This window comes from Cnephaeus nilssonii (genome assembly GCF_951640355.1).
Source record: "Cnephaeus nilssonii genome assembly, chromosome: 7".
Classification (NCBI taxonomy): domain Eukaryota; kingdom Metazoa; phylum Chordata; class Mammalia; order Chiroptera; family Vespertilionidae; genus Cnephaeus; species Cnephaeus nilssonii.
In genome coordinates, this window is record NC_137078.1 from 94,959,080 (window position 1) to 95,029,410 (window position 70,331).

The 70,331-nt window shown below is 55.7% G+C and overlaps 1 protein-coding gene across 4 annotated transcripts; it reads right to left on the reverse strand.

Moving 5' to 3' along the window:
• Positions 1-5,977: 5,977 nt before the first annotated feature.
• TMEM51 (transmembrane protein 51) lies at positions 5,978-54,588 on the reverse strand. 4 transcript variants are annotated; one of them, XM_079777751.1, is made up of 4 exons: positions 54,442-54,588; positions 14,767-14,838; positions 9,840-10,360; positions 5,978-7,654 (listed from the first exon to the last, which is right to left on the reverse strand). In XM_079777751.1, exons 3-4 carry the CDS (start codon positions 10,181-10,183, stop codon positions 7,246-7,248), a joined length of 753 nt encoding a protein of 250 aa, XP_079633877.1. In that variant the 5' UTR covers positions 10,184-10,360; positions 14,767-14,838; positions 54,442-54,588; the 3' UTR covers positions 5,978-7,245. The 4 variants fall into 4 exon arrangements, with proteins under 4 accessions (XP_079633877.1, XP_079633876.1, XP_079633875.1 ...); XM_079777750.1 differs by lacking the exon at positions 54,442-54,588 and adding an exon at positions 53,985-54,342; XM_079777749.1 differs by lacking the exon at positions 54,442-54,588 and adding an exon at positions 53,405-53,720.
• Positions 54,589-70,331: the final 15,743 nt, after the last annotated feature.

The following is a 70,331-nucleotide window of genomic DNA, read 5'->3' on the forward strand; positions in this document are numbered from 1 at the left end:
GGGCCGGGAACTCAGTCCTGGGGGAGAACCACTGATTGAAAGCCAGACGTCCCGTTGGCAGATGTGTAGGCAGCGCTGGGAACTGCGATGTTTTGCCACCTGTGGCACGTGGGGCTGGTTGGCTTGTAGCAGCATGTCACCGTCTGACTGCCTTCCTGACCCTGCAGATTCCGGGGTCTGCTCTTCCCCTGGGGCGTCGGTGTCAAGGACACACACGTGTTAGGCAGCCCTGTTGGCCGGAGCCAACTCTTGTTGCAAGCGCCCCATTTTAAAGACTTTGAAGTTCATCTGGCAGATGATCTGGATACATCTGCATCTGCCTATGGTGTGCTTCTCTGGGTCTCTGCCTCAGGCTCAGCTTGCCATTGATTATTGGAGAATCTGAGATGGAAGTGCTTCGGCTCGCTGTCTCTTACCATCCCAGTTTCAGGCACTCTGGCACATCCAAGAGACAGGGGAACGGCTGTCTCCTTTTGGCCGGATGATCTGGGGTAAGTGTGTGTGTGTGTGTGTGTGTGTAGGGGTAGGGGGGAGTGGGGGACGCCACCTTCCCATTAGAGGCACAGGCTTCCTTACCGGGCAGTGGACACAGCAAGGCCTGCAGGGGGTCTGAGAGCTGGAGGCCCTCGGCACTGCTGCCTGGCTCATCCTGGACGCCTGGCCTCGCTCCTCTCTCTGGCCGTCTGGTGCTGGGGCCACCTTAGTGGCTTGCTCTCGCTGGGGATCTGTCATCGGAATGCCACACCGCAAAGGGAGCCACCGGACAGCTTTGCCAGTGAGCTGTAGGACTTGGGACAGGTCTCTTGTCTGCTCTTGGCCTGGTTCTGCCCCGTGGAATCATTGGGTTTGGCTCACCCTCCGGTCCCGGGCGTGTGTGCGGTCCCTGAAAGCTGACCAGGGAAGGCGCTGTGTGGGGAAGGGTTCTGGGCCCAACGTGGTCTGGGAGATGCAGCGGGTGCACGAGCACCTGAGACGTTCTGACGTTCTCTGGCTCACTCGCTCCTTTTCTCCGCCATTCCTTCCCCGGGGACTTTCCCCTCCCCCTTCCCCCTGCCTGGCTTTTCTTCACAGCACTTGTTTTCTGACACTATATGTTTACTAGAGGCCCGATGCACGAAAATTTGTGCAAGAGTAGGCCTTCCTTCCCCCGGATGCCGGCACAGGCTTCCCTCCTCCGACCACCACCAGGCACCCGGGACCCAGCTGGCTTCCCTCCGCCCCGGGCTTGGTCAGGAAGGACGTCCGGAATGATGTCCAGTCTAATTAGCATCTTACCCTTTTATTATTAAAGATTGACTTACCACCTGTCCCCCTCCACCCAGAGTGTAGCCTCGGTGTCAGCAGGGACTTGGTTCATTTGTTTGCAGCTTCTCTTAGCACGGAACACATAGTAGGTGCTCAGGAAAAATCTGTTGAACGAATAGGCTTGTTTAACTTAGGGGTTTCCAGATGGATCCACCCAGGGACCTTTTCCCTTCCCCCAGTTAAAACCTCAGGGCAACATGCCTGGGACTCACCAGGAGAGAGGTTCTCCAATCCTGACCGAGGTGGGGCCCGAGGTTCACTTTCTTCGTCCCAGACACTCGGTTCTGAATGTGTCGACAGCGCGGCATTCGAGTGAAGGTCAAACAGACTGACTGTGCAGCTCCGGGCTGGGCACTGCCCTCCCTGCACCCGGGAACCACGCTGTGCCCCGGCCCGCCCCAGGGCTGCTCCCGGGCCTGAAAGGGGAGCCCTGCGCCCCTTCCCTGGAGCTGGCTCTCGGTGACGGTGCCTCACGAACTGCTCGCAGCACCTGGCGGATTTCCCAGGACGCGTTTTCAGAAACGAGCGAGAGGCCGGGCGCTGAGACGGCTTGGGTCTTTGGCTTCTCCTTCAGGAGATGGCGGGCGAGTCACAGCTGCCGCGGAGCTGCCCTCCCTCCGTGCCAGGCACAGCCGAGGCGCCTGCATTTTCCTCGGGCGCCCACCTTGAACTCGGTGGCCTCCAGCTGGCAGGTGAAGGATGCAGGTGAAGGATGCAGGTGAAGGATGCAGGTGAAGGATGCAGGCTCAGAGGCTCAGGGGATTTGCCCCGGTCCTGCCTCTCGAGGCAGGAAGCGGCCACGCCAGGATCAAAGCAATGTGCTCCGGACTAGGAAGCCCGCGTCCCACCCTCTGAGCTCAGAGACGGACTGGCCCGTCCTCGCAGAGCTCTGCACTCGAATACGCAGCACGGGCTGTCCTGAGAGCTAAATGGTCCTTGTCAGGGCCGCTGAGGCAGCACAGGAGCCCACTCATCCTCAGAGGGCCCTCTGTGAACTGGCCTGTGCAGCCAGCAGGTGAACTGACCCGCCCATCTCAAGGGATACTGATAGATCCTCCCTTTCCCCAGCTGGTGGACGGAGTCTGACGTAACCTGCACCTGCGGCCTGGACATTCCTGAGCACCTAACCAGGCACCTTATATGGACTGTACATTGAACCACCAATCAGCACCTGCCAAATACCCTAAGGCCCCGATTCCTGAGTCCCTAAGTGCCTAATCATGTGCCTTATATGAAGCCACCAATCAGCGCGTGCCGAGTACCCTAAGCCCCATCCCTTCCCATCCCTCCCCTCAAAAGGCTCCTTCACCCCTGCACATGGGCTCTCCTCCTTTGCGAGGCAGCCCGGCAGGGGTCCTTCTCCTCTAATATAGCCTGTGTCCCTCTGTCTCATTGTTCAGACACAGTGCGGCCATGTTCAGTTGGCTGCGCGTCTGCAGAGTATTTTGGCTTTGCCGTCTCACGCTGTGCATCCAGAACCAGGTCGTCTCGGGACATTTGGCATCGAGTAACATAAACCCAGTCCAACTTGTCTGGCAAAGACGGGACTCTTCCTGAAAGCAGCGTAGGGCCTCTTATAGGGGGCGTGGCCAGGCTAAGGAGGACCCCGCCCGGGGGATGCAAAGCAGCTGGTCTCTCTCTCTTTTTGCACAGGGCTGTTTCCTCCTGCACACAGCTCCCCTGTGGCTTTCACGTTCCTTGTACCCAATTCATATCGCCAGTCCAACATGACCATGGTCATTGGCACCCAAGCCCACGGGCCCACTTTGGGAAACACTGCCCAAGCAGAGCCATCCCCACGGAGAACTGCCTAGCGCACAACAGGAGCTGAGCGCGTGGTTGTGGGTGGACCAGCTAGTGCAGCCGCGCACACACCAGGTAGCGCTCTACCTGCAGTCTCAGCCAGGCTCCAGTCTTCTGCCGCAGTCACCTGCTCGCAGCTGCCCTTCATCAGAACTGTCATCAGTTTGAGAAAAGGGAAGTCAAAATTGAGAGCAGGTGGAGCATCCACGATGGGCCCAGCACTGCCTACGATGCCAAGGTAAGTGCCTGCCTCCAAGGACTTCGGCTAAGTTTAGGGGCGGAGCTAAACAGGGGAATTTGTGGGGGGCGGACACAGCATCTCTCACAGAACCCAAGCGCAGAAGTACAGCTGGGATTCCCAGGGGCCAGGACCAAAGACCAGAGAGTCCTCAGCAGACAGCCGTGTCTGAGGTCTCATTGCTCCCGTCCGCCTCTTCTAGCCTCATTCTCTCTGCAGAGCAGCGTCCCCTGCTTCCCTCACCTGTGGCCCATCAGGATGGCCCCCAACAGCCCCTGATCCCTGAGACCACATCACCCAGTGGCCTCTCGGTCCATCCCAGGACCAATTCCTGGGAAAGAAGGTTCTAGCCCAGCTCAGCATCTGATTGGTTCTCCTGGGTCAGGTGGGCATTACATCAGGTCCAATAAGCTGTGACCTGAGAGGTATAGGTCACATGACAGCAACCTGGCTGCTGAGATTCCTCCTCTGGGTGGGATGGGAGTGCTAGGTGGGCGTTTTCTCTGCGCTTTCACAACCCTGGGCCATTTAGGGCTCAAACTCAGGTGGGTGGCTTCTCCCTCATCTCTGTCCTCTTATATTTTCCCTAAGAACCAAAATGTGATGCACAGGAAAGGACTAGGGTTTTCTGGTTTTTATTTTATTTATTTTTTTTGTAGTCAACGGACGGAGCCCTGATAGATCTGAACCAAGGAGCAAACAGGACGAGGGTGACTTGGGGAAGGTGACCCCTGCTTTGGCAGGTGGTTTTAATGTAATATTGCAGATAACTTCCGTGCCTCTCTCGGCGCGATTCAGGACCCCAGACTGCAGCTAACATTCTCTCTGCCTTTGTTTTAACAGAGGTGAACCCATGCTCTGTATTTTATATGCTAACGGTTCACGGTGTGTTCTGAGCAACGTGAATAACTTCCTCCTCGATCCTTTCTACACATAAAAACCAGCCGGGCCCTCTGTTGCTCCCCCACAGTGTTCCTGCCTGAGGGGAGAGTCGGGAAGGGGGAAACGCTGGGAAGTGTTCAAGCCGAAGGGGGCTGGTCTCTGAGAGTGAAGCTTGAACCCCGTGTTGGTTTCCTGTCGCCACAGTGACCATCCCCACAAACTTGGGGGGTGGCCGCAGACACCTGAAACATGTTCTCTCGGAGCTCTGGGGGCCAGGAGCCCACAGTTAGCACCACCTGGGATGCGGTCACATTTCAGCAGGGCTGTCCCTTGGACGCTCTAGGGAAGGCTCCATCCTGGCCTCTTCCAGCTCTGGTGGCTGCTGGCGTCCTTGACGTGTGGCTGCATCACTCCAGTCTCTACCTCTGTGGCCACATGGCCGCTGCCTCTTCCATGTATGGGATCTCCCCGTCTCTCACTCATGAGGACATTTGTGGATGACACGTAATGTCCCCATCATCCAGGATCTCCTCATCTCACAGTCCTTAACCACATCACATCTGCAAAACCTTTTGCCATGCTCGGGTCCCTGATGTCTTTGGGGGCCACCATTCAGCCCACTACAAGTCTCAAGTCTCTCTCTCTCCTGAGGAGGGTCTAAGCTGGGCAGATACCCAGAAGGACGTCTACCAGAGGCAGGTTGAGAGTCCTTTTAAGAAGCCGTTTCTCAGCTCAGCTCACTGGAACCTTGCTGTCCCCTTTCCTTTCCCCTCCCATCAGGAGGAGGCATACAGAGTAACTGCAGAACAGGCCCAGCCCAAAGATACACAGAGAACCACGGCCTGGCTCAGCAGTGGGCAGGACCAGAGCGGCCTCCAGGTGTCCCATGCCAGCAGGCAGGTCCCCGCACTCCCTTCTTTATAGATAACTAGGGGCCCGGTGCACAACATTCGTGCACTGGAGGGGGGAGGGGGTCCCTCAGCCTGGCCTGTGCCCTCTCGCAGTCCGGGACCTTGAGGGGTCCTTAACGCTGCCTTGGAGGTGGGAGAGGCTCCCGCCATTGCCGCTGTGCTCGCCAGCCGTGAGCCTGGCTTCTGGCTGAGCAGTGCTCCCCCTGTGGGAGCGCACTGACCACCAGGGGGTAGCTCCTGCATTGAGCGTCTGCCCCCATGGTGGTCAGTGCGTGTCATAGCGACTGGTTGTTCCGCCGTTTGGTCGATTTGCATATTAGGGTTTTATCATATAGGATTTGCATCAGGAAAGCGAAAGGTTGGAACGTCCAGACCTGCTGCCAACCCCCAGATAAGAAGTGGTTCACTTCCTAACAGCTGCCACTCCCTGCCCACGGGAGCTTTTAGGAATCGTCTAGAATTTACGCTTCCAACCACGCTCCCAGCCACACAGGCTCCCACAGGCTGCTCCATGCTTGCCAATACTAGGAAGGCTCTTCGGGAGCCAGGTCTGTCTTTCCAGACGTCCCGCTCCTCGCCGCAGTCCGCGGCCCTCTGGGCAGAAATCCTTAGTTGGCCTGCATTCCTGGGCCCTGCAGGCAGTCCCTCTGTCCTCCCCACGAGGATGTGCTCACCCACCTTCATGACCACACAGCCCGGCCGTCCTGGGGCAGAGCTCCTCTTGGCCAGTTCTCAGGGACAGAGACGTAGGAAGGATGTTCTGATAGATAGTGAGCTGCTGTCTAAGCACCAGAACTTTCTTTTTTTAAAAAAAGATTTTTATTTCAGAGAGGAAGGGAGAGGGAGATAGAAACATCAATGATGAGAGATCAATCATTGATCGGCTGCCTCCTGCACGCCCCCTACTGGGGAATCAAGCCCACAACCCGGGCATGTGCCCTGGACCGGAATCGAACCTGGTACCCTTCAGTCCACAGGCCGATGCTTTATCCATTGAGCCACACTGGCTAGGGCTGAGCAGCAGAACTTTCTGTGGGGCCTGTGGGCCCCTGTTCTTGGGGAACACAAGTCCGTATTCAGCATCTGGAAAAGCCCTTTATGTTGAGTTGCACAGTAGAGTGTTTAAGAACTCAGGCCCTGGAGCCAGATGGCCTGGTTCAAGCCCCAGCCCTGCCACTTCCTCTCGGTGTGGCATGGGCCCTTTAATGAACCGAGCCTCCATGACTCACCTTCAAAATGGGTACAGGTGACATGGGATAACACACGTGGGGTGCTTAGCACAGCGCCTGGCATACAGCATGTGTTGGGTACGTATCAGCTGTTAGCATGATTGATATTGCTCTATAAGCAAGTCAGTCTTGGAAGAGCTGCTCAAGTAATTCAGCACCCACATGTACTACATATAAAATATTTTATTATAAAACGCTCAGTTGCACGGCATCTTGGAAGGAAGAGAACATCCCTCCAGCTTTCCTGCCGCTACACGGGAGGGACTAGTCAAGTGTACCGGTTACGACTATGATCTTCAGCATCTTCAGGCCTCAGGCCCTCAAAGAACCAACAGCGTCCGGGCTCTGAGAGCCCCACCTGGGCCTCACCCCCCCAGCGTCATCCAGCCCTCTGTTTGGGTCCTATAGCCCTTGCTACCGAGCTGAGCCGTAGTTCCTACACGCGGTTCGGGGCTCCGGTGAAGAAAGCGAAGGCATAACTTATTTTCTTTTGGAAACAAAACAGTCACAGTGGAAGCAAAACCAAACCACACTCTACCCCCGTCCCCAGGCATCCTGTCCTGGTCGGAAAGAGGCTGTCGCCATCACCGATTCAGTTGAAGAAAGACGATGGGGAAGATGCACCGCCCCTCCCCCCCCACGGGGCCCGCAGCATCACGAGATCCCAGTCGGCATCTCTGTCCAGTGCGCCAGCGACGAAAGGTGCTGTGGACGTGCGTCACCCCAGAATCACAGGACTCCCCAACCCACACCCCCCATTCGAAACTGCTCAGTCCGCATCTGTCCCCTCGCTTCTCAACTGTGGCGGGAGTGGCTTCATTGGGGTCTGGTGGTGCGGAGGGTGAGTGACAGGAGGGAACACCCCAGAGAGGGGCCGTCAGTCGGGGGGCCGGGCGTTGGGGGCCTTCTCCTGGACCTCGTCGTACTGTGGCGGGGGAGTCAGAGGCTCGATGGAGGGAGGAGGGACGTTTTTGTCCGGGAGGTTGATCCTAAAGTCTTTGAGGTGAAGCTTCTCGGATTTAATCCTTCGAACTTTCAGTGGCTTCAGGCGTTTAGCCAACTTGGAGTTCTGCCTGTCGGGGGGGTGCCCCAGGCTGCCCTCCACGTCGGCCCTGGGGGTCGTGGGGCTCGTCTCGTCAAGCCCCGTCAGGGACTCGTAGGAGGGGAGAGAGATGCTCAGCCTCGGGCTGTGGTCTGGCTCCCTCGCTTCGGAGAAGTTGGTGTTCATCACTTCCTCGTAACTGGGGACGTAGTACCTGGAGGAGGCCTCCTCCTCCTCCTCCTGGCTGCAAGACAACAAGCACAGGCACGAGTGTGAGCAAGCCCTCGCGTCATTTAGAATGACGAGAAGACGGACTCGGAATCAAGCGTTGGCCCTGGGCTCAGAGTCACCAGCCTCGGAAAGAACCAACGGGCCCGAGAAGTCATAAAAGCTAACACTTCTTCTGTTCGCCATGAGCCAGGCAGTGTGCGAAGTGCTTTCGCACACAGGAACCTATTTCATCGTCCTGTGAGTCAGGTGCTATTATTATACCCATTTGATGGATGGGAAAACGGATACACTGAGGTGACCTGACTCAGCCATACCTTTAGCAAGTGAGAGGGTGGGAACTGAATACCACATCCTCAGTCACTCACTCATATTATCTGGGTGTGAATCGCTCCTTGCCTGTAAGTCCCACACTTAACATGCCAAGAGGGCTATTCTGATGCCCAGCCGGTCCTAAGGCCAAAGGCCACGTAAACATGCATAAAATAGCGGCCAGCTTGAAGCAAAATGGTTGTCCCCAGGTAGAGAAGGCATGTCTGAATGTAAAATGTTAACGTATTTCAAATTATTCTGTGATTTTATCTCAGGTTCACCCTAAGACTCAAAGAGTAAGTCAGGCCCTCAGCCTTACGTTCATTTGATTGTTGAAATACCCCCTCCCCACCCAAATCAGGGTGTTTTTTACACATTTATAGGGACTGATACCAACAGCCATTTCCCGGAACCCTCCACTTGAACCTGCGGGGTGATAACAGCCAGCATCAGAAAGCCTGTGGTTGCCCTGTGTGAGCTCACGGCTCAATGAGTAATTATGGGGGACTGGTTTTCCTTCTTTGTTCTTTCCCCTCTTTCCCAAGTTTTCTAGCATATGCACGCTTGTCTTTTATTATCAGAAAATTGGCTTAATTTTTCCAAAGTAAAAACAACTCCCTCCCACTATAAGTAGCTCTTTTCTATAAGATAAGAGCTACTTACAGAAAATTCAAACACAGAAAGATCCGGTGAAGAAAAGAAAACCCACCCCAACCCTCCCACTGCTAACGTTCTGCTGCACCTGCCCAGATCCGCCCCTACCTAACCCCACAGCCACAGTACTGGATGCAATGAGGCTGCCCTCCACGTCGGCCCGGCGGTCGCATCAAATACTGTGGGTTATCACACAGCATCCTGCACCCAAAATGCTGTGTGATAACCTCCTGTCCTCAGGGTGGTGGCTACGGCCCCCCATTAGCAAGGACAGACCAGCTGTGACTGCTCTGAAGGTTGCTGAAGGGCAGGCCACAATTTAGCCCGATGGGGGGATATTTAGGTTGTGTCTCTGAGAAACATACAGGCACAAACTCCTCTGTACTTGTGTGGTTATAAGCTCTCAGAACAGAATCGATAGGCACACACGCCGTTAACACCCGCTCCTGCTGTGAAACTCCCCTTCTGCAAGGTCACGCGGCCTCCGGCAGCCCGCCAGCGCCCGGGCTGTCCGTCACGGCCGGCACGAGAGGCAGAGAAGAACGGCACCTTCTCGGTGTTTGCATTTCGTGGCTAAGGAGGTTGAACACCATCAATTGTCTGGACGTCTCTGAAATGCTTGCCTCTGTATCCTTCTGTCCATTTCCCTACTGGCGTGTTCGTCTTTCATCTTCGTGTGCAAGGGCTCTTGATAAACGGGGACCTCAACTTTTATCCTATGTCCCCAATACATCACCTAATCTTTTAATTTTGTTTGGGGCATTTGTGATCAAAGAGAACACTGCTTCCCAACCATTTCCACTCGGAGCAGATGCCCACAGCACGCCGGGGGGATGGACAAGCCGCCCATCCGGAGGCTCGGGCCACCCCAGTCCCCACGCCGCTTCCCGGGGGCGTCAAAATCTAGGTGCCCCTGCAATCCGCTCACACCACCGTCCTTGGGAGACTCTGGGATAGAAGTGGAAAGTGATCTGTACAAGGAGAAGCTGTTACAGAGCCTGATTGGGTGAGTGGGAAGGCAAAGCTTCAGACTACGCTGTTCTCGTCACTGAATTATGAAAAATCTAGTGAAGAAAACGAAACCACACACCCTCCGGCGGCTCGCATTCTGCTGCACACCTCTGCAGACCCTGCCCTAACCCCACAGCTACGATATTCGGGTGTGTGCATGCATGGCCCTGGCCGGTCTGGGCCGGGGGTGGGGGAGGGGCGTGGGCACGTTGGCCCGTCCTCACCTGTCCTCCTCCGGGGCGTGTGGCTCGGGCCCTGGCAGGTGCTGGATGTGCGCCATCTCCTCGCCCTGCCGCTGCTTCCGCTTGTCCCGGATGCTCAGGCAGATGGAGAGCAGCAGCAGCATCACCCCGGCCCCCACCAGCACGTAGGCCACGGAGAACGTCTTGCTCTTGAGAATGCCGCTGCCTATCTCCGTCTTGTTGCTGCCCTGAGCCGGGGGCTTCTCGCCGGAGCTGAACCCGGGCACCAGGTTCCACATGGCCATGATGACCCCCAGGACCAGCATCCCCAGGCCGATGGCGGTCAGCGCGTAGTGCGAGCCGTTGGCCTTGGACTGGGCCATCATGCCAGCGGGAGCAGGGCAGGGCCCGGGTCCAAGGAAGAAAATAAATTAAAAAAAGCAGCAGCCGCCACCACCACCAAAAACCCCAAACGCACTGAACAGGATCCCTAGCGCCGCTCTAAGAAAACAGCAGAACTCAGGCCAAGGCGAGGCATCCGTGTGGACAGCTGCGGCCGGAGCCTGAAAGGAAAGCAGAGGAGAGGCAAATCAGCTCCGGCCCACCACGCCTTGGAGCGCGCAGCGGCTGCTCTCTGGGGGGAGTTGGGGAGCAGCACTGAGACGGAGCCGGGCTCCGGCTGGGCTGCCTTTGATGCATTCCAGATGTCTTACGCGCTCGGCTCCTTCTGAGAGCCTGCACCCGGCAGGCTGCCCCGCCTACGCCCACCCGAAAAGGAACAGCCAGGCCTTTCCCTGCGGGAGGCCAGAGAGGTCAGGCCTCCGGGTCGTCCAAACATCTTGTGGAATTACATGAAGTGCCGTGAAGTCTCACGGGAGTGTGCGAGGCGTGTGAACGAAGGCAGGCGCAAGCCGTGATCGATGATTATAGCAGAATCACCTCGGCGACCGGCATCAGTCAACGGGACCCAGTGCAGCCAGCCCACTGGGGTCTTACCCAGCCTCAGTGGCTTCCCACTTCCTGCAGCTGAAACTCCAGGCTCTTCAGAATGAGGGTCATGGCCCTAGCCAGTTTGGCTCAGTGGATAGAGCACTGGCCTGTGGACTAAAGGGTCCTGGATTTGATTCCGGCCAAGGGCACGTACCTCTGTTGAAAGCTGGATCCCTGACCCTGGTTGGGGCGCATGAGGGAGGTAACCAATCCATGTGTCTTTCTCACATCAATGTTTCTCTATCTCTAATCTCTTCACCATTTTTCTACTCTCAAAAAAAAAAAAAATCAATGGAAGAATATCCATGGGTAAGGATTAACAAAACAACAAAAGAATGAGGGTCATGGCTGACCTGCCCTGGTCCTGCCTCAGCCACTCATCGCTCACCTCGCCCTTCTTTGCACACCCACCTGCAGCATTTCTGCAGTTCTGTGACTACCCCAGCTCAGCTGCCCCTACGAGCCCCCAACAACGAGTGTGGCAAGCCTCTCTCTTCCTGTGACCCTGTCTTCCTCATCTCTGTGCCTGAACACAGCAGGGACTCAGAAACTGTCTGCTGAATCACAGGACTGAGATGAACAGAGGCTGCATGAAGACACACTTCCCTTCAGCCACGTGGGGTTTTCCTTTGCTTAAAGGACAGAAGCTTGCACAGTCCGCCTCTTAGCTGCTGTGCCCCTCTTCCCTGGAAGCAGCTCAGAGACCTCTGCTCAAGGGAGCAGCCAGCCGCCCTGGGGTTCCATAACCACTTCCTGGCCGGCGAGGGAGCCACGTGAGCAAGTCACCTGAAGGTTTAGCCTGGAACACGTCCAGGGGCCAAAGAGGACGAGCAAGCAATGCTCGTGTGTGTGTGTGTGTGTGTGTGTGTGTGTGAGAGAGAGAGAGAGAGAGAGAGAGAGAGAGAGAGAGAGAGAGAGATTTATCCATTATCTGTTCCTCACAGTGTCTGGCTGACAAGCATGGAAGTGCAAGAGTCCAAAGAGCATGAAAGCAGAGTCAGGACTCCCACCCCCTCAGCTCACAGGAGACACAGAGGTCGTGCGTAGCCTGCAACGGACCAGCGACCCGGCCGGAAATCCATGAAGAAGCGGTGCTCCCTGATGACCACTCCTCAATACGCTAACCCCGCGAGACAGCAGCCTCTGTGGGCAGCAAATGCTGGCGGATGTTTAGATGGGCAAGGCCCTCTTTTCAACTCTGCATTCTTTCCGATCTTCCCCAGAGAACGGCTAACCAGGCTGCTTGAAACCCGGCGCTTCGGAGATATTTTCTCATTAAACAACGGCCTTACTCTGACACTGACCATTCTGTTAGGAAATACTCTAAAAACATTTGGGATAACATCCTTCATCAGCTTGAAGTCTGTTCCTTCCTGCCCCCCCCGCCCCGCCTCCCTCCCCCCCTTCCCCCACCCAACACGTTTCTTGTGCATCTGCTAAGCAGTGTTCTGGGCGCTAGAGAAACACGGGTGAGCAAGGTAAGGGTGGCTGGGGCTTCCGGGCCAGTAGCAAACAGTCTACAAGGAGTAACCATCAAGTGGGAAGAAAGTACAGGAACTGTGCAGTTAGGCAGCCGGGGTCCTAAGTTGGGCTGGAGGGCGTACGAAAAGTCTCTGCAAGACGGAAGTCCCACTGGCACCAGAGGGCCTGCACCCTGAACATGCTACATTGTGTGTGTGCACGTGTGTGCACGTGTGTACATATGTGCATATGCATGCATGTGTATGGTGTAGGATCCTCTATGTGTGTGTGTGCGTGTGCACAGTTGTGCATGTGTGTGACATGCAGGGCACAGGGGTCCTGCTGCAGACAGAGTGAGACCAGCTGGGATCAGTCTACCGTAAGCACAAGGGCGTTGGTTTCTCACAATATCGCTCACAGCCAGCGAGGGGAAGGATGAGGGGTTCGGCAGCCCTAGAAACGCCTGGTTCTGCCGAATGGACCTGAGACCAGGCAGAAGTGGGGGGCGCAGTGGTGGAGAGGTGCAGCTTGAGGCTTTTGCTAGAAGCAGGAGGTGAAAAGGCCACAAACCGAGCACCGGTGAAGGTCCCGGCAGGTAGGCCTGGTGCCTGGGAGGCTGATGGTGTGTTTCTTAAGCCAGCGCTTGGGGCCACTTCGGCCACCCCCTCGTGAATTCTCCATTCAGGCGTTGCCTTATTCGGTCAGAGAGGAAACAGGCCCGCGATGAGAGCCCAGGGCAGAGATGAACACGCCAGGACCCACACGTTCTAGGCCTTAGGTTGTCAAAGATGGGAAACAGACGATACGACCCAGGGTGGGTGAGGGTGTTGGGATGGGCAATGTCACACCATTTCTCTGGATGGCAAAGGTTGGCATTTACGGATCAAAGGTTTCAACAGTGTTTAGAGCCTTTGGTTCTGCAATTCCAACGTCTAAGAATTATGGGTAAGGAGAGGCTATCCATCATAGCTTTACGGGAGTGAGAAGCTAGAAACGACTTAAATAGCCAATAACCTGGGTCTGGTGAAATAAAACATGCACTTAGTAAATTACGGTCTCCAGGCAACTAAGGACACATTTTAAAGTCCAAGAGCAAGGTTAAAAGAATGGTGTGCTCAGTGTGATGCTAATTTAAAAAGCATATATACACAGATATGTATATCTGAATATATGAGAAAAAAGACTGGGTGATCCTACTCAGGTTAAAATAAAAAAGAGACAGTATATTTTCATATCTACAAACGCGTGTAAAAACCCCAGACGAGGGGCACATTCCAAATGTATAACAATGGCTGCTCTGGGGAGGGAGGGGCCTTGGGAACGGTCCCTGTTACTCTCTATTTTGATTTTTTTTTTACAATCAGAATGCGTTGTGGCAAGGCAACACAGCTGGGTGGTTAAGTGTGGACTTTGGAGCCAGGATGCCTGTGCTCTCAGATCCTCCCTCTGTACCTTCCTAGCTGTGTGACCTTGGACAAGTTACTAAACCTCTCTGTGCCTCAATTTCCACCAAGGCGAAATGGAGATAAGCTCCCTAGCCCTCACATCATAGGGGAGTTACGGTAAGTAAAAGCACCCAGGACAGGATGTGACCAGCATGTAGTAAGTTCTTATAGAAAGGTTTGTTATTAAACACTATTTAAAGTCTGCATTCTGAATGGGGTGAGATCACCCACAAGGGGGAAAAACTTGGTTTTGGGGGGATGGTGTAATAATCTTAGACACTCGAGTGGTCTGTGGCCCACAAACCAACAGTGCCTCTGTGGTATTAAAATTTCATGGGGTGGGGGGGGAGTCAGGGAGCATTATAAAAAGAGTTTATAACGAGTCCTTAGGGGACAATGGGAAAGAGAGGTTGAGAAACACTACTTAATGTGTCACAGTACATTGCAAAACCCTCGATTACACACACCATGATGTTTATAGTTATTTCCTCTGTGTGATGGGATTCGATTGGTTTTTTCCTTTCTTTTTCTCACGGGCAAAATGAGACTTAGAAAAAAAACCGGAAATGTACACGTGTTGCTTTTTGAAAAGGAAAGTGAAATAAAGGATTTTTTGGGGGGCTCACAGCAGGGTTATGTGGCCAGCGGCAGCTTCAGGTTGCTGGTCGGTGGCACCGCCCCCAGGAGCCAGGATCCCGATGGCCTCGCGGGAGTGGGGGGAGGGGGATGTGAACACCCGGCTCCCTGAGGTGCAGTTTGCCTATTTATCTTTGTTTCTGGCTCGCCGACCCGTGTTATATTTAGTGTGGCGTTCTTTCCCTTTGAAAACTATGGAAAGAAGCTAATTTTGTGCACAGAGGATTTGGACCACGTCGCGTCTGACATGTTCCTAAAACAGAACGGCCGGGGGGCTGTTTCAGGACCCGAGGGGTCCCAGCTCCGCCAAGTTCACCTCTGGACCCTGGAGTTGGACCTTCCATGGCTCATGCTCAAGGCCGTCCTTCGGGCGAAGTGAGGGACCCTGTGCCTGGGTTTTCAAGAAGGATCGTTAACCCGTCAAGAGAGGCGCTCACCTGTTGTTACCTGGGGGGCTCCCGAAAGGCCGGCGGACAACTCCTCATGCTCCAACCTCGGCGAGGACCCGCCTGCAAGAAAGCAGAGGCAGCGTTCTAAGCTCGCCGGGAGCCGCGCGTTTTCTTTGTTTTTCGGGAGTTTGGGTATGGGTTTGGGTAGGGGTACGTGCAAGGAAGGTGGTACCCAAGGAAGCCAGGATTCTGTACCAAAGAAGCGGGGTTCCAGAAGGATAACGACACGGTAGCTACATTTACCCAACCCTCCCGTGGATTTATCCGTCTTACACGTGTTCCAGAGGTTCAAAGAAGAGGAAACGCTCCCCCAGGTCATAGGATGGCGGCATGTATGACCTTGATACCAAAACCAGAAACGGGCCAGGCAAGAAAGGGAGATGGCAGGCCGATCTGACCCGCACGCACAGAAACCAAGGTCCCGAGCAAAATCTCAGCAAACAGAATCAAACCATGTTTTTAAAACAAGATATTGCATCACAATGAAATTGGGTTTATCCTCCAAATGTAGGGTTGGTTCAATGTTAGAAAATCAAGTAAGATCCTGGCCCAGGAGAAAGGATGAGCCGTGCCGTGTTGCCCAGTGGAGTACGAGGCAGCAGTGAAAACGACAAACCGCAGTTACACGCACCAACACGGACCATTCTCACGCACGTGACGTTGAACAGAAAAGCAAACTGCAGAAGAATACACACAGCAAAATTCCGTTTATATGAAGTTCAAAACCAGGCAAACCCAAACCATATATTGGTCCACTTTTTGTAATATTGGGAAGAAATGCAAAGATGATCAACTAAAATTCAGGGTAACAGCTCCCTCCCTGGGGGAGTGAGACATGGTGGTGGGGAGGTGGAATAGTGGAGAGTACATGGTTGTAGACTTATTATTCCTTACACTTTGCATATCTCTTTTGTAATAGGTATTTCCAAAAGCCCATCCATGTCTTTCCACTCCTCTTAGCATGAAATCCAAACTCCTCGGCTACGGTCTTCAAATCCCACCCCGATGGATTGGGCTCCTGCCTCTCTCACACCTCATCTCCTGGCTCACCAACCCTCAGCAGCCTCTGTTCTGCGTCCCAGCCACACCAAGCAGGTCCTGCCTCAGGGCCTTCGCACTGGCTGTTCCTGCTGCCCGACACACTTGTCCACCCCTCTCTTCTGTTTGGCTTCTCGACTTGTTTCTCTCTCAGCTCAAAATGCCACCTCCTCAGCAAGGACGGCCTTGACCACTCTACATCAATGCCCGCTCGCTCACCCCAAGCCTCTGTCCCTGATGACACCCCTTCCCGGGGAGGGGGGGACGGCATTCCCTCACAACCTACATAGCCTTGCTTTGAGGCTCGCCATCTCCCCCACTGGAGTGTGAACTCCCCGAAAGGAAGCGCTTGTCTGTCTTCTTCATCTCTGTGTGCCCGGTATCCGGCACCGTGTGTTGGAACATTAACAGCTACCTACTCACTGTCTGTAACCCGAATGACTAAACGAATGACTATCTGGCGAGCTAAAAAGTGTAACCCACGTCCCATGTGAATTGAGGGAAATTCCCAGTTCAAGGTTGGCACCGAGGGGGAGAGGAGGAGAGGGAGCTAATTTTCACGAGAACCTGGATCCCGAAACCTAATCGTATGCAGATGGTTTCCCAGCAGCATGGGCACGGTGCCCAGATGAAGCGTGGTTTCCATTCTGACCCGAGAAGGTGACCCTGTCACTCTTCCCTGGGGGGGTTGGGGGTTTCAGCGGTTCCCACACCTTCTCAGGTAGAAGTCAGCAGGAGTGTGAGAGCTGTGAGCCCGCCAGACCCACCTGGCAGCGGCTATCTTTGCTCCCAGGCACTTCTCTGGCCAATCAGAGCCAGCAGAGATTTTTTTTTGGGGGGGAGAGGGGGGGACGAGGAGGGGCTGTGTCCTGGGAAGGTAGTCACAGCTCTGGCCATCAGAGTGCTCCACCTGGTGAGACCCACGTGGGTCCTCACTGCCTGCCCACACCTGGACCGGAGTCTCCCTGAACCTAAAGACAGTGATTTAAATAAAATCCAACAAGAGAAAGCAGCTCCGTCCCCTTCTCACTGAGTCCCAGACATGCTTCAGAACGTGGTTTAGAACCGGGGGATCGGATCTGGACCTCACCTGGCCTCTGAGCTCTGCCTTGAAGACACAGTCCCAGAGGCGTCGGGCCCAGCCGGCTTTGGGGGAGGAGTTCTCCGGCCGTCGAGGTGTCTGGCAGCGTGACCAGCCCCCGCGACAAAGAGGCTCCTTGACCATTCTCCCTGCGCCCCAACCTCTTCCTGCCAAGCTGCATAACTGGGAAAGGGATCCCCCGCTCCATTCATTCACAGGGAGCCGGCTGCGCTGTGTTCCCACCACAAAGGAAGGATTCAGTGGGGCCCTCTCGGCCAAGTTTCAGCCCACAATCACTTTTGTCACCAAGTTCCAGTCCCAGGCCGCAGGGAGGGCGTGGGGCCCCGGGACAGGCTCCCAGCCGCTGCCTCAGCTGATGCAGCAGCGCAGTCAGGGAGTTTCAGGCCACACCCCCAAGAGCCAAGGTCAAAGGGTGTCAGGTTCCTGTTTCATCAGAACAGGTTCTTGTGGATTGCGCTCGGGGGAGCAATGCAAGCCCTGTGCGAATGAGTCATGAAGGGGGGTGGGGGGGAGGGGGGTGGGCAGCCTGAGCCAGGAGCGATGGGAGAAAGAAGGCTGTTAAGTAATCCGCCAGGCAGGGGACTGACAGCAGTAGGAACAGGGCAGTCACGAGCCATGTAACAGTTTCCGTCAACAACAGACTGACCGCATATTAGACGGGGGTCCCACGGGATTACTGAATTTCTGGTAAGAAATGAAGGCTATGTGGTTCGGCGGCGGGGTGGGGGGGGGGGTATCTAACGGGAGCAGTGTCTGGAGCCTGGCAGTAGACTCCCTCTCGCTCACAGCACCTCAGTTCTGAGCGCACAGATTGCACCCCAGTCCCTCGGCCACTGACCTGCTTCCTCCCAGAGGAGCCCGTCCCCCAGCACTGCATGGTCAGAGGGCGCCGCAGCCCCCAGGCCCGGCTGATGGGCTTCGGAGGACCCGGCTGTAGGTCGCTGTTGAGGACCTAAGGTCCTGTCCGCGGACGCAGGCCCACGGGAGCCACCTGAACCATATGAAGTGCCACGGCCACTCCAGTAAGAGTTTTCCCTTTCCCTGTGGGGCCAGCCTGTCCCTGGACGCTGGAAACATTGTCAGGTTGTAATGGTGTAAAGCATAGATGGTTTTATTTCTTCCATCAGTTCAATACCAGAGAGAGCCTTTTATGCCAAACTAGGGGCCCAGGGCACAAATTCATGCCCCTTGAAAGGAACTGGGGGCCACGAGGCTGTGGTAGGCACAGGGGTGGGTCTCAGCCCATCCTCCCTACCCCTGCCTGGCCCCTTCCGCTTCGGCCCCGGTCCCCTGTCTGCTGGCAGCTCCACTCCCGCCACTCCCACGCGCTGATGGTGCCAGCCCCGCTTGCACCCGCTGATGGCACGGAGCGATTGGGGCTGGCGCCAGCAGTGGCTGCTGCCCTGATTGCCCCTCAGGAGCAGGGGGAGGTGGAGAAGCCCTCAGGGGCAATCAGGCTGGCAGACACTGCTCACACACACTGATGGCATGGAGTGATTGGGACCGGCACCAGGCACCGGCAGTGGGTGCGAGCAGCGGCTCTGGCACTGGCAGCGGGTGCGAGTGGGGCCGGCGACAGCAGCAGGTGCGAGCGCCGGGTGGGACCTCGCACATGGGAGCAAAGAATTTTCAGTAACCACCAGAGGCTCGCCCTGGTATCACTGTTTCCGGCGACAGCGACTGGTGCCCGCCTTGGTCTGGTATCCCCATTCACCTGCTCCACCATCCCACCGCAGCCAACGCCTGCCATGCTCTGCACATGCCCCCTGGTGGTCAGCGCATGTCATAGTGACCGGCTGTTTGGTTGTCCGGTTGTTCCACGGTTTGGTCTATTTGCAAATTAGCCTTTTATTATATAGGATAGAGCCAGTGGAGCCCAAAACAAATTTCCCAAGTCAAAACAGTGATTTCTGGGTCCTACACTCTCTCCGTGTTAACACCCTCTTTTTCCTGAACCACCACACAGTTCCTGGATCTGACCACTGCTCCAGCAGGCAAGAGCCAAACCACGTGGCCCTGGCAGTCCTATGTTCCTTACCCTTCCGTCCTGGCTTCTCATTCCTGCTGACCCTCAGGCCACCGTCCACTCCCTCCTGACAGTCACTGTTATGGTGATCGGCGTCCCACCCAGCCCGTTTCTCCTCGGTATTTCCACCCAGCCCACTTCCCTGTTCATGGGGCAGCGCTGACAGCTCTGTGTTCTCTCTCTGACCCTGTCGGAAGGAAGCCGGGAGGACTTGGGGGACAGTGAGATAAAGTCTGCAGTGTGTCCAGCAATGCCCTAGGCTTCCCACTCACTCACTGACTCCCCGAGCATCTTCCAGTCCCGCCGGCTCCAGTCACGGTCAGTGCCCTGCACAGGTGCACCGTTTTACGTTGTACACTGTATTTTTACTGAACCTTCTCATGTTTAGTTATGCTTAGACACACAGATACCATTGCTACGTTGCCTACAGTAGTCAGTACAGGAACCTGCTGTGCAGGCTTGCAGCCCAGGATCAGCAGGCTGCACCTTAGAGCCGAGGTGTGGAGTGGGCTGCACCGTCCAGGTTTGTGTAAGTGCCTCTGTGATATTCGCAAAAGGACCAGCATTTCTCAGGACCGACCCCTTCATTAAGCAGCGTGTGATTGGAACAGAAGCCCAGCAGTAACAAGAACGAAATCAGCAGCTACTGAGACCACGAATCAGGCCACAAACTCATCCTGCCCTCACAGCCACCCTTCAAAAACGATTAGCCCCCTGCCTCTGAGTCTCAGAGAGGTCAAGTAATTGGCCTTAGGCCACACAGCTGGAAGCAGCAGAGTCAAGATTCACAACCACATCTAACCGACGCGGATGTCCACCTCCTGTCCCTGGCACCACACCAGCCCCCACAAAGCCGAGTCCCTGTGGGCCACCCTCTGGGCAGGGCACGCAGGCCAGGAACGAACATGGCACAGTTTATCCTTAGAGACACTTGATCACAGATGCATGAGGGCGGGCAGGTGTGCACTCCTTTTAAAATAGCTTTTTAAAGAGTTTGATCCCAACGATTCCTGGGCCCCTGCTGTGTGCCGGGGGCTCGGGGGGGCACACAGGTGCGTGAGGCATGCTTTCACTGTCCAGCGGGAAGACAGGGGACCCTCCCTCACAGAAGGGAAGGCGACCTCAGGGTAAGAGTGAGCGTGTGGTGAACACCGACTCTGCCAGGCCCCCGGGGAGCTCCTCCCGAGTATAATCGTTTAAGAGCTATTAGCCTATTTTATAGGTGAGGTTCAGAGAGGTAAAGCCACTTGTCCAAGGCCACACAGCCTGTACAAGCAGAGAGAAACCACGTCTGAGCCTAAAACCCGCGCTCTTAACCACGAAGCAGTACGGTTTGTCGCTCTGTTGACGAATGAGTTTGCCGACCGCTGGGATAGGGGCTTAATCACAAGGAACAACAACAGCCTGTAATTATTGGAATCGAGAGCCTAGGTCAGTGGTCGGCAAACTCATTCGTCAACAGAGCGGCAAACCGCAGCTTGTGAGCCGCAGTTTGCCGACCACTGTTCTAGAGGAAGGACTCGGGCTAAGGCACTGCAGAGCTAAGAGGCAGCCTCCCCTCCCAGCCTGGGTGAGTGGTACAGCCCCTAAGAGGCCGCCTCCCCTCCCAGCCTGGGTGAGTGGTACAGGCCCTGACAGCTCGGGGCTCCTGGCTGATCCGATGAAGGGCCGGAGAAGTTAAGGAGGACACACTCCCTCTGAAGACTCCAGGAGCCGGAAACAAATTTGGGATCTTTTCTTGGGGAGTTTGACGGGCGATGTCTTCCTCTGAGCCGGGGGCCGGCACGTGACCCTATTGAGAAGGCCGGCACCGGGCACCCGGTCTCCAGCCCCATTCAGTGTTTCTCGGGGAATGTGACATCTCTGTGTGCTCCCCGCTGGTGCTCACGGGTGCAGGGCAGCGGCCAGAGCTCCTGTCACCATCAACTCAGAGCGACTCTGACCCCTCGATCCTCCTCCAGGCGCGGGGACGAGCCACCCGTGGCCTCTCCGTCTGGCGAGCTGGGCTGAGCCGTGAGCCCAGGCGCTGGCCACCACCCGGCCCAGCCTGCTGGCCCCGCGTCTGCTCAGCAACAGACATACCTGCCGCCACCGGGCTCACACGGAGTGCTTTGCACCCGTGAGCTTGTTTGTTCTGCCCAACCAGCTCCCGCGGAGGTGTGACCAGCCTCACCTTTGTCCGCGTTATCACTGAATACACGGGGCAGAGAGGTTGAGGACCTCGCCCCAGGCCTCACAGCTTCTAAGGGGTGCCCTGTGCACAAAATCCCCTGATCGGACCTTCCTCATCCCGGGGGGCAACGGAACCCCAGCCTTCCGGCCACGCTTAGCTAAACCACGGCGGGGCCAATCCCTGTAATGAAGCTTGGCCACATGATCCGGCCACCGAGGCAACCCTCTGGGCGCGAGGACCTTCCAGGGACCAGCGCAGCAGGCCCGTGGCTCAGGACGGAGTCTGGGAGGCAGGAGTTGAGGCTGGAGGCACCTGGTCAGCGCTCTGGCTGCTCGCCCGGCTCCTGTGCCCGGGCATCGTCTGGACACCGACTTGGCTCATTTGGTCCCTCCTCCCCAAGAGGCATTTTGCAGCAAAAAGTAGAGGAGAGCAGAGGGGGAGCTGAAATCTGGGCACGGACACCACCCGCCCCCCCCCCCCCCCCCCCCCCCGGGGAGGCCATCCCGGTGTGGGCGCCTTGCAGGAGGCTGCGTTCCTAGCCCAGCTCTGCCCCTGAACAGCTACGGAGACAACGTAATTCTTACCTCCTCCAGCCTCCGTCGCTCATCTGTAGGAGCGGAACGGGACCGGCGTCTACCTCACGGGGTTGTTATGCGTAACGAGGTCAAAGTTTTGAGATCCAGGTATTTATTCATTCACTCAACAGAATATTAACTGAGCACCTGCCACGTGCCACGTGCTCTCTGAGGGGCCCAAACAGAGAGAAGGCCTGTCCCCATGGAGCTCACAGAGAACCAACCTGGAGAACATGCTAGAGAAGGTCAGGCTGGAGGGAAATGGTGCTGGGGAGGCAGGCGGCGCTCCTGGAAGCGGTGATTTTAAAATAATGGGCAGACAACACAGCCACCGAGAAAAGATGTCTGAGCAAAGACCTGCAGGGGGCGAGGCGGGAACCATACGGAAACCCGGGAGAAGGGCTTTCCGGGCGGAGGGAGCCTGCACGCGGCCCTGGGGCAGGGACAGGAGGCTGAATGCAATGAATCGCCGGGTGCCTGCTCTGAACGGGCCAGCCCCGTGGAGGGAGGTGAGCACCCATCCGTTCTCACAGAGGCCAGGAAGGGGTGAGGGGCTGATTCCAGGCCGTTCACACGGGGGGCAAAGAAGAATCTGGGGTCCAGCTCAGAGGCATTTGCCACTCACCACCCTGTGTTTCTCAGAATTCGGGAAAAGGCATGCGGGGGGGGGCTGAGGAATGGCCCCCAAAGCTATCCAGATCCTAGTCCCTGGGACCCTGACTGGTACTTTACGTGGCAAAAGGGACTTCTCTGATGCGATGAATGAAGGATCTTGAGATGGGCAGGTTAGCTGGGGTTATCCAGGTGGGTCCACTGATTACTATTCCAAGTGTCTCATAAGAGGGAGGAGGACATACGACACGTGATGGAAGCGAGAGGCTGGCGAGACGAGAGGAGGGGCCGTGAACCGCGGGGGGCACGGGGCCCCGAGAGCCCTCCAGAAGGAACTGGTCCTGCCATGGAACTGACTGTGTGTGGACTCCGACCGCCGGAACCGCACGAGAATAAACGTGTGTTGTTCTCAGGCACCGGGTGCGGGCTCAGCTGGACAGGAAATGAACGCAGGCAGCGTTCGCGCCTTCCTCGGGCGCCCGCCCCGCTCCGACTGTTTGCTTCCCCGATAGCGGGTTTAGTGGGGCACAGTTCCTTCATCCTGATCAAACCAATCACCTGTGAGTGTCGCACCCACTGCCCGTGTGGCCAGGCTGGCGGGGGGCTGGGCGCGCTGCCCTCCTCCGCCCGGTTTACACTTTAACCCAGGGCCCTGCTTTAACCCAGGGAGCCAAGTGCGCACTCGCTCTTTGCGGGGATGAAACTGGGATAAAAGGCACGCGCTCCCAGGCGGTATCCACAGGCACCCGCGTTCCCATCGCTCAGAACAGTTCCCCGGCCGGGACAAAACAAGCCCGAGGCTTACGGGGTCCTCGGGTGAGGGGGTTTAACCAAAGCCCGAGGGCGTGGCGATGGCAGGCGGACCTCTGGCTCCCGGGGCTCGGGGCCCTCTCTGTTCCCAGGCCTCTGGCGGGCCGGCCCTGATGCTGGAGATTAGCACACCCTTAGAGAAAGTTTATCCTGCCCATATCTGGACATGTTCTTTTTTAGCCACGGCGACGGTGCCGCCATAGAGGTGGCTCCCAAACCTTCTGCCAGGAGCCCGGCTGGCACACAGCTGACCTCGTCCTGCCCTCTGCCCGCCCTCCACCCCCCTGACCCCCTTTCTCCCTCCAATTTCTACTTGAAGCATTTCAGCCAGAGCTGCTTTCTCAAGCCCCCAGCCCTCCTGCTTCCAGTTTTTAGGAAGCCACTTGTCACACCCAATTCCTTTTTCATCTTGGAATGGTAGCAACAACATTTACCCTCCTCCTAAGAGCTGACCAAGTGCCAGGCACTGTGCTTCCCATGCATGTATTACCATTAATACTTTTATTTATTTGTAAAATCAGCATACTTTATATATGTGGATTAATGCTTATTACCATGATTTATGTAATAGGATTATATTTTAGATTTATTATTTCATATCACATTTAAATTTCCCAAGAAGCCTAATGAGAAAGTTTCTAGAATAATCTCCATTTCACAGATGAGGAAACTGAAGCTCAGAGAAGTTAAGATACCTGCTCAAAGTCACACAGCGAATGACATAGCAAAGGTTCAAGCTAGATATGTCTGGCTCCAGAGCTAGCACGCTGTCAGCCCCCACCCCCCCGCCACTCCCAGGCCTCTCCATCCCCCCATGCCCACGGGGAGCCCCCTCCCCACGCCCCGGCTGCGGGAAGCCTTTTCGAGGCTGACCTTGGTCTCCGTGGGCACGAGGTAGAGTTCCTTATTTTCCTTCGTGTCCTTTCCCCTCCATAAAAATCAGCTTCCCCCATGTGACTCACTCAGGCCTCTGCAACCCTGATATTCATCTGGAAGTATTGTAAATAATTGACGCTGGGGTGTTTAATCATAAAACTGGAATCGGGGCTAAAACATGGCAGCCTGCAGGAGAGGGGGAGGGGAGGGACAGGCCGAGGAGAGCGGGGTTTGCTCGGGGGCTCGGCACCTCTTTCACTTCGGGGAAAAACAACGAGAAGTGCCCTTGGCCCAGTGCTCACGACCCCACAGCATGGCCAGTGCTCCCACTGCCTTCGCCCTTGTTGCTCCCGGCAGCCTGTGAGGGGGTGCTCCTGGGACCCCCGTGTCGGGGCACAGTCTGTGCGAGGGCTGGAATTAACCCCCTCCCTGCCAGGGGTGATTAGACAGGCAGAACCCCCTTCACAGGGTCGAAGAGTGAATGTTTTATCCACGTTAACTGTCCAGGGCTGGGTATACAGTAAGTGCCCAAGCATGGTGCACCGAGGGAAGGAGGACATTTGCATCACCCTCACCCTAAACCCCAACATTAATCCTAACGTCTCCTGGAACTGAAAAAGATTCCTTTTGCTTTCTTTTTTTTTTTTTTTAAATATATGTTTTTTATTGATTTCAGAGAGGAAGGGAGAGGGAGAGAGATAGAAACCTCAACGATGAGAAAGAATCATTGATAGGCTGCCTCCTGCACGCCCCCTACTGGGGATGGAGCCCACAACCTGGGAATGTGCCCTTGACCGGAATCGAACCCGGGACCCTTCAGTCCACAGGCCGACGCTCCATCCACTGAGCCAAAGCCGCTAGGGCTCCTTTTACTTTCTTTGCTGACAATCCTCTGGATAAGCCGCCGGTGAGACTCCTGAGGTGCCAATGGTTTCTCAGGGGTCAGAGGGCACCTCTCAGCCGGCCTTCCTCTCTGCTTTCCGACCATAAATGCCAGGCGGGGCCAGTGAAGTGCTGGAAAAGGTGCGCCAGAGACCGCGGCTGAGGTCAATGTCACCTGCCGGCACAGTGCACCCCGACCTTCCCTTCTCCCGCCTGTGCTGGAGGCGAGGGAGAGAGGTGCCAGCTCACTAGCCTGGTATCCCAGGCTGCGCGGTTCTGCTTCGCCTGCTCGTGGTCCCCGATACCCAGCCTTCCCTTCCCGCATCACAAGAAGACTAAGGACGCTCCGTGACAAGGGCTGTGTTTGTTTCCTGAGCTGCTGTGACAAATGACCACAAACGTAGTGGCTTAAAGCAACATCAAGCCACTCCCTTACAGTTCTGGAGGTCAGAAGCCCAAAAGCCAGGTGCGGGCCGGCTGCATTCCTTCCAGAGGGGTCGGGGAACCCATCCCCTGGCCTCCTCAACTCCCAGAGGCCCCTGCATTCCTGCCCCCCCTTCCCCCGCTTCAAAGCGCTCCATTCCGCGTCTGACCTCCGCTCCATCCTTCCTCTCTGAGGGACCCTCCTGCCTGCCTCTTATATAACGTGACTCGGCAAAGTGCTTTTACCATATTAGGTGACGCAATCAGGGGTTCTGGATTGGGAGGTGTGTGTGTGTGTGTGTGTGTGTGTGTAAGAGAGAGAGAGGGAGTTTCATTAATAATTTCATTATCCAGCCCACCATTAGGGGTCTAGGCACTGCCCTGTACAATTTCAGGGGATCACTGGCCTCCCACAGACTCTCCCAAGGTAAAAACCCCCACTCCGGAATGGACACATGGCTCTCGGGGCGTCAGGTGTACCTGGTATGAACAACATACACCAGGTTACAAACTGGGGGATTCCACATTTAACAAGCTGGCATTTTCTTTTGAAAAGCGTGCCTCCCTGCGTCGTGACAAGAAGAGCTAACACGCACTGAGTCTGGGTTACCTCATTTACTCTCTATGTAGAAGCCGCTACCATCATCCCCACGTGACAGAGCAGGGGTGGGGGGCCTTTTTCCTGCCCAGGGGCCATTTGGATATTTACAGCATCATTCGTGGGCCATATACAATTATCAACTTAAAAATCAGCCTGCTATATTTGATCAAATATTTAATTCACTCACCCCTAACGCCTTGGCAGGGCCAGACCCAATGATTTCCCAGGCCTTACACGGCCCACGGGCCAGACGTTCCCCACCCGTTACAGATGCGGACACTGAGGCCCAGAGAGGTTACGGAACTTGCCCAAAGTCTCCTGTTAATAAGTAGCAGAGTGAAGCTGTGAACCAGACAGCTGAGTCCAGAGTCCCTCTAAGATCCCGCCTCTCATCTACCCGCAAGCCAAGCTTTAAAAAGAGTGGGGTTTTTAAACGTCTACACACCCTCCGCACCCTTCCGAGAACAAAGCACTCCTTTGTCCAATGTCAGGAGCAGAAGCGTGCTGATGGCAGGGAAACGAAGTGACAAAGACGAAGGAATTCCAGAGTCCCAGGTAACCTGTTACGAGCCGCGGGTCCGGCTGAGCGCTGACCCTGTGCCCTCCGCCGCTCTGCTCAGCGCTGCGACGCGGCCCACGGGCAGCCCGGGGTCCTGTCTCTCGTCCAAGGACGCTGCCCCTCTCTGAGCGGCCACAGCCCAGCTGGGCGTGAGACTCAGCCCCCGACTCAGAGCCCCTCGTGGGCCCAGGTGCCGCGCTGGACCCTTAACCTGAGCCAGCAAACACTCCCCGGCTGCTCCCCTGTCCCCTCCACGAGAGGAGGGAACGGGCCCAGGACGGTGGCCTCAGGCTCTAACGGGCTTGTCCAGACTCAAACCCAGGAGCCCGCGGCAGGGGGTCACGGTCTCCGGTGCCCCTGTGGGTGCTCCAGTCCCGTCGCTGTCCCTCAGGCCGGGAGCTACGCTGCACCATCACCGCCCCCCGGGGGCCTGGCCGCCACAGGAGTTCGCCTACTCTCTGTGAGGTCGGACCCCGGCCCACGCTGCAGGGTGTGGGATCGGAAGATCCGCTGAGGAAGCCAACCTCTGCACTTCAGGGCACAGACTGGGGTTACTGCAGCCAAAGCAGCCCTAGGGTGGGGGTCAGCAGGGGTCAAGTCTGCTCCCTGAGGCAGGGGAGACTTTCAGCCTCAACGATGACAGCGACAAATAACAATAATAATGACGATGGGGAAAAAGCGGCTTTTTCCTGAGTGCCCCCACAAGGGGACACAGATGAATGGCGCTGCTGGCGAGGGTGGGCCCTGGGGTGTGTGTGTGGGGGGGGGGGCAGGAGCAAGGCTGCCGAACTCTGATTGGCTGTCTCCCTCCAGCCGTTCGTTCCACAAACACCAGCCACGCCAGGCAGCTGTCCAGATGCTGTGGGACGTGGCAACAAGCACCGTGAACAGGCACCCTGCAGGCATGCCCTCTCTTTACGAAACTCCAGCATCAAATAGGAAACCCCAACAAGTCACCTGGGGGGCGCTGATTGTCACAGAAGACGTCTCCGCAGGGACCTCTGACTAGGGCACTGTGGGCCCCCCACGGCGCAAAGCTATCTGGAGCATGTCATACTAGTCACTCCCCAGGAGGGTCATGGGGGCCCCTGGGGAATGACTCTTTGGCCCCTTGAGTGTGGCTCTTCCACAAAATACCACGGCCTGGGTGAGTCTATTTTGAAGAAGTGGCGTTAGAAGAAGTTTAAGTTTAAAAAATGTGGCTCTCAAAAGAAATTTCAATCATTGTACTGTTGATATTTGGCTCTGTTGACTAATGAGAGATTATGTTAAGATTATTAACAATATCTATGTTCAACACCTCGGCAGGTGGTGCCAGTTCTACCTGCCCACAGATCTACCTCCCACACTGGGCTGAGGAGCCGGCTGCCCAGGGCCACCTGGGTGGGGGTGTGTGTGCTGTGTGGCTGTCCTGGGTGCCTGTCCAACTCCAGGTCCCCTTCTCCTGGCTCTAAGCCTGGGCGTGGCCAGGCCTGGCCAATCAGATCTTCCATAGGGCAGGCCCGCCCAATCAGAACCAGTAACACTCAGTTCTCCGCTGAGGAAATGCTGGTGGGGTACCCCTCCCTCCCCTGCAGCGGCTGGAGGCCATCTGGTCCCCGCCAGGGAGAAGCTGCTGAGCGAGCAGGGGAGCAGGGAGAGGGGGCGGAGAGCTGAGGTGAAGAGGGAGCAGGGCCCCAGGGACACCACGCGGACCCGTGAATCCAGCAGGACCTACTCAAGTTTCCATTGTATAACCGTACCCTCTTCTGCCTCATAAAAATTTTAAATAAAATGACTAAAAACCAAAACAAAACGAAACTGCCAGGTGCCCCAGCCCCCCCTTTCTGGGGCGAGTGTGGTGCCGACAGGTGCAAGCACCTGCGAGGTGGGCGGTCCGGAGCGGGGCGCGTCGAGGCCTGATTCCGGGTTCCTGGATCTCCTCTCGGCCGGGATGTTTTGAGGATGACTGTCTGGGTCACTCACTAAGACAAGACTGGCCGTGGCCGTGGCTGAGGAAGGCGACAGTCACAGGGCTGACGTTGGCTAATCTCCCCCCCGCCACCCCGCTAGAGCACACCACTGAACAGACAGTGTCATAAACCACGGGCTGGGGAACGCTGTGGGGTCAGCAGGGCGTGCGGGTGGAGGAGCCAGGCCTGCCCGTGAAACCGGCACTGCCGTGGCTGCAAGCACATGTAGCCAGCGGACACACACGCAGGAAAAGGGAAGCAGGGCCCTGGGGCCGGGCAGACACGCCCGAGGGGACGCCGCCTCTCCGCCCTGCGGGCCAGGCTCCGTGCTGGGCCCCGAGCGAGCTGTCCACTCTGCCCCCACGCCTGCACGACCACGAGGGGCAAACAGAAGAAGGGACTCTGGGAGATGACACACACCGGGAGAGAGGGCGGCAAGGAGCAAAGTGCATCAACCATCCAAAGAAGGAGAGAAAAGGAAGTAAAACGAGGGGGAAAGGAGAACAGAGGGCAGGAAGGAGCAGGGGAACAAAGACCAGGTCTCTGCCAGGCGAGGGCATGGCTGGGAGACTGGTGGTGGTGGTGGTGGGGTGTTTGCACGGGGGTGGGGGGACCTTTTGGAAGGGGGGAAAATCCTGTGCTGGGCCTCATTCTCCCACTGGGCAGCTGCCAGGCCTCTGCCATCCCAGCAGCTATTACAGGGGCCGCACCCGCATCCGGGCCGTGTACACAGATAAGCCAAGGGTCACCGAGAGCCCAGAGCGGGGTTGCCAGGGCGTACCCTGCCACCCACACTCATGGCAGTGGTTGCCCAGGCACCAAGGGGATACAGCAAGCAGGGCCCTGGAGAGAGGCCACGCCCAGGATGGCCCACCACCTCCTGCCCAAGCCGACCTCACACCTCCCCTGGATACAGACCACAAAGGCCTCCTCCATGGCCTCCCGGCCTGACCCCTGTACACGGCTTTCCGTGGGTGGCGGGGGGGGAGGGGGGGCCTTTCCAAAAGGCAAATGTAATCACACCACCCTCACTCCAGATCCCTCCATGGCTCCCCATTGCCCCCAGGATAAAGCCCTGATCATAGGCCCTTCCAGCCCCTAACTTACCTGCCATGCCCCTCAGTCACAGGCTGATCTCTGTGCACTTTCCATGCACAATCTCACTTCCTCCTCCCCACAACCCTACCTTCTCCCCATTCTGCAGACAACGGAACTGCAACCGGGAGAGGTTCAGTACCCTCTGCATGTCCCACATTGGCAGAGTCCTCTTCGTCTGGGCTCCAGATCCATCTCATCCACGACCCCGGGCTACCCCCTAGGAAACACGTCCCTGGCTGTAAACCACGCGCTAGACGACTGGCTTAATTATTTTAAAAGCAGCACAGGCAATAATCTATATTAAGATTATTAACAATATCTATGTTCAACACCTCGGCAGGTGGTGCCAGTTCTACCTGCCCACAGATCTCAAATAAACCTACTTCCTGCCTCTTCGCTGCGGCTCCGTCACCTGGGCGACCGCACCAGCCTCCTCGCTGGTCTCCCGGCTGCCGCCCTTGCCCGTGCGGCACGTCTTCTCCACGGGGCAGTTTTGCAAAGTGAGCTTCTGAAAGCACCCTCTGTCCTGCCCCCCCGCACCCCCCTTGCCCGGCTTCTACTGTCCTGAGGATAAAACCCAATCTCCCCACCTGCCTTCGGGCGTTCTGTCATCTAGACCTGGCCCCTCAGAGAGAGGTCCTCGGACCAGCAGCCTCGGTGGCCGGGGGGCTGGTTAGAAAAGCAGAATCTCAGCTCCTCCCAGGACCTGCTGGGTCAGAGCCCGCATTGCCACAGGTGAGGCGCACCTCCAAGTCCGGGAAGAGCTGCTCCGGGCCACCCCACGCCCACCTGGGGCCCCAGCCACCCACCCTGCCCCTCACCACTGGCTCTTTCTCGCCTGTCACCTAAACGTCACCATCACGTGGAGGCGTTCCAAACCACACGTTTGCAAGTCACGACCATGCCACTCTGTCTTAGGACTCTGCTGGCTTCGGAAGCGGCTGTGACGGCCGCTTATAATCATCTTCTTTGTTTATGTTATTTTGTGTCTCCTCCCACACCCCACACCCCACACCCCACACCCCACACCCCACACCCAGGGTGAGCTCTACATGGGCAGGCCCAGGGCGGACGGTATCGGGCACAGAGGAGGCGCTCGGCACGTATTTTTAGAATTAACAGCAGCCACAGGTATTGTGCCCTGATGAGGTGGTAGAACATGTTCTTTCCATGGATTATCTTGTTAATTCTGCAAGAAACCTGTGAGGTGAGACAGGTACTAATTAAGACAATCCCCACTGCACAGGTGAGGAAACGGAGGCGCATGACACCAGGTCACACGGCTGGTAACAGGCCGAGTAGGGGTTCCGCCTGGGGCCGGGCGGGGTCGTGATCTGGCCCCCGTGACAGCGCCGGCTGCCACCGCACAATCCCGCCCTCTGATTTGCACATGGAGCGGAATTTTGCACACTCAAGGGGTGCTTGGCGTTGGAGAGAATGTCCTAGGGAACACGCCTACAAAATCAAGACTTCTGCTGCCGGGAGCCAGGGCCGCTTCGTGTGCTTTGCGCGGGTCACGTTTTTGTATTCGGGATCCGTGCAAGCCAGGGCTGTCCCTCCAGGTGTTCCCAAAGACGGCTACCATAAACCAGTGGTCGGCCAACCGTGGCTCGCGAGCCACATGCGGCTCTTTGGCCCCTTGAGTGTGGCTCTTCCACAAAATACCACGTGCGGGCGTGCACGTACAGTGCTACTGAAACTTCGCGGCCCATGCGCCAAAGTCGGTTTTCAGCTCTCAAAAGAAATTTCAATTGTTGCACTGTTGATATTTGGCTCTGTTGGCTAGTGAGTTTGCCGACCACGGCCATAAACCCTTCACCTCCAGACACGGGTCCAGAGACGCGCCCAACAGGCAAGATGCTCAAGCGAAGAAGTGGCCGCCACTCCTGTGCCCTCTGCGGGGGCTGTCATGCCCTCCCTGCCACAGCCACCGGGTCAGTCCTGCCCATCTATGCAGACCTAGTGCCTGCCTCCCGTCTGCCCTCTGCCTCACTCCACGGAGCACAGCCACGGGGCTGCACCAGGTACCCCCCCCACCCCAATCACAGCTTCGGCACCTTCATCACGTCATCTGCACCGTCGCTACCAGTTCTTGAGCAAGAGCTTGGCTTGGCTCCCTTGGGAAGTCACCTCCCTTCATTGAATCCTCAGCAAAATCCTTCACACGAGGAACATGGAGTCTCCATCTTTTGCAAAGGAAGAACCTGAAGCTCAGAGAGGTGAAGTGATTTGCCCAAGGTCACACAGCCAGTTGGCAAGGGACCTAGAACTTGGACCAGTTCAGCTCAGAGTGGTCCTGGCAAATGGATACTCCTTCCTGAGCCTGCACCATGTTCCAGGCGCGGTGCTGAGGCCTGCACGGCTTGACCTCACAACAGCTCCCATGAGGGGGGTGCCCATTTCACAGGTGAGGAAACCGAGGCTCAGAGAGGCAGATGGACACATCCTCAAGGTCACACAGGCAAGACGAGCGCAGGAGTTTGAACAGCGCCACGCTGTGTGGCCGCTCTGCGGTTAGCCTGGCATGCTCACTCATTTTTCACTTATAAACCAGCCCTCGCGGAGTTCCAGGCAGGCAGCTGGGCGTCACGGTTTGATAGTTTCCCTTTATTTTTGTCTTCAATCCAAAGGCAACAGGGCAGCTTGAGAAACCCACACTGGTTCCCAAGATGCAGGCAAAATAAATAACACACACACAAAACCAACAAACAAAAGGGCTGTTTGTCCACCTTGAGCGGGGGGCCTGTTGAGCACCTGCCATGCCCCCACCTCCAGGCTGCAAGCAGGGGGGTGCCGCGGGAAGCCTGCCTCTCATTTAGACGCGACGGCAACTGCCAGCCGGCATCTCCTCCAGCGGAGTCAGCAGGGTGCTTACGAGACGGGGACAGGCGGGTGAAGAAGGCCGGTATTTTAACACGAGGGAATCCGAGAGAGGGTTTAATCACAGACCCCCCGGTTCCCAGGACGAGGTGCAGAATGGCTTTTTGCCACACCTGCTGTGCCCTGGAGACTGTTCTGTCACTTCCTCGAAGGCGTGAAGGACAACCTCCCGTCCTGGTGCAGCCCTGAGCCCCACCCAGCTTAGTCACAGCCCAGAGTGTGCGACCTCGCAGATGACGGTAAATTAAGCTGACAAATGTGACGGGCGGGGTGCCATTCTGTACGCCGTACACCCATCGCCTCGGTTCATGGTCACCATAGCCTTTTAAGGTTGCTATTAGCACCCTCGTTTTGCAGATGAGGAAACTGAGGCGGTGAAGCAACTTGTCCAAAGTTCTACAGCTGGTAGAGCTGGGATTGGAACCTATTTTTGGAGCCAGTACACAGAGTTTTCCTGAAGAGGGGCAGGCGCGTCTCTCCCTCAACCGGCGATGGATGCTCGTTACGGGAGCCCCATCCCACAGAGCTGAAGGCAGTGTGGTGCAGTGAAAAGCATCAGGAGTTAGGCAGCAACCCTCAACCCCCAAGTTTCAATTCCAGCTCCCCCATTTTCCAGCGGTGTGACTCTGGGCAGGGACTTACCCTCTCTGAGCCTCAGTTGTGGCTCTTTAAAATGGGGATAAGAATAGCTCCTAAACCAATAGGGCCGTGGTCGGCAAACTGCAGCTGGTGAGCTACATGCGGCTCTTTGGCCCCTTGAGTGTGGCTCTTCCACAAAATACCACGGCCTGGGCGAGTCTATTTTGAAGAAGTGGCGTTAGAAGAAGTTTAAGTTTAAAAAAATTGGCTCTCAAAAGAAATTTTAATCGTTGTACTGTTGATATTTGGCTCTGTTGACTAATGAGTTTGGTGACCACTGCAATAGGGTTATTACAAGGATTAAACCAGGTACCAATAACAATAACCAACATTTACTAAATGCTTCCCATGCTCAAGGCACTGTAAAGAAAGGTGTACTGCCATCTTCTTCATTTCACAGACGAGGAGCTCAGAGAGGTTGAGTCATTTGTTCCAAAGGCACACAGCTAATGGTAGAGATGTGGGGATTTCGGCCTACTAGGCTGACTCTGAGCCCAGGCTCCTAAGAACTGCGCAGCGCGTCCTCTGATATAATTCAATGTGTGCACAAACCAACAGGCATAGTGTCTATAACACGATAGCTCTCCAACCCACAGCCACAATCATTATCATTTGGGGGTGGCCGTGGAGACAGACCCAGAGAGGGCCTGTCTCGTTCTGCCTGCTGCCCAGTGCCTGGCAGACGTCTGCAGCCTTCCACGGGAGCCCTGCCCTCTGTTCCCAGCAGAGCAGGCCCTGTGATGCCCGGCACGTGGCCAGCATCAGCGTGGAGACTGAGATGCTTTGTCTGTGGCTTAGAGCTGGTCTTGGCGATTATCGGAAGTCACCCCGGGACCAGACATTGACCCCCAATTGGTTTATGCTTAAAGACAGACTAACAGCAAGCCCTCGACATCTTCAAAAACTCCACTGTCCTGGCCAGAAGAGACACTCCTGATCAGAGTTTGGGGGTGCCTGCCAGGCTGGGGAAGACGGGGTGGGGGGGCAGTCAAGGTTGTCTGTGGCACTTGTTGAAAAGACAGATGCCCCTGGGCCCCAGCCCAGACGGCTGACTCTGAGCTGCCAGGGCTGGGCAGAGGTATCTGCTCATTTACGTAAAGTATAATTTGTATCTAGCAAAACGCCCAGATCTTAGTGGGCCGTTGGACGAGTTGGAACCACCACCCAGGTCAAGATATCAGACGTTTCCATCACCCCGGAGAGTCCTCTGTGTGCCTTCTTCCAGTGAGCCCCCGCCCAGGCCACCACCGCCCCACTCCCGTCACTGTGGGTTAGGGTCGCCTGCGCGAGTGCCTATACATGGGCTCATACCTGTGCCCTTATCTCAGCCTCATCCATGCGCTGCCGTATCTGTAGCTCATTTGGTTCCTTTGCCTTGCTGAGCAGCGCCCACTGTGTGGGTATCCCGCGTCTGTCTGTCCACCTGCTGACGGACAGCTGGGCACCCTCTCATTTGGGCTGCTGTGCGTGAAGCCGCTGTGAGCATCTGTGTGTGAGTCTGCGTGGGCAGGTGCTAGCCTCTCTCCGTAAACCCCCAGGCCCGGGGCTGCTTGCTGGCGCACAGCGGGGAGTGTTTATCGCCATCCCCTCTGCAGGTGCTGCGGCAGCCCGGCCGGGGTGGGGTCCCTCGCCTGCTCTTCTTCAAGCCCCTATCCCGGTGAGGAGCCCCCAGGGGTTACGGGACCCCCTCCGGGTCACGGAGGAATCGGCCTTCCTGACCAACGATGCCTGAGTCATCCCACAGTTTGATTGACATGTAGCTTTGAAAGCTGAACCTACCCTGGGTGGTTTGTTCTGCCTAATGATGTCAGCCTCTCAACCAGGGCTCGACGCCCGCGGAGATAACACAAGGAGGATCCGGTTGCCAAGGCTGTGACCGAGTTTCGTGCCTCCTTCCCCTGCAGTCGACGGACTGAATGTGCTGATGAAAACGGGTCATTCGCAGCCCTCCCCCCACCCCCCAGAGCATCAGTGCCAATTCAGCAGAGGCAGGAAAGCAAGGTGGTGATTAAAATCTGTGTCTGGCCCAGCCGGCGGGGCTCAGTGGTTGAGCGTCGGTCCAGGAGCCAGGAGGTCATGGTTCTGTTCCTGGTCGGGGCACATGTCTGGGTTGTGGACTCAATCCCCAGTGTGGGGTGTGCAGGAGGCAGCCGATCAACGATTCTCTCTCATCATTGATGTTTCTATCTATCTCTCCCTCTCCCTTCCTCTCTCTGAAATAAAAAATATATATCTATATCTATATCTATATCTTTAATCTGTGTCTGTCTGGGTGGCCTTAGGCAAGTTGCTTCACCTTTCTGAGCTTTGTGTTCCCCATCTGTAAAACGGGGACCCTGGCAGTACTACCTCATGACACTGGAGTAAGGATTGCCCACTCTGGGGTGTGGAAAGGAGGCAGCAGTGGTCAGCTGGGCAGCGTGTGGAGTTAGAAGCAGAGGGAGCGGTTACTTGAGACCAGTTGTTATCTGAGGACCACAGAGGGAGGATGGGGGTTGCTAATATGCAGATTCTGGGGTCCCACTATGGATGTACAGAACCAGAATCTAGGGTGCGGCTTCCCGAGTGACCCGGTGCTCACGAAAGCCTTGAACCCTCCTCCCGGAGTGCGGCCCGCGGCGGAGCCTGGGGAGTTGCCTGGTCCGGGGGGGGGGGGGGGGGAAGCAGACAGGTGGGGTGGGAGCGCCACAGCGTGGAAATGGGCCAGGGAGGGTCAGGGACCCATTCATTCCTCCCCCACGACAGCCTCCCGGCACCGACCCAGCAATTCCAGCCACAGGTGCCTCCCACGGCCTGTGGGTCAACTCAGCCAATATCAGGGTTTATCAGGGAGGCAATATCAGGCATTATCCGGCTACGGGGTTAGGAGGTCGTAGGTTCGACTCCCGCTGTACCCTTCCGGGTTGGATGAACGAGAGTTCAAGTGACTTACACTCAGCTTGAAGCTGTGGCAGCTGAGCTATAAAAGGGCATCATACAAGAGAGTGTTTCTTTCACCAATGGAGTAAGTTGTCAGAGGCAGTCATGAGCTCGAGCGGGTAGAGCACCTAACCCCATGCCGGCATCCTTCGCCCGGCCGTGACCGCGGCCATGGACTCGGTCCTGCTCCCCTAGGCCTGGGGATGCAGCTGGGAAACAGTCCCAACCCACGGGCCCGGGAACAGAGGCCACGCTCTCTCCCTGCAGCCGTGTCCTCCCTCCTGCACATCTCAGCTTTAACCCAGCTCCTCCAAGATGCCTCCAAGGTGCCACTTGCTTAGCCACGCGCAGCTGAACAGGAGGCTCCTGACCGCCAGGGAGGCCCAGCTCTGCACCTGAGTCTCAGTTCCTCATCTGGAAAATGGGCGTCACAGCAGAACCGACCTTAGTGCACGGACCTGAGGCTTAACTAAACCCACCCGGACACACCCGGCACCCCGGTGCCTGGCCCACGCCAGCACTCAGGAAGTGGGACCCTCATTACTATTCTCTCCCAGTGGCCGGTGTCACCTCCCGCCTGCCAGAGACTGTAAGCCCCGTGAGGACAGGACCCGTGTCTGACACAACCACCCCCTAGTGGCTGCCGAGTCTCGGGATGGTCTCGGCTCCCCTGACCAGGGAGGTGGCCGATCACTGTTCCCTGGGAGTCCTCCCCGGGGCTGAGGTCCTCGCGGTGAAAGCCGGTTCTCCGGGGGTGTGTAGGGCGTGCCGTGGCTCTAGGTGGCGGGGCGAGAGCAGCCTGCATGGACCAGGAGGTTCCTCCTCTGCCTCCCCCTCCAGCCACGGCCACTCAGATTGCCAGGGGGCCTCCCAGTGGACCTCCCACGAGGCCCAGGCAGGGTGAGTCGAACCAGGAACAACCCTGGATTCATCCCATCTCAGCCCCTCGCACAGGGAGGGGGCATTCTCACCCACGTGACCGACACCCCAGAGAGGGGGGTCCGGAGGGACTGCCCAAGGTCCCACCAGCGAGGAGCCAGGCAGGATTAGAAACGAAAGCTCTAAGCTCTTACCCAGGGTTCTTCCTTTTGCCACCTTCAATCTTAACTAATCAGGCAATCTTAACTAAAACAGACCAATCAACAAAGAGAGAGCCCAGCATCTGAAACACAGTAAACCCCACACCGACACACTCCGGGAGGGGGTCCAGGGAGACCACCCCCAAACCCAGTACCAACTAACCACACCCACAGGCCGTCTCCCATTCTCCACCCACGGCCTTTGCAACCAGCTGTTTCCCCAGAAAGAGGTGCTGTTGTCCGTCTGTGTCCCCTTCGTCATATTTCGTCCATGTCACTTCAACATCTTCCGCTCCCCTCCTCCTCCCATCCATCACCCCCCTCCCCCACCCCCCACTTTCTCCTCCAGGCTTCCTAATGACAGTGCAAGGACACACCCGTCTCCCCTGGGCCTGAAATCTCAGTGACCTTGGGCATCCTCTCCCCTGAAATCTCAGTGACCTTGGGCATCCTCTCCCCTGAAATCTCAGTGACCTTGGGCATCCTCTCTCCTGCTTACCCGGTCCCTCAACACACACACACACACACTCCCAGGTCTCAAACTGGCAGCCCTGTAATACAGTACTGAGAACATGGATAACCTCATTGATAAAGCTGGAAAATCTGGTGACCCTGGGCCAAATGCTCACGTGGAATAGGCAGTTGGTGCTGGGTCATCGCCACGGCCTGCAGGAGGGGCCTGCCTCCCCCTTTGCCCAGTCTTCCCCTCTGCCCGCTATCGCACGCCTGGCCACGCTCTCCGTAACATGTCCTGCCGCCGCATTTTAGACACGTGCATCGGCGACCCCACGTCCAGGCGGTCCCCAGACTTGTTTCTTCCTCCTTCGCAAAGCCTTTCTTCCCAGTGATTCTTCCTGCCCCCACCCATCTCCCTCCTCACGACCCGCCCCGGGGGCCTCGGCAAGCCACGGTTGGTTGCAAGTCAGGAAGAGAGCCCTCCCTGGACGTGACCTTGATCTGGAAGTTCCCAGCCTCCGAACGGGTGAGGAAATAATTTCTGTGGTTGAAACCCCCCCAGTCTATGTTTTCATGACGGCAGCCTGAGCTGACCACGACCAGGCCCTTTTCTGAGAGGTGGCCGTCTCCAGAGAGAATGACTTCCCAGCTCTCCGGGATGACCAGTCTCAGGGGTGAGGCAGATTCCGTACCGTGGGGAGGTCACGTCGCTGCAGCCTATGGAGGTGCAGACCCCGCGTTTCCTCCAGAGATGCCCCTGCAGGCTTGTCTCCCAGCCTTTGCCTAAGGCCCCCCATCCCCGGTATCCAGCCATGAAAGTCATCCTTCCCCTCCTCCTTGCAGCTGAAACGCAAGCCCTCGGCTCTCCCCATGGCTCTTGCGCCTGCTTCGGGGTAACGGCCTGTGAAAAGCACCCTTCGCAGTCAAGGCGCATCCATCAAAGAGCCCGGCCCGCAGGCACTGCTCTCGTCCACTGAGCGGCAGGGGTGCTGCTGAGCCTCCCAGCTTGCTTTGGGGGAAGGAGTCTGTTCTGCCACGGAGCCCACCAGGAATCGCCCGGTGCCCGCATGACAGACACCACAGGCAAGGCTGCCGGGGAAAGGTTCGGCGGGTGGCACAACCTTCCGAGATTCCGGGTTTGAAAGACAGAGTTTTGGGATAAGGCAGGGCTGGAAGTGGAATGGTCTTGATGGAATAATTTTTTTGTTTTTAAAGGTGGAATTTGTGAAATTCGCCTGAAGAAGAAATAAGCAACTGATATCTGAATTGATGCCCGGAGTGTGAACCGAGACTCCGGAAAAGCAAGTCTGGCTGGCATGAGGTCATGAGAATAATCTGTGTAAGAATATGATCAGGGTGAGGCCCAGGTCCCGATGAAGAAAGAGAGGATTTAGGGCCCATTGGGCATTCCCCCAGCCGTGTCTGTCCACGATTACGAGCTGTATTAAGTACCGTCAGATTTTACGCCGGAAGTTGGGTACACACACTAATTGAGTCCCCACAACTCTCCGTGAGGAAGGTAGGCATTATGCCCATTTAACAGATGAGTAAACGGTATCGGACCAGCGAGGTAAGTCACTAGCCCAGGATCACAAAGCTATCAAGCACAAAACCGGAATTCGGACCCCCGTCTGTCTGGCCGCAGAGCCCACTTTCTGTTCCACATGCCAGGAGTTCCACGCTTGGCTGGATATCTGAAGCAACTAGAGAGTGCGTTCAAAATCCAGTGACCGAGGGTCCCCAGGGCCCCCACTGGACACCTGGCTGGGCACCCACCCGGCAATGGCTGCCCACGACTTCTCCACCAGCCTCCCTGCGGTCCTGGCTTCCCTGATGGACATGGTCCCTGGTCCCTCAGACCGCCTTTCTCCTTCACCTTTGCCCCCACCCCATCACTGGGTAAGATCCAATTCTTATGAGAAATCCCTTACCCCAGAGGTCACGGTAGCTCGGCTTCCCCGACTCACCCTGAACGAGATCGCCATCCTACGGTCTGCTCTCCCAGACCTTTCAGGCTAAGGCAGCGGCTCTCCGAAAGTGGTCCCGCACCGCAGCATCTACAGCGCGGAGGGCCTGTGAGAAATGCAGATTCTCGGGCCTCCCCAGACCTACTGAACCAGAAACTCTGCAGGAGGGTCCAGCAAGATGTTTAGCAAGGCCCCCAGGAGCTTCTAACGTGCGCTGAAGTCTAAGAACCACTCATGCGGGCATTTCAAAAGCCTGCCTCTCTTTTCATTTGCGATGACGTAAAAGTTCTGGGAAAAGATAGACATGATGGTGACCCATCATTATAAACGTGCTTAATGCCACTGTAGAGCTAATGCTTAAAAATGGTTAAAAATTTATTTATTAAAAAAGGATAATTAGCCAGAAGCTATACACAAAAGATTACATATTGTATGATTCCATTTATATAAAATATCCAGAAAGCCAGGGAGTAGGGGAAAAGGGAGAGTGGGGAGTAACTGGTTAATGGGTATGAGGTTTCTTGGGGTGGGGGGGATGATGAAAAAGTTTTGGAACTAAAGAGAAGTGGTGGTTGTCCAACACTGTGAATGTACCAAGTGCCAATGGACTGGTTGCGGATTCAAAGCCCTGTAGGGGGTGTGCATGAGGCAGCTAATCAATGTTTCTCTCTCATCGATGTTTCCATCCCTCTATCCCTCTCCCTTCCTCTCACTCTAAAAAACAAACAAACAAAAAAAAAAACAATAAAACCACATTAAAAAAAAAAAAAGAATACAGACTCTGGGTTCAAATCGCAGCACTACCACTTACTAGCTGTGGATGGGGAAACCGAGTGCTGACGATGACAGAAGCCTGGGTCCCAGGAGGACTCTGTGGGACAGGGGCCCCACCTTCCCCACCCAGCACATGACACTGTAACTGTGTCCTGAGTGTCGTCAGCCCCTGAGATGTGGGGCTGTTTGCACAGTGGCGAGCATACCCCGCCTCAGTTCTCCCAAGTCATAGGACGGTTATGAGCTGACATATGCAAAATGCTTGGAATGGTGCCTGGCACAACTGTTACATAAACTTAAACTAGTATCTATAATATAAAAGCGTAATATGTAGATCAACCGAACGGCCGAACAGCAGAACGACCGTCCAGACGACCACGCTATGACATGCACTGGCGCCAGGCCAGCCAAGGCAGGTGCGATGTGATTGGTCGGGAGCCCTGTCATTGCCCCACGATCGCCCTGCAGAGGGAGGCCCAGGCCACTGGCTGATGGGGCAATCGAACAGGGGTGATCGATCGGGGTGGGGGGGGGGGCGGGTTTGTGATCAATTGCCCTGTAGAGGGAGGTCCAGGCTACCTGAATGGCGGCGTTGCAGCGAGTAGGCGGGGTCTCCCTCTGCGGGGTGATTGATCACGGGGCTCCCGGACTGCGAGAGGGCGCAGGCAGGGCTGAGGGACCCCCCACCCCTGAGTGCACGAATATTGTGCACCTGGCCTCTAGTTAGAAATAACCTGTAAGGGCAGACCCACTCACCAGCCAGCCCAGGATCTGCCTCCTCCAGGGCCACCCCCAAGACAGGGATGATGAGGAAGGCTTGGATGTCCACCCCCCCACCCCAGTTCCATCAAGGATATGGACCATCCGGGATATTTCCCCAAACATCTGTGACTGCATCACTAACCGGATGTCTCTGCCTCCCAGGAATTTCCCTAAACTCTTTTTGAGTATTTTCAGCCTGAAACTTGTAGGAAGTTTCAGCTCTTGTAGGAAGCAAATGTGTCTGCTCCTGTCCGGGAGAAGTTCCCAGGACCTGGTCAGCTTCATCCTGGGCAAGAGCACACACACGTGCTCTAAAGCTGCCGACACACTTCCCCACATGCGATGAGTCAGCACAAACGCGCAGGGCTGAGCTCCATTACCTTCATCTCCACCCGTGCAGCCGGGCGCAGTTCCCCTTGGCCCGAGACTGCCCTGTCCAGCCAACGGCTCCACCCGCTTCCAGCCACAAACCGGCTCAGGACCCATGATCCGTAAGCTCAGAACCTGTACCCCCAGCGAACCACATACTTATCTCTACCATTTATCTGTAACAGGTTGCTTGTCTCATACCTCTGAGTCATGGTTTTTGTTTCTTTCTTCTTCTTTTGTGTGTGTGTGTGTGTGTGTGCGCGCGCACGCACAGATCCCATTGGGAATCTGATGAAAGCTACTGACCCTCCACAGAAAAACGCATACATGGAAGGTCTGATGAAACATCAGGTGCTGAGTGGGTCCTTACAGCAATCTGGGGACCCTGATATGAGTTACTACGATCTTAAACAATTTCATAACCATCTTGACGACTGTACTGTTTTACTGCTTTGGTGACCAGGAGAACATCTCAGAGCAGCACTCACAAGCACCTTTATCTGCACAGGAAATTTCTGGAAGCATGGCTACTTCTGGGAAAAGTACTGGGGGGAGGGGTCTGTGCTGGGAGGAAAATGTATCTTTTTCATTGCATATCCTTTCATACTTTTTTAAAAAAAACTATGTGTAAAAAAATTCTAATCAAACTAATTTTTAATTAAACAAAAAGAGTTCATAGAAAGTTATTTAGGGGAAGAACTATATACAACCCATTGTTACTTCCATTCCTGTGACACGGGGAGGTCACGTGGGGAAAAGGTCAGCTGACTACCCACAGGCTGGGGCTAACAACAGCTGGGAAAGGCAAAACATCTCTCAAGGAAAGATGATAAATTGTTCCCACGTGGTGTTCAATGTAGGTCATTAAAGTTTCAAATCGGAGAGGAGGGTGTTATTAATATTTCATTAGGTCCCTACACAGCTGGGATGCTGGGGGTAGGAAGTGGCCACACCTTCTTAGGCAAGTGTAGGAGGTGCACATGTAAGCAAATGGACCCTGAGCAAGGCTGGAGGTGATAAAGACTGTGTAAATGCTAGCACAATGCTGGGGTGGGTAGACGGGGGAGGGGAGACAACTAGTGGGGGCTAAACAGTCTCCCACATGTACACCCCCCCACAAATTCAAAGATGGTAGCTCTGCATTAATTGGGTCCAATCCCGCAAAACTGCCCTTTCTGTGGGTCATGGGGGCCTAGAGCCCGATACTTCCCATGCTGAGGTGAGGATTGCATGAGGTCACATGGGTAAAGCTTCTGGCTCTGTGCCAGGCACACAGTAGGTACCAGGCACATGGTAGGTCCATCCCTTCTGCCCTCCCCTCCTGGATCATCAGCATGATACTTTCAATGCTTGGCCATCCTTTATAATGAAAGCCTAATATGCTAAGTGTCCAGTCGTCCGTTCAACCAATCAAAGCGTAATATGCTAATGATATGCTAAGGCTGCTCAACCGCTCACTATGATGTGCACTGACCACCAGGGGGCAGATGCTCCAACTGGTAGGTTAGCTTGCTGCTGGGGTCTGGCGGATCAGGACTGAGTGAGATGGGCCGGACATGCCCTGGAGCCCTCCCACAGTCCCTCCCAGGCTGGCCAACCTCCCGTGTCCCTCCCCAGGCCCGATCATGGTGGGGTCCCTTGGCCTGGCCTGTGCCCTCTTGCATCCGGGACCCCTCGGGGGATGTCGGAGAGCTGGTTTCAGCCCGATCCTGCAGGCCAGGCTGAGGGACCCTCCTGGTGCACGAATTCATGCATCAGGCCTCTAGTTTCATATAAAGATAAACATAGACGCTCCATACAAGCCCAGCAATCCCACACCTAGGTATTGCCCCAGGGGAATAAAACACTTAGGTTCATCCTAAAAACCAAAAGCAAATGTTTACAGTGGCGTTAGTCGTTGTCACCAAAAACTGGAAACACTCCAGATGCCCTTCAACAGGGGAAGGGGTAAACAAAGTGTGGTACAGTATACCCTGGGATACACACAGTATGGCGGAGTCTCAAATGCATTAAGAGGAGTCAAGGAAGCCAGACTCAGAGGCTTCACACTATGATTCCATTTAGATGCCATCCTGGAAAAGACAACACTGAATGCACAGCCAACATCAGTGCCTGCTAAGCACAGGGCGGGAGAGGGATGCACCACACAGGGCAGCACGAGGGAACCTAGGGGGCCGATGAAACCTTTCTGTATCTTGATGGTGGCGGTCACAAAATTGTGTTTGTCAAACTCATAGAACTGTACATGAGAAAGGGTGAACTCCGCCGGCCGGCGTGGCTCAGTGGTTGAGCATCCACCTATGAACCAGGAGGTCACAGTTCGATTCCCAGTCAAGGCACGTGCCTGAGTTGTGGGCTCGATCCCCAGTGTGGGGTGTGCAGGAGGCAGCCGATCAGTGATTCTCACTCATCATTAATGTTTCTATCTCTCTCTCCCTCTGCCTTCCTCTCTGAAATCAATAAAAAAATGTTTTTTTTTTAAAAAAAGGTGAATTCTACTGTTTGTAAATGTGTGTGTGAGTGTGTGTGTGTGTGTGTGTGTGTGTGTGTTATAATGCTGGGAGGGTGGTGTCTTAGTCAGCTCAGGTTGCTGTAGCAAAATACCACAGACTGAATGGCTTAAACAATAGACATTTATTTTTCATGGTTCTGGAGGCTGGATGCCCAAGATCAAGGTGCTGGCAGGTTTGGTGTCTGGTGAGCGCCAGCTTCCTGGCTCGGAGGTGGCGGCCTTCTGGCTGCGTCCTCACCTGGCCTTACCTGGGTGATCTCTCTCTCCCTCTTCTTCTAAGGGCGCGAATCGCGTCATTGCTGTCTCACTCCGGGTGCCCGAATCTAAACCTAGTCACCTCCCGAAAATCCCGCCTCCTAATACCATCACACTGGGGGCGGGAACTTCAACACAGGACTCAGGGGGTGGGCTCTGCCTCGCTCCCACCATGGCTTCCTCCGCCTGGGAAGGGAGGCCCAGATGCTCACAGTAAAAGAACCCCCTGGAATAGTGGCTAATATTTGCAAAGCCCTCTACAGCTCACAGAGCAGCTTATCTCATAGTGATCCTTGCGGGGGGGGGGGGGGGGGTAGGGGAGGTGTTTCTACCACATAATTTTTATTTAAATAATAATATTTATTAAAAAAACATTTCCTTCTGTTATAAAACAATACTTATTTGCTAAACAAAAATTTAGAAATCTAGATTAACAGAAAAATTTAAAGCCATTAAATTACCCTTGCCATCCACAACTACTGATAGTATCTATGACGCTGTTCGGACTTTCTTATGTATTTTGTAAACAAACATACCTTTTTTTTTTTTTTACAAAAATAAGATCTTACTGCAATATGGTTTTGTGACCTAATTTTAATGATCTTTTTTAAAAAAATTGATTTTAGAGAGAGAAAGGGGGAGAGAGAGAGAGAGAGAGAGAGAGAGAGAGAGAGAGAGAGAGAGAAACATCGATCAGTTGCCTCCCCATGTGCACCCCAACCAGGGATCAAACCTACACCCTGGTTATGTGCCCTGGCCGGGAATCGGACCTGCCTTTTGGTGTACAGGATGATGCTCCAACCAACTGAGCCACCCGGGCTTGTGACCTAATTTTTAAAATATTGTTATATAATGAACAATTTTTCATATCACCACTATTCTTATAAACCATAGTTTTTAGTGGCTGAGGAATATTCCAGTACATGGAGGAGCCATAATTTGTATAAACAATCCTCCACTGACGGACACATAGTTGGCTTCTACTTTTATTGCTATTATTAAAAAAAACACACACAAAAAAAACCAAGTGCTGAAACGGACTCCTTACATAATCACGTTTCCTCGGGACACACTCCTGGTGTTGAAACCGCTGTGTTTTTTGCAGCTTTTGAAGTGTCTCTGCAGAGAGTCCAATTTGCACTCCTACCATAAGCCCGTGTAAGCACCTCCCAAACGTCAGCATTCTTTCTTAGCTTAACATGTTAAAAGTTTTCCAAGCATTTAAACCGTCATATGTGGAAGACGGTATTGTTCTAATGGGCATTTTCTTTCATACAATGAGGTTGAACATGGTCCCCCCCCCCCCCCCCCCGCCGCCCCATGTGCTTATTGGTCAACAGCATGTCTTCTTGACCCCATTCTCCACACGGGCCTTCAGCCTTTCCTTCCGGATTGGAAAAGCTCTTGCACGAGGTTAGAAACCAGGCCCATGTCTGCTGGGCGTTGCCAATCCTGCTCCAAGGTATCATTTGCTGTATCTCAGTTTTCACATGCATCCATCATTTTCAAGAATTTCTTTTATAATTTTACTACCGCGCCCTAAAGGCCCCTTCCCAAGAGGGGTGCTGGAGTCTTCACGGCGGGGAAACCTCGCAGAGGCCACGTGGCCCAGTGACCAAGGTCAGCATCCCTCAAAAGTCACGCTGCCGTCACGTACATCGGGACACGATGCTGCGAGGACTTCACCTCTTTCCTAAAACCCCAAACCCCCTGGGGTCCAACCATGAGAAGACACCCGGCAAACCCAAACTGGGGGGCATCCTACAAACTCCCGACCGGTCCTCTTCAGAGCTCTCAAGGTTAAGGAAGTCAAGGAAAGACGGAGAAACGGTCTCAGACCAGCACAGACGAAGGAGATGTGACGGCTAAAAGCGACGTGGTGACCTGGATCGGATCCCGGAGCAGAAACACGGCAGTGGGGAAACCGTGACATCCAAGACGAAGCCTGTCATTTTCTGAGTAGCGATGTGGATTTCTTTCCTGCTGGTTTTTTTTTTTTTTTTTTAATCTTGAATCTTTGAAAGCTAATGGTCTTCTGTGCTTCCTTTTATGATCACCATAGTCTCTGCACCGAGGCACATAGCAACGATTGCAGATTTCTTTACCAAGCTTAGTATTAAATATTAAGTATCATTCTGCGTTTCAATTTTGCATTACTCTGCCAAGAAAAAGAAATTTAAAGCTCAAGTTATCCGAAGCCGGGGCACTTCCATGACTGACCGGCTACATCAAAGCCGGTGACTGCTCTCTCCGCCGTCAGCAGAGCCAGGCCCGGAGCGAGGGCCCGGGTGCAGTCACATCTGAAAAGCGTGCTACAACGCAGAGGGCCACAAAGTAAGGATGGGGGTGAGGGAGGGGCCTTTTCTGCCAGAATTTCCCAAGAGTCCCAGTCCATCGCTTTTTCCCAGAACGGTTTGATGCGGGGTAAAACCTCCACCTGAGCTTCCAGGTGCTCTGTGCCGAGGGGACAGGGCTGCCTTGAGGAGGGGCTGCCAAGGAGGGGCAGGGCCAAGCGGACTCCCTTCCTCACTAGAGCCATGGGAGGTTTATGCCCTGACCCTGGAGGGAAGGTGAGCTGCAGCCTGGCTGGCGCCGAATTCTCCAGGAGATCGCTTCCAGAAACAGACACTCAGAGGCTTCCTCTCACTTCAGCAAGGACGTTATTTTTGCAAGCACTTGGGAAGTTCCCATTCCGGCCGAGGGTGGCAGGCTCAGGGAAGGGAGGGGCCGTACAGCCGCCTCCCAGCCGCCGCGGAATTCCTGAAGGTTGCGGACCCCGCAGATGAGGACACAGGCTGCTGCCACCACCGGGACACGAAACATCGGATGCGACTGGAGCCGTGTGTCAGACGTGCCAGGACAGATGCGCCCAGGCGCCAGCGCCGGGGATGTACGTCACAGCCATGAGGCAGAGCCACCCACCGGGCCACGGCGGTGGCCTTGACGGCGCCCTCGCCATAGTGAAGCGCGTGGTGGGCGTGACGTGGCTCCAGCCAAGGCCCAGGAGCACCCTGCTCGTGCCGGCCGGTGTTCGGGAGTGGCACACCGGCCCCCTGTGCCACATGATGGCGGAGATGCCCGGGACACAGAGGCTGGAGGGGTAGACGAGCTGTGACTGTGGGAGCAGTAGGAGTAATGGAGCCAGGGGACAAAGCTCCCGTGATCCCTAGAGCAGTGGTTCTCCACCTTCCTAATGCCGCGGCCCTTTAATACAGCTCCTCATGTGGTGGTGACCCCCAACCATAAAATTATTTTCGTTGCTACTTCATAACTGTCATTTTGCTGCCGTTATGAATCGTAATGTAAACATCTGTGTTTTCCGATGGTCTTAGGCGACCCTGCTAGCGGTTCTCAACCTGTGGGTCGCGACCCACTGCTGTAGCGAAAATAATTTTATGGCTGGGGGTCACCACAACATGAGGAGCTGTATTAAAGGGTCGCGGCATTAGAAAGGTTGAGAACCACTGCCCTAGAGCAACCCCTGAATAACCCGGTTTGGAGAAAGAGAGACTCTCCCTGAGTGACAGGAGGCAGGGAGAGAGCCCAGAGAAGCGGAGGCAGAGCCCTGCGCCCGGGGACACCCTGACACCACCTTCTCCTGCAGGCGGCCATGAAGTTCACAGTTAGCCCGAGGTCAGCCAGGCGTCCCAGGAAAACAGCACAGAACCAAGCAGGTGGGCCTCGGTGCTGCGCGCTCTGCACGGATGCCAGGGATGCTCCTGAAGCGGGCCCGCGAGGGGGCCTGGGCGGGCCGTGGCCTTCAGCCAGCCGGGGAGCACGTCCGGTGGGATGACCCTCCAGCGTCCCCCCCAGACCTTCTACACGAACCCCGCTGTCTTCTCCATGGCGTGGTGGCCCGCGGGGAGGTGCCAGGGCCCGCACCCGCTCCTGCTCCTCCTGGGGCCCTGGGCATGCGCGCTCCTCAGCTTTGGGTGGGCTGGCAGTTCCCCGTCCGCCCTTCCCTTCGGGCAGGGGTCCCGCTTCAGCCAGCTGCACTGGGCCAGCCCCCTGTCCCCCGCAGGAGCCCCGGTGCCCTGTGCACCGCGCGTCCCTGGTGTTTGACATACTCACAACTGTAAACCTACTTCTGCCCGCCCCTGTACTCACCTGGTGACGCGGTGCATACCCACCCACACATAACGGGGTGACAGTTTTACTAGGGTTCTCCTCTCGTCACGGAAAATGCATGCTGTCTCCGGGTCTACTTTCTTCTATTCCACTTTTGGAAAGCCAGGGGAAGACCACTTAACTGATTTAAAAACGCACTAAGATGCCGGGCCGGTGTGGCTCAGTGGTTGAGCATCGACCTACGAACCTGCAGGTCATGGTTCGATTCCCAGTCAGGGCACATGCTTGGGGCGTGGGCTCGATCCCCAGTTGGGGGCATGCAGGGGTCAATAGATCAATGATTCTCTTTCACCATTGATGTTTCTCTCTCTCCCTCTCTGAAATCAATAAAAATATATTAAAATAAAACCCACTCACTAATAAGTCACTGCCTGCAGTCTGTAAACATTAGCCTAGGGAACCTCCAAGATCGCTTCTACGATCGACAATTTACACGGCATCAACAGAGCTGGGATCCCGGGAGGGGATGAGAGGTGCCAGGAGGTCCTGTCCCCAGGTGGAGTAACAGGCCCCATCACCAGAATAGGTAGCGAATTCTCAGCACATCTTTGCCAAGGACACACCTGCTCTCTCGGAGGGAGGGTTTGGAGACAAGCAAGCCACATGCTGATCTTTCTAGAGAGCCATCCCAGTGCCTAGTCCTGGGAAGACCTGGGGATAGGAATGAAGACATGCGGCTGGGTTAAAACCAACAGAACAAACACTCAGACGACACGCAGCTTTCTCCCTCCGCCTGTATGATCTCCGGGTCACATCCATCCCACCCCAAAGGCCAACCTCCTCCCATTCTAAGGGGCTCACTGAGAACCAGTTTTGCTTTAGACTTTATAAAACTAGTCCCTTTTCAAGAGCCCATGGCTACGCAGAGGCCTGGCCTCCTAGATCCCACACTGGTGAATCATTTGCATAGCTTTACAGGGTTTTGGCCCCGGGAGTGTTTAGAGGGAGCCAACAGGGAAGGCGGCCTCCTGAGGACCTTCCAGCCACCCGAGGGGTGAAGCGTGAGGGACCGGCAGGTTAGATCCGGGGTGAGGAACTGTCACTCGGGGAAATATACCTGCGATGAGGACGGATTGGAAAACCAGGCCACGAAATGGCAGAGCCAGCAAGCACGCTAACAAAACCCTCATTAAAACCCCGCAAAGGAACAGTGGCGGCCAGCAGATCCTGATGGTTTCCTCCCAAGGTTTTTGCACTGAACATGAGCTTCTTTTGTAATCTGGGGACAAAAACAACCGTGAAAGCCTGTCCGTCCAGAGGCCCCTCATAAAGAGCAGCAAACAAGTTTAGTCGCCAGCGTCCTCCCCGCGGGGACGCCAGCGTGGACGGACAGCAGCGGACAACGGCAAGATGCACGGGCCCTGACGTGCGCCCCTTTGCTGCCAGGGCCTCAGCCTTGACTCCTCCGGACATGCCATGGTGGATGCCCCCCAAAATGCCTGGCAGTGTGGGGTGCAGGGGAGAAAGGGGCTCTGGGAGGCGGAGGATGCCCTGGGGTTTTGTTTTCTTTTTCCAAGAACCATCCTCAAAATCGTTCAAGGAGGAATTGGGAAACTTGGGTTCTAATCCTGGCTCTGATCTCGGGCAAGCCCCGGGCCTCAGTTTCCCTATCCGTAAAAGAAGCGAATTGGACTTTCTGATGGCTAAGGTCCCTTCTGGCTCCACTTTCCCAGAGCTAAAGGGATCAGCATTCAGGCTGAAAGGCTGCTAATTCTGATAAATCTAGGGCAAGCGAGAATAAGGAGACTTTGGGCAGCTCAGACCAAGTAAACAAGGCTGGATAGGAGGCAGGCCACCCAGCAGTCCTGAGATGCGGGCTGGGGCTCAGGGGGGGAGGAGCCGGAATCAGCCTGAGGCCTCCGCTGAGACCCTATGAGAGCCCCCCCCCGGCTGTGTCTTGGGGCTCTCCAGGAGGGGCAGGGCAGTCTGGCCTGAATCAGGGAAAACCAAACAAGTGACCTGTTTCTTTGAGGAGCCAGAGCTCCTGGGGGGGGGGGGGGGGGGGGAGTGGGGGGAGGGGGGACGCAGAGCACAACCAGTGTGCCAAGGGCTCAATCCAGAAGAAGGGAGGGAAAAATCATTGCCGGGCGAAGCTGGGCCACCTGTCCAGGCCGGGGAGGAGCAAGACCCCAGGAAGGGGCCGGCAAGACTGAGATGCTGAGAACCACCTGAGCTACACGCGGGCCTCGAACCAGCCTCTGACCTGGATGCAGCCGGGCCTCCAGGGATCATGCAGAGGACCTGGCGGGGGCAGGAGGCTGGGTGCCAGCCCTGGCTCTGCTGCTGACGTGCTCCGTGCCCTTGGGCACGTTTCTTACCCTCTCTGACTTCCGTGTGTCAAATGAGAGTGGTCCCCCCCACCCGCGACACCCCGGGGTCCTCCTGTGGCAGGTGAGAGGGGGTGCCTGTTCCACCACCAAGCCAAGGAGAAGGACACCCTTACGGCTGTCAAGATTGCCGGGACGCCTCCAAGCTTCCGGGCAGACACCACAAAAGTGAAAGCAAAAGCCAACAGCCAGAGCAGACCCTTCACCCTGTCCCCCATCGGAAGGCATCGAGTTTCTAGGACATTCCAGGCACTTGGGGAGAAAACTCTTCTCAGTCCCTCAAATTCCACTGTAATGTGGAGGTGGGGGATGAGAAGCCCAGAGTCAAAGCCCCTCACGCTCCAGTCTCTTCCAGCCTGAGAGTTTTGGGGGGTTACTGTCACCCCACGGAGGGAGGGCCGAACATTTACCAGAGCCTCGACCCAGTCAAACAGGAGCCCCCGGCGGGTCAGGCTGCCCAGCACGAATGCCGACAGGAGGCGGGCTGCTGGCCCTGCCTTTCCTCACACACACCGACTCCTGGGCCTTGGGACTCCCGGAGCCAGAGCCGGAAAGCCACGGCTGGAGGGGACGGGGACCTGCCACGGTGCCAGGCCCTTGCCGCCTCTCTGGGAGAAGCCGGGCTGGCAGTGTGGGCCTCACACCCCATGCACAAATCTGACCCTTGACCAGTGGTCACGTGTTAAGACCACATGTTCATCGCTGCCTCCTGGGCGGGGCTCCAATCCACACCCCCTTTCTCACTCCCTCTGCCCCCAACCTGCAGGCCAGCCTGCTCTCCCCAGCGGCCTTCTCCAAACTTCCACCCAACAGCAGCCGGAATTGTCTTCCTAACGTAGCAAGGGGATCCAATGACTCCCCAGCTTAAAGGACGTGAAGGGGATTTGTGTCTTCCGTGTTCAGTGTCCACAGAGCAGCCGGGCACGCGGCCTGGCGGGCAGAAGGCACGCCTGTTGAGTGGTTCCCAGATGTCTACACCAGGCGTCCTCAAACTACGGCCCGCGGGCCACATGCGGGTGTTTTTGCCGTTTTGTTTTTTTATTTCAAAATAAGATATGTGCAGTGTGCATAGGAATTTGTTCATAGTTTTTTTTAAACTACAGTCCGGCCCTCCAACGGTCTGAAGGACAGTGAACTGGCCCCTTGTTTAAAAAGTTTGAGGACCCCTGGACCCGATAACGTCTCACCTGCGTGACCACCCTTCACCCATCCAGTGCAGCTCACTCCGGACCCTCCCCTCCCGTTACTTTCCCCTCCCTCACTATCTGAGTACCCACGCCCAGCACACATGACCTCCAACCTCCATGCCTTTGCTGATGCTGTTCCATCTGCCCAGACACCCTTCCTCTCCGTCACCCTAAGTGACTCTAACACACTGTTTAAGGTTCAAACATTCTTCTTGGGGCAGGCCCTCTTTCACGCCTCCGCCCGGGTTCTTTTCTTTCTTCTGTTCTCCCCTAAGCCCTGTAACCTAACTTCCTGGCGGAGTGGCTGTGTGCCAGGCAGGAATGACCCGGCCTCCTTTTCATCCCCATTTTACAGGTGAAGAAACCAAGGCTCAGAGAGGCAACGTGACTACCACTGAGGGTCCCAGAGAAACTCCTGGGAGTGGTGGGGCCTGCCTAGATCGCCACCTCTCTGGGACCCTGGTCATGGACTACCCCCCATGCTGGAACCCCTGTCAGCTCAGGACGGGGTGAGGAACCGATGCCCCGTCAGCCTCCTCCCCTTCCCCGCTCTTCCGCCTGTGCCTCTGGCAAGCTGTACAGAGAGGCATCTGGAGGGGAAGGGGCTCCCCCCCCCCCCCCCCGCCCGCCCCGACAATGCCATTCTGCCCCATCAACTTGGGTTGAGATCTTCCGTGAGAAGTCTCCAAAGTGTTAGAGCGGTTCCGGGCCCCAGAGCCAGCCTTTCCCTACAGAAACTCTGGGCAATCCCTCCCGGCCTCCTCCCCCAGCTCCAGCAGGTCAGGGTTCCAGGGGCTGAACAGCACCCGCCCCCCCCTCCACTCCACTCCCCCAGCTGCTAGGGAAGGACCTGGCCAGATCACGCAGGCACGGGTGCCCCAAGGCTGGTTGGGGCAGGGAGTGCCCGGGCGGGGCTGGGGAAACCTATGGTCGCCCAGGCTTCCTGGTCCCCAGCCCCTTGGTTAGGAAAGACTTCTTTCTGAGAGGGACCATCCCTCTTAATCAGACTCGGCACTGCCGGGCCACATGCCTCCCTTCGGGGCGCGGGCTGTAGATCCCATGTGAGGACTTGCTATGTGCCAGGCACGAGCTCCCACCTCACCCGCGGGGTGTCATCGCATGTTACGGCGTTTCCCCGGGAGAACGAGGTTTCACCCCAGCTTGCTCACGCCCCAATTCCTCGCCCTGTTGCTTCTAATTCATAACACGCACATACACACCCTCGCATCTAAAGCGCTAGAAAGGAGTAAGTGATGGGGGAAGGGAGACCTTGTGGGCAGCGCCGGGGTGGGTTCAGGGGACCTCCTGGGAAATCCTCCAAATTCTGCCCCCGGGGAAGGTGCCTCTTTGTCCTCCAGGCCAAGGGTTCAAACCTGTCCCCGCCCGGGGGGCCCCGGAGGCCGCCGCCTTCCCTGGCCGAGGCCGGCCGGCCCCGGCACGGAGCCCGGGAGGCGGGGTGCCCCGCACTGGAAGGGCGCTGCCCAAGCGGGTGCGGGTACGAAGTTCTTCGGGCGCCAGACCCGGGGCTGAAAGCTCTCGGACGGACGCACAGACAGACCGAGGCAGCCCTGGACTCCCTCCCCCGGGGAGCCCACGGTCCCCCTGGGGAGCCCAGTCCCTCCGGGGCGCGGCGGCGCAGACTCACCGGGGCGGCGGGTCCCGCTCGGCCTCCGCCGGGCGGTGGGTGCTGGGGGCTCCACGGGCTGCCTCCTCCGGGCGCGGGGATCCCGGGGCTGGGGGCTCCGGGGGTCGGGGGAGAAGGTGCACCGCCCGCTCGGGAACGGGATGCAGACGCAGGAAGCGCGGCCGCGGCGCGGGAGGAGGGACGGCGGACGCAGAGGGCGGTCCCGGCCCGAGCAGCCTCCCGCGCGAGAGGCGCCGCCCACCGGTGGACCCTCCCCTCGGGCCCGCAGCGCCACCCCCAGGCCCCGGGCGCGGGGCCCAGGCTGCGAGGGCGGCACCCGCTCCCCCGTCGGCTGCGGGAGCGCTGGGGTCGGAGGGCGCCGGGCCCAAGTCCTCTCCACCCCCAGCCGCGGCGAGTCGGCTAAGCGGGGAGGAGAGAGGGAGCGAACCCCCAAGATGTGGGGGTGCCGTGGGGGGAGGTCGTGGGCCGGGAGCCTGGGTATTTACGGGTTAAGTAGAGATGGGAGACGTCCCCACCTCTGGCTCCACCCCGGGCGCGGGCGCTTGGACCCCGCAGCGCCTGCACCTGGTCTCGCACTCACCTGGCCGCCCCGCACGGTCTGCTCCCGGCTCTTCCCGGGGGCGCGGCTGCACCCTCTCCCCTCCGGCAGCGGAGCGGGGCTGGGAGCGCTGGGGCCCGCGCCTGCGGGGTGACTGATGGGCGGAGGTTTGGGAAGCGAGTTTTTAAAAAGCGAGTCAGCTCACGCCTCCCCTCCGGCTCCCCACCCCGTCCCAGGTGTTCCCAGCGCCTTCGGGGTCGCACGCGAAGCCCGGTTTGCGTGCGGGTCCCCGCGCGCAGCCTGGGGGCGCTCCGGCCCTGGAGTCTCCCGTGCTGGGGGGCCATTCCCAACTTTGCCGAGAACTTTCCCAGGAAAGCGCAGATAGCTGTCCCCCGGCCTGAAGGGCGGCGGGCGGGTGCCGCCTCTGTGCAGAGCCCCGCGCTGCTGCCCGAGGCGGGGTCCTGGGAGTGTGAACCCCGCTGGGCGAGGGCGCGCTCACCTGCGCTCCGCCGCTGCCCCCGCCTGGAGGTTTGCCCGGGAACCGCGCCGGCCTGGCGTCCAACCCGGGTGGGTTGATCTCAGCCAAACCACCGAAAACCGAGGTTCTAAACTGAAGGAGAAGGCAGCCGCCTCCTCTCTCAATCTCAGACTGAATTCCGGAGAGGTCAGGCAGGGTCCCCTTCTCTGGTGCGTGTCCAGGCCTTTGAAGTTCAAACCCTGAGAACTGGGCAGCTGGCCAGGTGTCAGAGAAGGCGCTGAGGACAGAGGCGCCCCCTACCGGGAAGCTAGCGTGTCCAGCACAGAAATGAGACACCTGGTGGAATGGCAACCCGAGTTCACCTCCAGGCTGCTGAACTCTGCATTCATGGGTACACATGATCTGGGGTGTGTGTGTGTGTGTGTGTGTGTGTGTGTGTGTGTGTAAACCTACAGAGTTATCACTGGTGGGTATTCCAGCCCCCCCTTCCCCGCCCCATACACACACATTGTTTCAACTCACACAGTAACAGAACCCTGTTGTTCAGGAAAAGGCAAATTGGGGGCTGCCTTGTGATTTGAGGCTGGGAAGGCATTTGGGGAAACAGAGCAGGGAGTCTCCGTCAGCATAACTAACTGCTGTTCCTCACATCCTCACTACGGACCCTCGTTCCTTGCACCGTCTCCTGGAATCCGCATACCAGCCCATGAGATGGTCATTGCTCACACCCACTTCACAGAAGAGAAGGCAGAGGCCTAAAGAGGGGAGGTCATGTGCCCAAGGTCACACAGCTGGGAAGTATCAGGAGTCAGTCCCTGGTTGGTTGGCTCTAGAAGCTGTGCCTCCCCCCCCCCCCCCCCATTCTGGAATATGTCCTTGTCAGTTGCACATGCTCTCTACTCTGGGACAAGGTTCCCCTGCTTCCCCGACTGCCAGTCAGGAAGTGGCCTTTGTCCCATTCTCGGCACAGTGATGGGATTCTCTCCCACTTCCACTCCTGCTCTCCTTGGGGGCTGGGATTCCTGTGTCCCGGCTACTTCGTCTGGCTCCCTGCAGGTGCTTAATACATATTTGATGAGTGAATGAAATCCCCCAAAATATTATTTTAGGGATTAGGGAGAGCCCCTTGGGTACCTGTGATAACATGCCTCTGGATAAGATCGATGTATGTACATCACAAAGTTTAGGCGATGAATTTGGGAACCTGCCAGGCTCCAGAGGAGCGATGGGAACAGTCACGTAGCTCCCAGATAAGACTGGAATCTGGTTTCCATTTCACTCTGCGAGCCTGACTTCAGAGAGGCCCGGGCTGGGGATGATCACTTCAGGCCGTTGCTCCAGCTCCCACCTGGAGGCGAAGAGCCTCAGTACTTTTCCGTGCCAGGATCCGACTCCAGATTCGCCCCGCGCTGCTGCAAACCCGTCTATCGCAGCAAACCATCTTCAGGGTGTTCCTTTTAGGCGGCTCACCCTGGCTAATCTGGGGAGAGGCTGGCGAGATTCTCAGCCAAAGCTGAGCCACAGGCAAATCTGAGAAGGTGGGAGAGGAGACCTGTTTCTCTCTGTCATCCTCCCCTGCAGAGTTGAGAGCGCCCCCCTCTTTACTACCCAAGTCACACACGAGCCTGCTGACACCCTGTAACTGTGTGCCCTGCACCAAGTGGAAAATAAATGGCAAGCGGCCAGCATCAAAATAAAAAACAGACAAAACAAAACAAAAACCCCCAAGATGTCCACATCCGAATCCCCAGAACCTGCAAATATGTTACTTTCCATGGCAAAAGGGACTTTGCAGGTATGAGGAAGGTGAGGGTCTTGAGATGGGGGAATCATCCTGAATTATCCTGCTGGACCTAATATCGCTGCAGAGATTCTTATGAGAGGGAGGCAGGCAGGAGGGTCAGAGTCAGGGAAGGAGATGGGACGGATGAAGCAGAGGTCAGTGATTCAGTGGCTGACGGGAGCTATGAGCCCAGGAGCATGGGAAGCTTCTAGAAGCCAGAAAAGGTCAGGAACGGATTCTCCCCCTAAGGCCCTCCAGAAGGAGCCCTCCCTGCCGACACCTTAATTTCAGTTTTGTGAAATCAGTTATGGACTTCTGACCTCTAGAAATGTAAGATAATAAATTGGGGTTGCTCTAAACCAGGACGTTTGCGGTCGTCACAGCAGCAACACGAAACTAATACGTCCTGCAAACTCAGCCATGCAAGAAGGTGTTTACTTCACCTGCCTTTTCAGCTAACCGTCCACTATGATGCTCTGCTCACGAGCGGCACCACGTGTTATGGATTTAGGAAGAAGGCAGGATTTTATCAGCTCTGTCTTGGATTTCTGAGTCTTCTGCCACTTATGAGCTGTGTGACCTTGGGCAGATGTCTCCTCCTCTCTGAACCTATTTCCTCATCTGTCAAACAGGGATGCTAATGATACCCACTTTGAAGGATCAATATGAGGACTGGGTGAGCCAGAATGGGACAAAGTGCCTTGTAAATAGCCCAGTGTGACCTGAATGTGAGTCGACGGGCGCATTAGCTTCTCCAGTTCTGAAAGCCTGGATTCTAAGAAGAGACGATGCTGCTCTGAGCCTTTGCTCTGGCTAAGTGGGCAGGTGACTAATTTAAAATACTGAACTGTCGACCCTGGCGGGGTACTTAGTTGGTTAGAGCAGCATCTGGTTAGAACATCGTCCCGATATGCCACAGTTGTGGATTCAGGGCACATACAAGAATCAACCATAAATAAATGGAATGACAGCCGTAACCGGTTTGGCTCAGTGGATGGAGTGTCGGCCTGTGGACTGAAGGGCCCCAGGTTCGATTCCAGTCAAGAGCATGTGCCTTGGTTGTGGGCACATCCCCGGTGGGGGGTGTGCAGGAGGCAGCTGATTGATGTTTCTCTCTCATCGATGTTTCTAACTCTCCCTCTCCCTTCCTCTCTGTAAAAAATCAATAAAATATATTTTAAAAAAATAAATGGAATGACAAATCGATGTCTCTCTCTCTCTCATCAGTAAATAAATAATAAAAAAAGCTTATTTTCAAAAAATAAAATAAAATATTGAACTGTCTCTAGTCAGTGACTAGACACCAATCTGCCATGAAGTGAAGCTGGGAAAATCTACTTGCATGAATATATTTTCATGTAGAACTCACACATGTGCTCAAAAACACGTATCCAAGGACTTCTCATTGCTGATTATCTATAATGGTGAAAAACTGTACTCAACCTAAATGCCACCAGTAGGAGAGATGCTAAATAAATCATGATGCAGGCTCCTGCCGGAATACTATGCAGTCATGAAAAAAGAGGTAGCTCTATCTGACAGGGAAGAATATCCAAGATGTATCATTTCCTATGAAAGGCACTAGACTAAGCATGATGATGCCACACAAATGTGGTTTTTTAAATATGAAGACACATATATATTTGGTTATGCCGAGAAAGTGTGTGGGAGGAGTCAAATCAAACTGTGGTTACCCTTAGAAACTGAGAGAAGAGGGGTGTGTGTGTGTCTGTGTGCGTGTGTGTGATGGGGGAGGTATTTTTTTTCCAATAGGAATGTGTTAAATTAATAATAAAAACTAAGAAAAAACAAGGAGGAGCCACCTGTATGGTCCCCCAGGAGTGCACCCTCCTTTACCTGCCCCAGTGCGGTGGTCGGCCCCCACCTGTCCCTCTTCCCTTTTGTTCCCTTCTGAGCAGGTGACCTTCCTCTTCCCACTCACTCTTTACAAGGGCTCATTTCTAAAACCTGGAGTTGCTGAGCAATGCCTCTGCTGTGTGACTCTGGACAAAGTCAGCAGTAAATTGCATACGTACATGTACTTGTAACCCGGCCTTCATCTAGAACAATTCACATTAGTCACTGGGAAGGGATATGTCTTACGTGCAGGTGTCACCTGTGACATATTGGCCCAACCTCTCTGAAGGTGGAACCAGGTCTGTGTGTCCGAGAGACGATGCTCAGATAGTGCAAAGTAATATTGGATAGTTGGACCATCCGCTTAAATGAAGCAATTTCCATCCCATTTCCTGAAAATTGTTCATTCAAGAAATACATCTCTACCTGAGTCACCAATGTATCTGGGCCTGGGCAGATGAATCAGACAGCCGGAATGGAGCTAGTAAGGACCTCGGGGCATTTAAGCACAGGTTCCTAAGACCCCTGAGCACAGCCGGCCAGCAATTCTATCTCCTATCACCCCACATTCCTTCGGGCCCCATCCTGTAGAAATGCCTTCTGGTCTCATAATCGGTGCAATTCACCCAGCTACTTCCTACCTGGTGTCCCGCTCCCAAGCTCTCGCTCTTGAATCATCTCCATGCTGCAGGGTCAGCAGCATGAAGCGGATCTGAGCAATGGTTCCTTACTCCCCTCAGGACCGAGCCCGGACTCCCTAACATTTCCTAATCGGGTGGGCCCTTCTGATTTGCTCAGCCTCCTTATTCATCGCTCCCTCAGGCTCCATGCGTACTCTCTCTCTCTTCCCATGGGTCCCTTTTCATCAATGATGAAACCTTTCCCAGAAGATTCCAGTAAACTTCCTTGAAAGTCCCTTGCTGGAACTGAGTCACAGCCCCATTCCTAAACCTACCGAACTTCCACGACTGAGGGGTCCCAGAAAATCCTGCTCCTGTCCAAACTCAGAACACAGCTTCCACTGGTGGACAGTTTTGAAGTTAATTGTACAAATACGTAAGGATTCATGATCACCAAATGCTGAAAACAACCTAAAAATCCTTCAATAGGTGAATGTTTAAACTGTGGTCTATCCATACCACGGAATATCATACAGCAATAAAAAGGAACAAAGTATCAATGTATTCACCCACCTAGAAGGATCTCAAGGGGGTAAAGAAAGCTGATCTCAAAAGGTTACATACTGTATGATTTTATTTATATGATACTAGAGGCCCGGTGCATGAAATTCGTGCAAGGGGCTCGGCCCTCGCAGCCCCAGCTGCCTCGCAGCCCCAGCCAGCCCTCGCAGCCTTGGCCAGACCTCACAGGCCTGGCTTCATCCGGAAGGTCGTCCTGCTGTTTGGTCTAACATTAGCTCTTTATTATATAGGATTCTTGAAATTATAGAGATGAAGAACATTGCTAGGGGTTGCAGATGGGGTGGTGGGGAGGGATGAGGGTGGCTACAGTGGAGTAGCATGAGGGCGCTTGTGTTGGGGGAACAGTTCTGGATCTTGATTGAGGTGCTGGTTACACACATACACACAAATGAATTACACGTGAAACATGAAATCTGAGTAAGCCCTGTGGATTGTATCGATGTCAGCTTCCTGGCTGTGACAGTATACCATAGTTAAGCAACATGTTACCATTGGAGAAGGCTGGGTGAAGCACCCACAAAACCCCCCGGTTAATTTTACTCTTTGCAATTTCCTGCGAATCTATAATCATTTCAAAATGAATATTTCAACCCAAGTGATACATAAATAAAATAAATAAATACATAGAGGTATTGATGGGGGGGGGGGGGCAAGGAGAAGATCTCAAAAACATGCCCAGCACAGGAATAGTTAAATTCCCCAGATTACCAGAGGAGGTGAGAGAGTCAGACCACACAGTTAAGCAGGCAGGAAGTAGAACTTTTTCCATGACTCAGCCGAATTTATCTCCGGAGCCCCACTCTGCCAGGTGGTGGGAATGTTCCCCTCCCCTTTGCTGGGGTTGCATCTAAATTCTGAAGCCTTATGTCATGCCACAGCCCCCCAAGGGGCACATCTGGTACAGGTGCCACCCACCAAGTCCCCAGACTCGTTGCTGGCTGTTGGACCCTGCAAGTCGACGCTGCGGTGTCCCTCACCCCAGCTCCACAACACGCTGAGCCCGAGGGAAACCTGGCAGAACAACAAGTCCCGCTCTGGCATCCTCTGATTCACACGGAGTCCGTAAATACATTTGCTTGGCTCATAGAGTATTTTAAGAAGTTAGTTGGCAACAAGTGAAATGGGTGCTTCCTCGTAGGAATCTAGACACTGGAGCAGATCGCTCTGGGCACACATCCCAATGGGTCAGCACCCCGGTGGACCGATGGGTCCTGGCTGTCCCTGTAGACAGACATGCCCCTTGGTGGGTTTGCCACAGTCCCTGCCATTCCCTATTGTGCATCCGGCTTGGGTCCACTCATTGACAACCTGCCTGGCCCCTCTAGACACTTGAGTTGGCAACCCTCACTCTTTCCTACCTCTGTGTCACTTTGGGGTTTTCTCCAGCTCCTTGCTGGGGTGCGGAAACCCATCTGCCTAGATAAATCGAAAGCGGTTCGCTCCAGGACCTTGCTGGCTCCACACAGGAAAGGGACACAATGAGACACGGCCCAGCGTCCGCTCTCAGGATCCCTGGCCTCCTTCCAGACTCCCCTTCCGCCTCCTCGTCGGGACCCTTTCTTCTGTCTTGGGGGGCAGGAAGCCTTGGGAGCCCAGCAACCGTGTCTTGTCCTCACCCCGGCCCCCAGCCGGCGCTATTGTACATACACACCAGTCTTCTGTTTCCTTTGATTACTGGGCTGTCAAACCTCAAACGCCAGGCCTGTTTGCTTCTCTTTCCCGCCGTGTCTACCATCCTGGGGACATACGACAACACCTGCCTGAATTTTGCGGCCGGAGAGAGCTTTCTACAAGCCAGGCGCTGTGCCCAGCTCTTTCCACGCCGTCTCATTTCAGCCTCAAATTGAAAATGAGGCTAATGAAACAGAATTTTTGGACTGGAACCCGGATTCTTTGTCCGCCAGTCATTCAGTTGAAGAATGAATCCACGGACAGAGAGCAGTCTAGCGAAGGTGGAGACTTATTGAAGAACAAGTACAGACTCCCACGTGGGGAGAGGCAAAGAGTCCCACAGAATGGACTCCCACATAGGGAGGAGGGGGAAAGGTCCCACTGAGTTCTTTTTCCCTGTGGCTTATAAAGGCTGCAGATCCTGGTGCCTTGATATCCCCTCTGATTGGTCACTATTCCCTTAGACTGGTTACTATGGTAACTCCTGAACGCAAAGGTCAAACACCACTTGGGACAGGTGATGCCCTCCTCCCTCATTGTTCTTTTCTTTCTGGCTTTTGTCCTTCTTTATTTTGTAAATAGAGACCTTTTTGGCTACTTCCAGCTCCCTTGTCTTACATAAATGCAACTGTTGCTGCTGCCTGCACCTGGAGTCCTTGTGTTAGGGAGATGTACCTATTGCTGCTTCCTTGTCTTATGGAAATGCAGCTGCACCTGGCTTCCTTGTGTTATGGAGATGTACCTTCTCCCCATCTGTGTTTTTCCATGGAACCCAATTCTAAAAATTCCCTAAGCCTGCCTATAATCCCCTAAAATTCCTGTTTCACTAAGAGAGAGGAAGTGTTTGTCTCAAGTCAACAGCTGGTGAGAGGCAGAGCTGGGACTTGGACCCAGATCCCGGGAGCCACTCGGTTCCCACCAAGGCGAAGCTTAATCTCACGCCACCGTTTCTGCTTCCTGCACTCCCAGGTCCCTGCCCATCCACGCAGAGCAGGGGCCAGTCAGGACTCACACCTGGATGAAACCGAAAGACCATTGGTCAAACTGTCCCCAAGGCCCGCCTGCTACCCAGCTGATTGGAGGGTGGCTGTGACTGACAGGCTGCCGATTCCGGACACAATGGGATAGTTTGACCCTCCGCACGGCACTTGAACCGCGGCGGCGGCGTGCGAGCCCAGACAGCCAGCGCGCGTGGGTTCCCTGGAGAAGAGCGGGGATAAAAATGGAAGGACGAGACAAGAGGTTGAGTCAGAGTTGGTAAATCCGGTTAAGGAGAGGGTAGATGCCGCCTGCTGTCAATTTGCAAATCAGCAGCTCGCCTTGCAAATGGACAAGGCCATTTCTCCGAAAATCCAATTACAGTGCAGAGCTTGGAGGACGCCCTGGGTTTCTGCTCAGCTCCCTGTCCTCCCCGGCTTCTCTTGGCTGCCTCATGTCCAAGGGCCCTGCTGGCAATCCACGAGTTTCTAGTCCCTGGGGCTCCGCACCAAGCATTCCTTCCTCACCATCTGTCCCTCTGCCTACCTCTGCCTACGGGGGGGGGGGGGGGGGGGGGGGGGGGTCTGGGAGCAAGGAGTCAGTGCAGGGAAAGACAGACCCACCCCAGCCCTTGGATTTTCTCAGGGGTGGCGTTTGGGCCTGGTTTGGACAGCACCATGGAGCTAAGTAGTCAGAAAGGGGGAAGTGGTGTTTTGTTTTGTTTGTTTGAATTCAGTGTAGCTCGAAGTTTAAAAAATTGTATTAATTGGCATTGTTGCATTTTCCTGTTGGAAATGCAACCATTTCTTTCACCTTATGTTGCCTTTTAGCTAATAGTGGGCACCATCCACAGAGCCCACGTTGTTAGAGTTGTGCATGTGTGAGGTTGTCTAGCTTGGTGCGTAGGCACAGGGCCCTGCAGCTGAGCCGCCGGGGTTCAAATCCTGGGCTTTGTCGTTACTGGGTGCAGCTCTTTGGGTGTGTCATTTAACCTGGTGGGGCCTCCGCTTCCTTGTCTGTAAAATGGGGTTAGTAATAGTCCTGACCAAGTTGATGCCTGTACAACACAGCAGGCCATGCCTGGCTCATCAAACATTGCTCTGTAAAAGGAGGCTCTTATTCTTTTTGGAGAAAAACCCCCAAGGTGACAGTCACGGAAGGGGTGGGGTGATGTGGTCCCTGCTCTTTGCATCCGGGTCACTTGTCTCAGCTGAATTACGATTTGAGAGCTAAGGATACAGTCCTGGCAGTTGAACTGGACTCTCCAGCGTCTCGGCTGGCACCAGAGACAGAACCAACTGGGAGTGCTTTGTGGACTCACCCAGGGAGCCACAAAGGCCTGGAGGCGTGTGCCAGGCTGGGGTCCTCTCCATCTCACTGGGGACTACTGAGCACTGTGGGGGGAGGTGGGCAAAGATGCAGAAATGGGGCCCAGTCTGAGGGTGGGAGTGGGAAAGGGTAGGAGGGAGACGGGGAGGGCAAGCAGCCTGGATTCAGAGCTGCTGTGCCCGGAGTCCAATCATCCCTTTGTCCAGCTGCTCAGAAGGAGGAAGCAGTGGCCAGACGTGCTGAGTTCAGAGTTGGTGACCTTGTGGGCTGCCAGGGTGATGGGAACTGCCACCCAAGCCCTTGGAAATCCCCTGTGGGGGGGGGGGGGGGAGGGAGGGCACCCTGTGCTGGAACTCTCCTTGTACTTCTTTTTCTTGTTCCTTGAGGCGTAGTTTCTAGTCAATAAGGTACAACGCTCTTAAGTGGAGTTGTAACCCATGTACACCCCTGTGTAGCCACCACCCGGATCAAAATCTAGAGCATTCCTAGAACCCACGAAGGCCGCCTCAGACCCTTTCCCAGCCAAACCCCCCCAAAGTACCCTCCATCCCCATAAGTTAGTTTTGCCTCTTTTTGAACTTCAAATAAACAGAATCACACAGTTCAGTAGCCCCTCCCCCTTCGTCTTAGTTTTGCTTTTAGGTCTCAGCTCCTGAAAAATGCCGCCTCCTCAGGGAGGCCTCCCCTGACCTCCCTCCTGGAGACCAGTCACTGGGGGCTCTGCTCATTGGTGAGCTCTCCCCTCGCACCGGGAGGCGTACGAGGGCAGGAACGAGTTGGTCTTGCTGTCAGTCCCCCAAGTGCTAAGCTCAGCATCTCGGGACAGGTTTGCAGGGAGTAGGGAGGAGCCTGCGGGAGAGCAGTGTGGTCAGTCTCGGCTGTGTCTTCAGATCATCTTTTATTTTATTTTTCCAGGTAATCTTTTAAAGAGTAACTATGAGTCCCACCTCCGAGCAATGGAATAGGAATCTCTGGGGGTGGGACCCTAACAGTAGGGTTTTATTATTTATTTTTTTAAAATATATTTTTATTGATTTCAGAGGGGAAGGGAGAGGAAGAGAAACATCAGTGATGAGAGAGGATCATTGATTGGCTGCCTCCTGCACGCCTCCTACTGGGGATGGAGCCAACAACCCAGGCATGTGCCCTTGACCAGAATCGAACCCGGGACCCTTCAGTTTACAGGCTGATGCTCCATCTACTAAGCCAACAGTGGGGCTTTAAATACTCTCCAGGTGTTCCTACTGCACCGGCCTCCAGCTCTGAGAACCACTCGGCTGGCTCGGTGTGGCTGGGGTGGGGCATCTGTAGTTTTAACCACCATCCAGGTGTTTCTGATGCTCATTCTAGCTTGAGGACCCCTGAATGAGGGCCCTGGTTTCCATTACCTGCAGGGTACCCTGGAGTCAACAGATCAGGCCCCTCCTGCCCGCCCTGGTGACCTGCCTGGGTGCACCTGCTGGCCTGGGCCCCTGAGGGCTGAGAGAATGAATGTCTCGGGCCCTTTCACCATTCTGCAGCCGCCTACGTCTCTTTTACGAGCCTGTGAATCTTTAAAATCGCCCCGCCCCCTTAGGAAGGCCGGGCTGCTGGCTTGATAGTCTCACATTCCTGTGAGGTCCCTGGTGCCTTCCTTCCGTGCCCCTTGCCTTGACTTGAGAATTATCCGCTCCCCCTACCCCGCCCCGCCGCTCCATCCCCGCGTGGGTTTCTACAGACAAATGTGGTCTCTCACAGGATGGCTGCCTGGGGAGAACACGTTATTCTGTCCTTCTTCACCCAGTGGCATCACCGGGGACAACTGCGGACCGGATGCTCCTGACTCAAGAGAGCTTGAGGGAGCCGGCCAGGCCACACCTCACCAGCCGGTTCCATCCCAAAGCTTTCCCGATAGGCCTGCAACCGGGCATCAAAATGCATTTTCTTCCTGCAGCACCGTTATTCAGACCGAGGTGCTTCCCCAAGCTAGCCCGCACGGACCTTCTCCGTTCATCTCATTGCAGGAAGTGGCCGAACAGTAGGAGTCACTTTTCCCGGACATAACTCCTCTAAGATGATAGATAGGGAAACATAGAAGCTGACTCTGGGGTTAATGAATCTGTGTTGATCAACAATATTTACATCTCCCTGCTAATCCATATGTTTTAGGCATAGCAGACATTTATCTCTCCCCTCTCCCCTCCCCCTCCCCCATTTTCTGCCTTCCAAGTCCATGTTATTTCCTGACCCAGGATAATATCAGTACAGCGACAAACACATTGTCAGGGGGCAGGCAGTGGTGGTGGCCCCGATAATGACCGACCCTCGTGCACAACTGTCCGTGGGCCAGCTGTCCCCCTCCGCTGAGCAGACACCCACGGTGGCCATCAGACACAGGTCGTTTGAGACCCGTCTGGGCGGGGCTGAGTAGCTCAGCAGCCCACATGCCCTGTGGCATAAACATAATCACTGGGGCCACCCCTTCTCAAGAAGAGCCAGGAGGACTTTGGGGATGGGCTTCCGAAGAGGGGTTCCTCGGGGGCAAAGCAGCAGAGTGAGGGAGGGGCCTGGCTGCCTCCCAGTGCCTCCCTGGGTAACGCGGCCCCGCGGAGCCACGTTCAGGGTCTGCTGGGCCGAGTGTCTAATCATCACCTCACCGTGTTTTCTAGAATCTCCACGGCCAGGGATGCCTGGTCCAGCTGCCTCCATTCCTGGGTAAGAAGCGGAGACGGGTGAAGGTTGTGGCTCCCATACCCAGGATCTCATGGGACATCAGAGATGGTGCTGACCTTGAACTCACGGACTCCAACCTCCAGTATGGGGCCCTTTCTGCTCCGCCTGGACACCCCCCTTTCCTCCAGCTTTCTCAAACTCAGGTGTACGAGGGCAGCTCTTCTGCCGTCCCTGCACATACAGGAGGCGCACCGAGAGCCCCAGGAGGCCAGGGCACCCCTCTTTCGCATCCTTTCCTGGGCCTTGGGTGACTCCTGAGAGGGCTCCTTACTCCTCACGGAAGTCACGAGCATGCGTGTCTCCTAGTAGAACGTACGCCCTCGAGGGGAGGGACCTCGTTCCACTCGCTACCTTATTCCCGCGGCAAGCTCGGGTCCCCTCCGGATGAGGCACTTGGTAAGCGTTGGACGGAAGAATCTGTGCACTTTCCAGCATGCCTGACTTCCATTCCAGACGGAGCCCCAAACTCTCGCTCCTCCTGCCCCCTCCCAGCTGGAACCACTACCAGGTCCGGGGTCTGGCGCGTGGGTGTAGGATGAGCTCAGCTGTGATGATCGCACGCGGTGTTTAAATGGCCTGGCTGGTCCACACTCCGAGCCACCCCCGTGCGTCCAGCCTTGTGCAGTGGAACCCTGGCCCAGAGTGCTGGCTCTTAAACTCCCCTCCACGGGACCCCCGGGGGACGCCAGGAAGCACTTGGTTCCTTCAGAGCCCCGGATGGAGACCCAAGGTTCCAGGAAGCATCCCAGGGACGGTGGACACCCATCCCCCCTGATTCCCAGCCCACAGCTCATCCCCCAGCTCACCAACTGGCGAACTGTCATTTGTGCTTCCTTGTGTGATTTTTTGTCGTGAAAATAAATGAATGAATGAATGAATGAATGACCTGGCTGCTCACGGTGCTCCTTTAGGGGGTCTCACCCCAACAGCCCAGGGAGAGAAAGGTACAGTGACTCCTGTGCCCCTTCTCCAGGTGGGGCGATGAGGCCGGGTTACCGGCTAGGCCAAGGTCATGCAGGTGGTCAGTGGTGGGACCACCTTGAAGGCAGGTCCCTGGGCGCTGAATCCTGTTCTCGTTGGGGTGCGCTTTTAAGCAGAGCTGGGCTGCCGGGAGGGGGGGAGGGCGGGGGGGAGGCGGGGGTTGGGCCTGATGTGAGTGAGTGTCACGGTCAGTCCTAAGTGGGCTCTCGTGGTCCTAGCTTTGCTGGAGGGCTGCAGGGCCCTCTGGCGTTCCATGGAGCAGTTTGACCACTGCTGCTGTGGGGAGTTCTTCTTTAAGCCATGGTTGTAGAGCTGCTCTGCCTTCCGGGACTAAGAAGAGTGAGATCCGGCCCCTGGCTGGTGTGGCTCAGTGGGTTGGGCATTGCCCCGTGCACCAAAAGATTGCCGGTTCAATTACTGGTCTGGGCACATGCCCAGGTTGTGGGCTCGATCCCCAGTAAGGGGTGTGCAGGAGGCAGCTGATCAATGTGTTGCTCTCACATGGATGTTTCTCTCTCTCCCTCTCCCTTCCTCTCTCTCTCAAAATCAATAAAAACTATTTTTTAAAAAAAGAGTAAGATACTCTTAGCTGCAGTCCTGACCCAGTCCTGGCTCTGACCCCAGCAAGCCGTGCGACCTCGGGCAAGCCTGGTCTCCTCACCTGGGATATGTCCTCGTCAGACCAGACAGCTCCACTGACAACGCCGAGGAGGCCACTGTCCAGGAGGAAGACAGGCCCCGAGCTGTCCCGTTCAAGAAACAAAGAGGGGCCAGGCCAGGGAGGCTCCGTGGTTGAGCATCGACCCATGAACCAGGAGGCCATGGTTTGATTCCGGTCAGGGCACATGCCTGGGTTGCTGGCTCGATCCCCAATGTGGGGTGTGCAAGAGGCAGCCGGTCCATGATTCTCTCTCATCCTTCTCCCTTCCTCTCTAAAATCAATAAAAAAATATTTTTTTAAAAAGAAGAAGAAACTAAGAAGGTCCCAGGAATCTCTGCTGCTTCTGCTGGTTAGGAGATTCTTCTGTCTTGGGCAATTCTAGAAGGTTCCTGAAGAGTGCCTTATTCTGCACCTGCACTGGCTCCCTGCCACGGCCACTCCTCTGGCCAAGGCGGTTCAGGCGCTGAGGGTGGAAAGGAGCCAGGCCCAGCCCTGAGGATGGGCGGAGAGGGCCTGGAGGAAGGCATGTTGGCAGGGCTGCCCGGGCCTCCTCCCAGGGGGTGGGGCGTTGGAGCCATGTTAGAACTCGCTTGTCACACGGGGGCACCCGGGGACATCAGGAAGAACACGGGTTTGGAGTCAGGCAGAACCAAGTTGGATGCTGGCTTTTCCTCTTACCCCACCACGTGAAACTTGCCCGTTACTCAAACTCAGCCTTGAAATGCAGGCCTTGGCATCGCCCCATTGGGCTCAGCTGAGGATCCAGGGTGCTAGGCCTTTAACAGCTGCCTCCCCGTGTATTAGTTTCCTAGGGCCGCTGTAACAAACACCACAAACATGGCGCCTTAACCAGCACAAATGTACTGTTTGACAGTTCTGTAGATAAGAAGTCTGACGTGGGTCTCCATGGGCGAAACATCAGGTGTCAGAAGGGCCAAGTTCCTCCTGGAGGCTCCGGGGGAGAATCTGTTTCCTGGTCTTTTCCAGCTTCTAGAGGTGCCCACATGCCTTGGCTGGTGGCCCCTTCCTCCATCTTCAGAGGCAGGAATAGTGAGTGGTTGAGCCTTTTTGTTCACAAAACATCACTCTGACCTTCTTCCATAGACAGAGCTCTCGCCACTCTCCTCTTCTGCCTCAGTCTACTATTTTAAATATATATATATATTATTGATTTCAGAGAGGAAGGGAGAGGGAGAGAGAGACAGAAACATCAATGATGAGAGAGAATCACCAATTGGCTGCCTCCTGCATGCCCCACACTGGGGATTGAGCCCACAACCTGGGCATGTGCCCTGACCAGGAATTGAACCATGACCTCCTGGTTCGTAGGTCAACTCTCAACCTACTTTTAAGGCCCCTTATGATTATTTTGACTGTGCCGCCCAGACAATTCTAAAATGGGGTAATCTTCCCATTTAAGATCAGCTGATTAACAACCTTAATTCCCCTTTGCCCTGTCAGGCAACATAATCACAGGTTCTGGGAATGAGGACGGGACATCTGTGGGGGGCAATTAATCAGCCCACCAGCGTCCTTCCACACATCTGTCTTTCTTTGCCCCAGGTTCCCCCCTCTCCACACCCCACACCTGGCTGCCTGGTTGTCCCTGAGGTGTCCTGGCACCCACAGGGAGAGGCCCTCCTTGCCCCGGGGCCAGGAGGAAGCCTCGTTTATTCGGTAGGAACATGAGGAGGAGGCAGGTGGCTGGGCAAGGTGAAGTTTATGGCCATTCTCCAGGTGCCCCAATTGAGTGTCTGACTCCCCTGGGCTGCCCACATGGTCCTGTTTTTACAGCCCTCTCTCCCTGGGAACAATGGCCCTTGCCAGTGAGTATCCTGCTGCTCCCCAGCTGCCTCCCAGCAGGGGTAGGTATCGGGCTCCTGGAGGCCACCTGCCTGGGACCTCTCATGGGAAGGGAAACAGCTGGAGCCTCCTGTTGGAGTTGCATCAACAGAGGAAGTCTCCGTGGTTGGTGGGCAGCCTCGTGGTTGGTGGGCGGCCTTGTGGTTGGTGGGCGGCCTCGTGGTTGGTGGGCGGCCTCGTGGTTGGTGGGCGGCCTCGTGGTTGGTGGGCGGCCTCGTGGTGGGTGGGATGCTTCCTATTCCCCAGCTGGTCCCCCGCTGGGCAGCCTGTCGCCCTCGAGCCCTGTACTGGGCTCAGGATCCAGGCCTCCTGGCTGGTATTCCAATTTGCCCCGAGGCCAGCTTCCAAATGTTGCTTCTCCCCCTGAAGATGTGTTTCTTGCCTTCTGAGGGGAAACAGACATTTTCCCCCCATTTAAGAACCCCCCTTTTCGGGTCGCAGGAAGGGGGCCGGGATCATAAGAGGCTGCCCCCCTTGCAGCCCTACCTCATGGGCAGGGATGTCTGGGTGGTCTGGGCTGGTTTGCTTCTTGCTGAGCTGAGCTGGGCTGGACTCTGGCTGAGAGGGACATATCTCACCATCTAGTGGAGAGCGGTGGGACTTCCCCGTGTAATGGACCAAGAACTGTCTACACTGGAGTTGATTATCCAGGGCAGGGGTCCAAGCCCCGGCTGTCACCCAAGGAGGCTTTAAAACATACGTATGCTCAAGCCCCACTCCACACCTGCTGCATCAGACCCTCTGAGGTCTGGAAATATGCACTTTAGCTTTAGAATGTAGATCTCCAAACCTCACCGGCAAAGTCTAAATTATTAGGCTTGGGAATCTGGGAGTCTGAATTCTTAACAAGACTTCTTCAGTAACTCCCATGGCA

Bases quoted from the DNA above. Each gene is read 5' to 3' on its own strand.
- TMEM51 (XM_079777751.1), bottom strand. From the start codon at position 10,183: ATGATGGCCCAGTCCAAGGCCAACGGCTCGCACTACGCGCTGACCGCC. The intron at 7,655-9,839 runs GTGAGGACGGGC...GTTGTCTTGCAG, and splicing joins CACGCCCCGGAGGAGGACAG to CCAGGAGGAGGAGGAGGAGG.